The 60,948-nt window shown below is 43.2% G+C and overlaps 1 protein-coding gene, 1 long non-coding RNA gene, 2 other non-coding genes and 1 pseudogene across 5 annotated transcripts; all 5 read left to right on the forward strand.

Annotated features, from left to right (window-relative positions):
* Window positions 1–8,662: 8,662 nt before the first annotated feature.
* On the forward strand, window positions 8,663–16,567 carry LOC135981816 (uncharacterized). Its single transcript, XR_010599002.1, has 3 exons — window positions 8,663–8,840; window positions 11,454–11,605; window positions 14,852–16,567. It is a non-coding gene; the product is annotated as an uncharacterized LOC135981816 (long non-coding RNA).
* Window positions 16,568–22,620: 6,053 nt separating this feature from the next.
* SQLE (squalene epoxidase) lies at window positions 22,621–47,596 on the forward strand. Of its 2 annotated transcripts, XM_065586117.1 has the most exons (12): window positions 22,791–24,003; window positions 26,117–26,363; window positions 26,683–26,863; window positions 29,809–29,868; window positions 31,019–31,115; window positions 34,064–34,177; window positions 35,568–35,739; window positions 39,868–39,963; window positions 40,535–40,677; window positions 44,214–44,310; window positions 44,729–44,816; window positions 45,705–47,596. In XM_065586117.1, the coding sequence occupies exons 1-12, from the start codon at window positions 23,710–23,712 to the stop codon at window positions 45,895–45,897; spliced, it is 1,782 nt and encodes a 593-aa protein (XP_065442189.1). In that variant the 5' UTR covers window positions 22,791–23,709; the 3' UTR covers window positions 45,898–47,596. The 2 variants fall into 2 exon arrangements, with proteins under 2 accessions (XP_005288858.2, XP_065442189.1); XM_005288801.5 differs by lacking the exon at window positions 29,809–29,868 and having other exon boundaries at window positions 22,621–24,003.
* Window positions 47,597–52,487: 4,891 nt separating this feature from the next.
* LOC112059125 (small nucleolar RNA U3) lies at window positions 52,488–52,699 on the forward strand. The gene has a single exon (XR_002888351.2). It is a non-coding gene; the product is annotated as a small nucleolar RNA U3 (small nucleolar RNA).
* Window positions 52,700–56,899: 4,200 nt separating this feature from the next.
* On the forward strand, window positions 56,900–57,113 carry LOC112059123 (small nucleolar RNA U3). The gene has a single exon (XR_002888349.2). It is a non-coding gene; the product is annotated as a small nucleolar RNA U3 (small nucleolar RNA).
* A 3,235-nt stretch (window positions 57,114–60,348) lies between these two features.
* Window positions 60,349–60,541, forward strand: LOC135981971 (small nucleolar RNA U3; annotated as a pseudogene).
* The last annotated feature ends 407 nt before the right edge of the window (window positions 60,542–60,948 follow it).

A 60,948-nucleotide genomic window follows, 5' to 3' on the forward strand; every position in this document is an offset into this window, starting at 1 on the left:
TAAGCCCAGTTCTGTTGCCCTTTACTCCTACAGTAAGGATGACATTTCATTACCCCTGCTTTCAAATATTAAAGTGATTTGTAACCCAAACCAGCCAATATTAATCATTTTGGCAAAGCAGCTCCATTATGCTGCATGTCTATGCAAACACATTCTGCTCTTGAAGTCTTTCCCTCCCTCCCCAGTGCATCACTAGATGTCAGGGGAAAGCTCATTCACACCCTGCTTACATCAGCAAAATGAAGCAGGAAATATAGCCTAAAGGCTATATTTAGTTGCATATTAACATGTTTTTATGTTTACCAACCAACAAGTATCAGCCTTTCTTTAGGAAAATAACTAAAAAGTACAAATGCAAAACAAAATTAAAACTGATGATTTACATCAAGGTTGCCTGCTTGCTATGAAAAAGTTATTTTTAGGACCCAATCCTGCAAACACATAAGTATACGCATAACTTTACTCATGTATATTGCTCCATTGAGCAGTATGCGGTTATTCGTATGACTAAAGTTATGTATGTGCTTAATTATTTCCAGAATCAGGCAGGGCCGCCCGGGGGGGGTGGGGTGGGGTGGGGGGGCAAGTGGGGCAATTTGCCCCAGGCCCCGGGCCCCGCAGAGGCCCCCACGAGAATGGCTGAGGCTCCTCCCGGCACCTCAGCGCACGAGTCCTGGACACCGCTGCAGCCGCGTGCCTCCGGCGGGGCCTGAGCTCCTCCCCGCTCAGAGCCGCGTGATAAGGGGGTGGGGCTGCGAGCTCCAGTCCCGCTGGAGCTCACAGCCCCGCCCCCTTACCACGTGGCTCTGAGCAGGGAGAAGCTCAGGCCCCGCCAGAAGCACGCGGCTGCAGCGCTGTCCAGGGATGCTCCTGGACGTGTGCGCTGAGGCTCCAGGAGAGGGGGTAAGCGACTGGTGCCGGGGGGGAGTGGGGGTTGGATAAGGGGCAGGGAGTCCCGGGGACTGAAGAGTTCTTTTCCCTCTGTACTATAGTTACACTGTTGAGGTTTGCACCAATGTAGCTAATGCCCAGTCAGTGTTTCCATCACAATCAAGGTTTCAATGAGGGTGTTAATAGAATTTCTCTGCCTTGAAATTTGGTATGAAAAGATATAGGGACTAGATAGCCATGGAGGTTGCTGGACTTGCCTTTTTATCTCTTGAGATCCAGGACCAGCTGGTGCGCAGGAGTACATTCTTGGGGGATGTTGCAACAGAACCTAGAAACCTCAGGTAAGATCAGGGCCCCATGATGCTAGGCACTGTACAGACACCCTGCCCCACAACACTTCTTATCTGAATGGACAAGACCAACAAAAAAAGATTTATTTCCATTTTAGAGATGGGCAACTGAGGCCTGGGCTATAAAATGACTTGCCTCAGGTGAGCCAGAAAGTCGGTGACAGCCAGAATTGAGCACACATCGCGCAAACTCCAAACCAGCTCCTTAACCACAAAACCATGCTTTCTTTCTGGGGGCTCTCTGTTAATATTCCCAATCCAAAACAAAGCTGAAGTGCTTTTCCCTGCCACTGCAGACATTTACTCTCTCTCTCTCTCTGCATGTGATAAAGCATTCCTGCCAGAGATGACTCAACCCTGGGGCTCATAAAATACTTCTCAAGATCAAATACTTTGCTTGTGGAATGGAGCAGATTGGACCAAGCATTTGGAGTTTAAACACAACAACCCACTCAGTCCTAGGACCTAGAGCTGGTCAGAAATATTCCGGTGAAGTGTTTCTTTGAAGTTTAGCATTTGTTGAAATACAAGTGTTTTGTGGAGTTGGTTTGGTTTCAGTTAAACCTGCCTGGTTTTGTGCCAGGTCACCTGCTTGGCTCCTAGCAACCCACCTGCCAGACTGGCTCAGAATCCAGGGCTCCATCCTCCCTATTGAAATCCTCTGCAAAATAGAATGTCCTTCTTCACACAGCTCAACAAGGGACCGGGGTGGGGGGGTTGAATAAGGGGCAGGGAGTCCCGGGGACAGTCAGGGGACAGGGAAGGGGCAGAGGTTTGGGGGGGGCGGTCAGGGGACGGGGAAGGGGGGGTTGGATTGTGGGCATTCAGGGGTCTGTCAGGACTCGCCGGGGGCGGATAGGGGTCGGGGCACTCAGGGGATGGAGCGGGGGGGCTGGTAGGGGAGTCTCAAGGGGCGGTCAGGGGACAAGGAGTAGGATGGGTTGGGATTCTGAGGGGGGCCGTCAGGGGGCAGGAAGTGGATGGGGGTCGGATAGGGGTCAGGGCCAGACTGCTTGGGGAGGCACAGCCTTCCCTACCCTAAAGCTCATTCAGCAGTTTGAGGCTTGCAGACAGCTATTTAACACCAAGAGCCAAGCTGTTATCCTTTCCCTTTTCCCTACATTTAATTTCAGTGCCATAGGGAGATTCATGTCAGGGGAGGGTAGTTTAATTTAAAATTAGCCACTTTAGATTAACAGTGATAGAGCCAAGAGAGCCATGTGGGAGGGATCATATGAGAAGAGCAATATCTACACCACCTATCTCCTTCCCAACCCTACCAAGGGAGACCCCCCTCCCCTGCATTCCCCGAGGCTCCAGAGGGGTTAATTCAGTGGTTCTCAAACTTTTGTACTGGTGACCCCTTTCACATAGCAAACCTCTGAGTGCGACCCCCTCCCTTATAAATTAAAAACACTTTTAAATATATTTAACACCATTATAAATGTTGGAGGCAAAGCGGGGTTTGAGGTGGAGGCTGACAGCTTGCGACCCCCAGTAATAACCTCGTGACCCCCTGAGGGGTCCCGACCCCCAGTTTGAGAACTCCTGGGTTAATTTAACTTTAGCACCCTGTGTCCATTCACAGGCATGTGCTATTTTGAGCATTTCAGTTTTCACAACATAGGCTCATCCCAGATTCTGGAACAAGCTCAAATGCTCAGTTCGTGGAGTATGTACATAAGCTATACTAAAGACAAACCCACAGTAACCGTCTCCAGTTTGTGAGGGACCTCATGGAACCAGTCTCTAGGAAACAGATGAATTCATGGATGGTTAAGTCCATTAATGGCTATTAGCCAGGATGGGTAAGGAATGGTGTCCCTAGCCTCTGTTTGTCAGACAGTGGAGATGGATGGCAGGAGAGAGATCACTTGATCATTACCTGTTAGGTTCACTCCCTCTGGGGTACTTGGCATTGGCCACTGTCGGTAGACAGGATACTGGGCTGAATGGACCTTTGGTCTGACCCAGTACAGCCATTCTTATGTTCTAACCTAAATGAACCCAAAGTTATGGAGACAGATATGAGTCAAGGAAGCCAGCAGAGTATCAGAAACCTGGAAAAATCTCTGATTGGATGGGCTCAGGCGTTTGGTCACAAGCTGAGGTGGTTCAAAAGTTTTGGATTTTTTTTAAGCAGAATTTTTTTATTGTTTCTTTAAACAATCAAACACAGCAAGCAGCAAATATTTGGCCACACACTTCTGAAATCCCAAATCATGTTCAGGTTTTGGCAGACTAATTTCAGCTTTTCAATTAAAAAAAACACAACAAATTTTGAAGGAAAGCAGACATTGTCCGTGATTTTTTCTGCTTTTTAAAAACCCCTAGTTTTCGATCCAAAAAAAGTTTTGACGGAAAATATTTGTCCAACCCTTTTAATGAGCTTTAGTGCCTTTTAGCACTAGCTGATGCTGAGAACCAGTGATACCTTGTAAAGGTGACTTGAAAAGAAGTTTTCTCAAAACTGGGTTTGTGCTGAGCTGCGGAAGGTTTTTAAATGTTTATTTTCCCCAGGGCCCCACAGGGGCCCCCATGAGAATACAATAGTCTCTAGTATTGCAACTTTTTTTTATGGAAGGGGCCCCCAAAATTGCTTTGCCCCAGGGCCTCTGAATCCTCTGGGCGGCCCTGGAATCAGGGACCTAGATGCAAACTGGTAGAAAGTATAATGGCATATGCTAATGGCCTGGTTCAAAAAAAGCTTTTTGACTGGTGAATGATTTTGATGAATGACTGCTGAACATGCTCCCTTTTCTTTTTTTATAGTTATTCCATTTTTGTGCAACAAAGCTTTCCTGTTGCCTGTGAAGGGGAGACGCCTTTTTTAGCCCCTCAGAAATACTCAGTCAGGAACTCGAATAGAACACTTCTTAAAAATAGAGCTTAAAATAGATTTTTGTAGTTGATTTGGCACACATGAAATATATGAGAGAGACAAGGTGAGTGAGGTAATATCTTTTATTGGACCAGCATCTGCTGGTGAGAGAGACACGCTTTCCTGCTACACAGACCTGTCCTTCAGGTCTGGGAAAGATTGGCAGAATGTCACAACTAAATACATGATCAAACAGATAGTTTTGCATAAGTAGCTCTCTGTTTTGATCTTGTATGTAGCTGTGACACTGAGTACCTTTCCTAGGTCTGAAAAAGAGCTCTGTGGAACAGGAAAGCTTATCAGAAATTGGTCCAATAAAAGATATTACCTCATCCACTTTCTCTCTAATATTCTGGGACCAACACATCTACAGCAACACTGCATGCATGAAATAAGTTGCCATTCCTGCCAACAAACCAATTGCCATTCAGTGTTAAGTTACACTGTTATTTATAAGCTGCTCTGAGATTTTTCTAGAATTACACTTGTTTTCTAGGTTATGAATCCTTTCTTCAGGGCATAATCCAGAACCGTGGGCAGTGCATGATGCATCCATTCAGGAATGCTAGCCCCGAGCCCCGCCTGTTCCACGCCCCCCCCCCCACCAGAACCCAGAGCTCCCCACCGGAACCACCGGTCCCCCTACCCCAGGCCGCCCCAGTACCCCCAGCCCCTGAGTGCTGGGTGAGTGTGCGGCACAGCCCAAACTCCCCGCCCCAGCCCTGGAGCTCTGGGCAAGCAGCGTGGCCTAGGTTTGCCAACTTTCTAACCTCACAAAACCAAACACCCTAGCCCTGTCCCTTCCTTGAGGCCACACCCCCTACCCCACCCCTTCCCCAAGGACCTGCCTCCAACTCACTACATTTCCCCTCCCTCAGTGGTTCGTTCTCCCTCACCCTCACTCACTTTCAGTGGGCTGGGACAGGTGGTTAGCATGTGGGAGGGGGTGAGGGCTCTAACTGGGGGTGCAGAGTGGGGCCAGAAATGAGGGGTTCAGGGTGTGGGAGGGGGCTCTGGGCTGGGGCAGGGTATGGGGGTGTGGGAGGAGGTGAGGACTCCAGCTGGGGGTGCAGGCTCTGAGATGGGGCCAGGGATGAGGGGCTTGGGGTACAGGAGGGGGCTCTGGGTTGGGGGGGGCTCAGGGCTGAGGCAGGGGGTTGGGGCACAGGTTTACCTCCAGTGGTTCCCGGTCAGTGGTGCAGCGGGGGGGGGGGGCGCTAAAGCAGGTTTCCTGCCTGTCCTGACTCCGCGCTGCACCCCAGAAGTGGCCAGCAGCAGGTCCAGCTCCTAGGCAGAGGTGCGGCAGGTGGCTCTGGGCTCTGCTGTCACCCGCAGGCACCACCCCCGCAGCTCCCATTGGCCACAGTTCCCAGCTGATGGGAGTGCGGAGCTGGTGCTCGGGGCGGGGGCAGCACGTGGAGCCCCGTGCCCCCTGCCTTTCCCCCACCTAAAAGTCGGACCTGCTGCCCGCTTTCGGGGAGCAGCGCGGAGCCAGGATAGGTAGGGACTAGCTTGCTTTAGCTCTGCAGCACCACCAACCGGACTTTTAAAGGTCTGGTTGGCGGTGCTCACTGGAGCCGCCAGGGTCGGTTTTCAACCAGGTGTTCTGGTCAAAAACCGGACACCTGGTCACCCTAGCCAGGGCCGACTCTTGGTTTTTTGCCGCCCCAAGCAAAAAAAAAACCTGGAGTGCCACCGCCAAAGCAAAGGTGCCGCCCCAAAGGGCCAGAATGCCGCCCCTTCAGAAGTGCCACCCCAAGCGCATGCTTGGGACGCTGGTGCCTAGAGCCGGCCCTGACCCTAGCGTGGCCTCAGCCCCAGCCCAAGCCCGGGCCATGGCACAGGGGAACACAAGACGAGAGCCGCAGAGCAGGAAGCAGGAGGGAGCCTGGGGGCAGAGCATGGGCGGGGTCACGCCTGGCTGTTTGGGGAGGCTCATCCTCCCCCGGCCTATCATACCTGCTGCCCATGTCAAGAGCCCATTAAAGTTCATGGGAAGACCCCCACTGACTTCAGTGGGCTTTGGATCAGATCCTTACAGCCATGCAGCCACTTCAACTCACCACAGATCTGGGAGCACTGCCATTGATTTCAATGGATATTGAATTAGGCTATAAAGCCTTTGGGTCAACTTCAGGGTGCCTGCCTACAATGTGACCAGTGGATTCTGCTTACCTATACAAAAAGAAAAGTGACTGTAAAAAGTGTTTAAAAAGCCTATGAGGTAACCCTATGATGTGGGAAAAGCCCATGGGTGGCAGGTATAATAGGCCAGAGGAGGCTCTGCTGGTCTCCCAGTTGCAGGCTTTGGCAGTGAAGTTTTTGCTTTATTATGCCCCCATGCAGGTTCTAGGTTGGCTAAGGAGACGGTATGTGATATTCAGCTTCCTGGGTTCACCCGTAGTTTCCCTGGACTCCAGAGAGATTACTGATGAACCCAGGAAGCTGAGTAGCAAATACCATCTCCTCAGCCGCCCCGGAACCTTCATGGGGTGTATCAAAAGCATCTTTGGGAAGAGATGCTTGTCCCTGGGGTGGCTTGTGGCTGGCCCGGGGCTCCTCCGGGCAGGTGTTGGAGGGAAACTTGGGGCACCTCTGGGCAGGTGGGGGAGGGGCTCAGGCTTCAGCCAGCCTGAGGGGTTTGGGGCCGGTGCTCGGGACTTCTCCGGGCAGGGGGTGAGGGGGGCAGGGAGTCTTGTACTAGAAGAGGTAGCAGTACAACAAAGAGAGGTAGAGTTGCTATCTGGTTTGCATTCCCTTGTAGAGTGAGGCCAGGTGGGTGGGGAGCATATGGGGCACTTTGTTTATGCATGCAGGGATGGCCCTTGTATCCTGCGGAGATATCTCAATGCAACTTTCATGGAGGTACTCTGCCATCCTTTCCCAAGGGATGGCAGCTTATTTCTTTCCCCGCGGGAGAATACTTTCCCACCCCAATCTGTAATAACTTCAGGAGGCACCACTGCAGTAGACAAGATATTGGCATATGGACCCGGGCAGCTTCAGGACACCTGCAGCCTTTGTTACCCTCAGGAGTGAGATATCAGCTAAAATTGCCACCACCTGTGGAAAATGATGCCAATATTCAGTGCCATTGTCCTAGACTGCATTTCATGCAACCAAAGAATTCCCTCCTCATTTCCCTCACCCCTGGTGGACCATGCACACCATGGCTGATGCTGAGAGTGGGGCTGCGCACAAGCATAGAAGTGACAATAAGCATATCTTGTTTAAAATTTCAGGGGACCCAGGGCTAGGCTGGGTCCCCCAGGATGACTATGGGTCTTTCGTCATCGCCAATGGTAATCCACAGATCGGGAAAGAAAGTCCCTATTTGCAGCTTTCAGAACAGTCCTGTGCTTGCATAACTATAGAAAAGTAGCCCTTTCTGCTGACACACGCTGGGTGGGCTGCTGACAAAATAGGGATATGCATGCCCTCTATTGTTTTACTGCAGTTTGGGAACCCCATTGCTGCAAATCCATCCACTATGTTCTCTACATTGCTGAGAGTCACAGTCCTGTGCAGCAGGAGATGATTCATTTAATTACTCCTGGGGGAGTTCTGTGCCACTGTGCAATACTGAATTTGGCAGAAATTAATGTTGGGTGCGCAGAATTTCCTTTTTTCCTCACAGAAATGGGCTGCGGAGATTTTGGCTGCCATTATGGGCTGCAGGACCCAGCAGAGCCCAGCTCACAAATAGAAGATGAGGCCGGGGAGAGGGGGAGGGAACTGGAGGGTTCCCAGCAGCTGCAGTTGCCAGCACTTCCTGAAGAAAGGAGGCGGAGCCAGGACTCAGCACGAGGCTGTTTCTCCTTCTGGATCCTTGGGCTCTAGGAGGATAGGGTCTGTGAGTGTCTGGGCCGGGGGGGCATCGGGAGGCTGCAGCTGGTCTTTGGGGGGGTAGAGGTGTGAGTGTCTGGCCCCCTGGCTGGGCTCTGGGGGAAATGGAGCAGAAAAGCAGGAACTGGGTTGTCGTAGGGGTTTCTTTAACTCTCTACTCCTGAGGGGATTTTTTCATGTGTCTGTATTGTTACAGATGTACTTGCTGACAGGTATTCTGAAATAAATTACCAAAATAATTGAAATAGTCTTATTTTGACAAATAAAATGTGCAAAATTTTGCAGAATTTTAAAATATTGTGTGCAGAATTTTTAGTATTTTGGCACAGAATTCCCCCAAGAGTAATTAATGGCACTTGCATGACAGTGGCCTCCACCATAGGTGCCGACTCTGTGGGTACTCCAGCCCTGGAGCACCCACAGAAAAAAAAAGTGGATGCTCAGCATCTACCAGCCAGAGTGGTTTTGCAGCCCTGGCCACGGATCAGTTGTTCTGGGGTGGCCCAGCCCCCACCCATCAGCTGTTAGGCATCTGAGCTTATCAGCTGTTTGGCAGGCTCCACCGATCAACTGTTTAGCAGCCCCCCCACATCAGCTGTTTTGAAGCCCCTGAGCTGGCAGCAGCTGCTGTGGCATGGACTGACCCAGCCCTGCTTCAGCCCTCAATGGGGGTGGGGCCTGCTCCAGCCAGGTTGAGCTTAGGGGCGAGCGAGGGCGGGGAGCACAGGGCTCGCTCTGCTCTGCAGAACCCAAGAGTGATTAGCAGCATGAGACCCTGCTCATCTGGGGCCACCCCACCCCCCATCTGCATCTCCTAGGCAGGCTCCCTGCGTGGCTGCAGCTCCCAGCCCGGCTCCAACCGCAGGCAGCAGGTGCGTCCCATTCCAGACAGAGAGAGCTGGGTTAGGAGTGGGGCCTGCTGCAGTGTCGGGAGAGGGGAGTCCATGGGTGCAGTTTCGGGGATGGGGAGGGCATTGCCCCCCCCCTCCAAACAGAGGCAAGGCATGGTGTGTGTGGGTAAGGTGCATGCGGGAGTCACTGCCACTGCTCCCCCACTTCTGTGAATGAGGAGCTGCTCTGCTCTGCCTAGGGGCAGGGGTCTGTCCTCTGGGGCACCATTGGGCGGGGGGGCTCCCGGCCTCCCCTTGAGTTTCCTACCAGCGGAGATCTGCTCACAGCACATGCCCTAGCCCCAGACCAAACTCTTAAACGCAGCACAGTTTGAGTGTGTGGAATGTGAGATGAGTTCTGTGCTACTCCCAGCTTCTGCCTTTGGAGCGGGGAGTTTGTTTCTAAACAGAGGCAGGATGATTAAGCTAACAAAGGGCTTGTTATTAAATTAAATTAAGGATCGTTAGAAAACATCGCCAGGCACTCCAATTAAAAGATAGGAAACAAAGGATAGGAATAAATGGTCAGTTTTCAGAATGGAGAGAAGTAAATAGTGGTGCACCGGGATCTGTGCCAACTTCAACATATTCATAAATAGGGTGACCAGATAGCAACTGTGAAAAACCAGGACAGAGGGTGGGGTAGAGGGGGGGTAATAGGTGCCTATATAAGAAAAGGTCCTAAAAAACTGGACTGTCCCTTTAAAAACAGGACATCTGGTCACCCTATTCATAAACGATCTGGAAAAAGAGGTAAATAGTGAGATGGGAAAATTTGCAGATGATCCAAAATTACTTAAGATAGTTAAGTCCAAAGCTGACTGCAAAGAGTTACAAAGGAATCTGACAAAACTGGGTTACTGGGCAACAAAATGGCAGATGAAATTCAATGTTGATAAATGCAAAGTAATGCACATGGCAAAATATAATCCCAGCTATACATACAAAATAATGGGATCTAAATTAGCTGTTACCTGTCAAAAAAGAGATCTTGGAGTCATTGGGGACAGTTCTCTGAAAACATCTGCTCAATGTGCAGTGGCAATCAAAAAAGCTAACAGAATGTTGGGAATCATTAAGACACGGAGAGATGATAAGACAATAATGTAGCTGTCCTTAACGTGCATCAAGACCATACCAGGGACAGTTTCATCCAGAAAGCTACAGTCAGATGTAATGTTGCACCATACTGTGCACTAAGCACTCCTGGTGAACACATGCAGCGCCGACACAAGGAGCCAAGTATGCACGTGCACAAGTGATATACTGTGTCAGCTTTATGCTGACATAACTTGTGTCAGCCAAAGTTTGTAGTGTAGACATGGCCTAAGCCTTGTCTTACTATTCTTGCCTTTGGTCTCTTATAAGAAGTGGGCCTACACGTTTACCCTAATCGTGAGCTCAACTGTAAAAAGTGAGAGGGAGTTCATAAGATGTCACAATATCTCACAACAAGAAATGTTAATGGGAAAAGGTGAAGAAAGAACGAAAGAAAAGGTTCAAAGGAAAAGGCCTGTTGACATAATTCAAGGACCGTGTTAAAAACATGCCTGGTAAACAAGAAAAATGTGGGACCGGAAATTAATGAATTAAAATTGGTGCATCAGATTAGGTCTAACTGATGGACAAAAATAATGAGGGAATGGGCTATTCCACCCATCACTTCATTTTGGGGTCCTTAAAGACTTTGGGAGAAAAATTGGCTATCAAAGTGGGCTTCACCGTCATGGCTGCCACCACCACCATTGCCTGGGACCCTGGACCTTCTTCATCCTATTCCTGAAAGATGTCCTGACCAGACCCAGGCCAGCTAGAGGGAGTCAGATTACATTGCCACCTCCACCAGCTGCAGCTAAATTTCAAATTCCACCTGAGATGTGAGAGTTGGTCATACCCCACCCCCTCCTGTGTGTTCTTTTCCTTCCCTACATTTCCTTTCTTTACTATCCCTCTCCTTTTTCCTCCTGTCTGGTAAGAGTCTTGTTCAGCCAGCCAAGACTGTATATATTGCAACACTGCTGTAAATCTGTGACTAGAAAGAGGTAGCTAAATGCAATGACCTAAACAGCCCGGTGCAAGTTTGTCAGGTTTTGGAGTGGCTGACAAGATCATATGCTGTGCCTGTGTTTTTCCAGCAATGAAAGTCAACACCAGAGACATAATTTGCATTTCTTATCTTTGCTGTTCTTTTTCCTCTCCTTTTTTGTGTGTTTATCTTTTCTTAGGAAATTGGCTTGGACTTTTAACAACAGCAATAACAGCTCCAGCCTGTGTCAACTAACTTCTTCTGTTTTCCCCAAAAGGACAGGTATTACCATCGTTAGTAACATCTAAGAGATTCTCTCCAGCTAAAGGAAAAAGAAGATGTTGTTCAAATGAAAGCCTCACTTTATATTTTACATTTCAAATGCTTTAACCACTTTTTCTGCTTTTACTGAATCTTTAATAACAGGTTAAAAAGATGTTTATTTGTGTGTTTACCCTGGTACTAAGCTGGCAAGGTCTCTGTATACCAAACACGAAACTTTGTTTAATACTATTTAATGTGGGACAGTAACTCGGTTATGTTAACACCCTTGACTCTTTTAAATGCAGCATATGGGCCCAGTTAATACAACAGGCACTACTTCAGCTGAGGAAGGAGCCAGATTTCCTACCTGAACTGATGGTGGCCATATCAACCAGTCCAGCCTCCTAAATATACAGGAATATTCTTGGCTTTCCTTCTCCTCCTTTAAATCTTCTGAGTAAGTTTAGAATTTTGTTTCATCATATAATGAAAATTACTTTTGCTTTCCACCCTTCCTGCTATTTTCCTTGTATGTGTAACGGAAGAGAAAACAACAAATATCAATGATCCTTTAAGGAGTTAAACTCTCAACCATAGACAAGGCCCCTACATTTCCTAAGCCCTAGACTCGGAGTGTTTACCATTAGCCACAATTAAACACAACATGGTTCATGCACAAGAAGAGATGGCCATGAAGGACCAGAAATGTATGCCCTATTTTCTTCAGCACCAAAACCTGCAGTGTTCATACTCCATGGGTTGTGTGCACCTGGAGACAGGGCACACAGGAGGTGTGGTTTATGAACCTGTACCTATGCTCCCCAAATCTCTTTTGCAAGTTCCTTTGTTGCAATTATTTATGCTCCTAGCATAAATCATCTCCACCCATAGGCACTGACTCCGTGGGTGCTCCGGGGCTGGAGCACCCATGGGGAAAAATTGGTGCGTGCTCTGCATGCACCGGCAGCTCCCCGCCCTGCCCCCCCCGCCCCAGCTCACCTACGCCTCCTCCCCTGAAAGCGCCGCATGCCCGCTTTTTCCCTCTAGCTCCCAGTGCTTGTGCCGCGAAACAGCTGTTTCACGCAGCAAGCGCTGGGAGGGAGGGGGAAGGAGGGGGAATGTGGTGCGCTCGGGGAAGAGGCGGGGATGGGGTGGAGATTTGGGGAAGGGGTCCGATAGTGGCAGGGAGGGGGCGGAGTTGGGGCAGGGACTTTGGGGAAGGAGTTGGAATGGGGGGGAAAGGGGCGGGGGGCGTGAGCACCCACCGGCGCCGGGGAAAGTTGGTGCCTATGTCTACAGCAGCAGCCATGCAGGGGATGGGCTTCCCTTTCTTGGCCCGCTTTAATCTTGCTATTGTTTAGGTCTGAATTCATTCATGAAAGTCCTAATCCTCCAAAGGTTTTCCTACTATAAACTATTACAAACTGCTTTATATTACTTTGCGGTTTTACCAGGTAAATCATATAAAATATTTGTCCGGTTTAGAACATTTATTTTGTACTTATAATTCCAAATACATGTTAAACCTACATATTATTTCTATAAGGCTTCAAAGGAAGGTTTTATATTGTTATGCAGAAAAGTGGTAATGGCTGTCCTCATGGAGGCCTGGTATCCAAAAACAATCACGGATCTCATTAAAGTGCCTGCATCTGCCACACCCTCTTTTAGGTAGAGCAGAAGGAACAATCAAGCCAGGGACTTTCCTGGTGCAAACCCAAGGGCCAGGATATTGATTGTAGGCAGAAAGCCAGGAGAAAACATGTGACTGATCCTGAGAAGGAGCAGAAAGACACAGCTTCCGGGGCACAGAACTTTAGAGTGGCAGACCTGCGGATTTTTGTGCTAGGAAACTGCCCGCTGTTTGTTTCTACTGAGTTCCAGGCCGTTGTGTACATTTTTGGTAAATAAGATTACACCAAGAAAATTCATGATTTGCATCACCGATTTCTCATCCCAGTGGAAAAATCTACTAGGCCCAGAATTTTGGCTAAACACTTGAGCTAGAAGGGCTGGCACTTAAATAAGATAAAAGGAGAATCTATTTGAATGCATTCTGAAACATTTTAATGCGTTGATTAATTTTTAAAGTTTTTGTTTCTACAACAGTCACAAACTGAAGTGAAATATTAAATTTCCCTTACATTCTATTATTCCGTAGTCAAAACTAATCATGGATTGATTGTTAATAACATGTTTGTGGCATTCCCCAGGGTACAATCTGGACTGTTGTCCCCTTAATTGTCTAGCCTGGGGTGTCTCTTACATGACTATGCTGTCAGAATATCCACACCTGGCCTGCTCACACAACCTTCATCATACACATTCACTCCCAGCTAAACACACAAGCACTTTAGCCAGTCACTCATGAATTGCACATGGGGGACACCCACAAATTCTTATTTCCAGACTTTCCCCTAGAAATGTGCATCTTGTACTGTCTTGCACACTACTGAACATTGCAAGCTCATAGAAAGTTTGTCATTTCATCAAAGGAAAATGATATATTCACCAGCTTTGCTTGTCCCAAATGGAGATTCCCACACACTAATCCAAACACACTTGTTAATATAAAACAATAAGAGAAGTTTATTAACTACAGAAGGATAGATTTTAAGTGATTACAAGTACTAATGCATAGAAGTCAGAATTGGTTATGGAAGAAAATAAAAGAGTAATATGCAAGCTAATACCTAAGTTAACAAGCCTTAAAAGCAAAGGTTTTATCTTACCATATGCTGCTGTAATTTTCACAGGCTGCATCTCCTTTCAGCCTGGGACCACTCCCCACTTACTTCAGTTCTTTGAGAGTTGTTAATGTCATGAGCAGAGAGACAGGAGGAGGGCAGGTGAAGTCAAGTGTTTTCTTGCCCCTCTATAATTCCATTTCTTGTGCTAGAAACATCTTTGCTGAGTCATGGTAACACATAGTCTGTTGTGGATGTGAGGTTTGAAATGTTGCTGCGATGCAATGTAAATTTCTTATTCACATCTTCCCATTGCTGGAGAATGACTGTGTGTCTTAACTTTGGAGCATGTTATAACAATGATATGTAGTGGAATCTAATAACTTCTCATACAATTTTAAGATACACATTTTACCAGGAGGACAATATTCAGCACTTTATGAGTTTTCAAATGATATCTCACAAGACATACTTTGTACAAAATCACACTTCGGAAAAGTGGTGAGCACAATAGTATAGACCGTCACAATGTGTGATTATAAACATGTTATAGTATATCAGGAAACAAAGGAAAATTGCTCAATCAATGATGTGAAAATCTGGGGATAAATTAATTTTGTGCAAACTTGAGTACCCAAAATAATCAAAGAAATTGAAAAAGTTGTGATCAAGAGACTAATAAAAATCCTTGGGCAGTTTGAAAATGGACTAAAAAAAGAGAAGTATTTACAGTACTGATATGTAAAGGACCTTATGCAGTTTTAACTCTTACAAATTTAAATTCGAAGAGTAAGTTTCAGGAAAACAAATTACTGAATTACCATCACCAATTGTGAACAAATTTCACATGCCCTAAATCCTGATAGAGAAAACAATTTTTCTTAGAGAAAAGCATGGCGCTAACAAATTGGGACATCTCTTAGGTCATTCCACCCAAGAAGTACCGATGTGCAGCTTTTATAGAAGTCAGTGAGCTAGGATTCTTTTGTATTTTGTCTCTTGCATCTGCAAAATAGACTCCAAGAAGGAATCTCCAGCTCTCAAAGAAGAAGAATAGTCAGTCAAGAAATGTCTCTGGACGAGAGCATCTGTGAGGAAAACACCATGTTTAAGACACAAGCAAGACAGCTACACTGAAAAAACAATACAGCACAGTTGCAGCAGCTGATGTGGTTAGACAAGTTTGTGGGTGTAATCAAGTTTCCACAAAGTACTACAAAGGGATTAGTTTGTCTTTATTCATAAATCATTCACCTGTATCTGGAACAGGTATTCTGACTTGGAGGAGGCAAATAATAATATTACTCAGAAGGCGAGGTTCTACTCTGGGATCCAGATCCTTTGTGCTGCTCTGGTTGCATCAAAAGGAGCTAGATCTCCCCAGTCTTGTATTTCCCTGGTGTAGGGGAGACCCCCACTGCCATAGCCAGCTCTTGCATCCCCTGCCTCCCCATTACAGTTCCTGGCATAGGTAGCAAGCATATAGGCATTGTGTTAGGGCAGCAATTCCCAACATAGGGAGTGTGTAAGGCACATTAGAAGTGTGACCAGAATAATAAGCTCTGGCTTTTCTTGAGTGGTGTAATGGTCCTGGGGGGCCATAGTTAGCCAGCATATTGAGCAACAGCAGCTAGCTACATTCCAGTTCCATGAGGAATCTGAGGCCTTAGAAATCAGAGGACTTTGGCCCAAATCCACAAAGGGACTTGCGTATTGTGATGTTGTCACTGGACTATGGGTTGTTCTGCTCATGGTCTTTATCCATCTCTCCAATTAAATGATTGAATAATGAAGTATCAATTGGGCCAGAGAATGAGAAACGCTCTGTAGTCAAGGGCAGTCACCTGAGAGGTGGGGAATCCTTGTTCAAATCCCTTCTCTACATCAGACAGAGGAGAGAATTGAACCATGGTTTCCCAAAGTCTGGGAGACTATCTAGCAACTGGGCTCTAGATTATAAGGGACTCCCCCTTCTCCCCCCACCCGAGCTGTTGTGTGGAGTTAGGTGCCCTCTGAGCAACCATACCAGATCAAGCCAAGCATTCAAGATAGGGACTCCTTTGCCATCTTCCTCCAGTTTGTGGATCGGAGATAGGTGCCTGGGTGCCTAGTGTGAGGCAGCAATGCACATGTCCAAAAGCAGAAGCATAGGTGTCTAGGGAATTTTTACTGCAAAAGTTTAGGTGCCAAGTGAGTTTAGGTACCTACAGAGTTAGATGGCAGCACAGTGGGGATTTTGTGGTGCCTCACAATGAGATTTAGGCGCTTCAGTCCCTTTGTGGATCTGGACCTTTAAGTCTAATGATCCTTTACTTTGCTGGCCATTTGAGCCTATGCTTTGTTTGCACTTACTAATGAAAGGGGGATCCACTGCACCAGTAATTAGAGACTCACATTTAAAAGTAGGGGTTCCGTTTAAATGTCCACTTGTGAACACTGGGTTACAAGATATAGAGTAAGTTATATTCAATATTAAGTAAATAGAATAACTGAAGTGTTGAGTACTGAAGCATTAGCTGAAATATACTGTACTAGCAGTCACATGTATTGGTAGTTATAGAAGAAGCTATTAATGTAATTTCTCTTTGTCTAATAATTAGGTAATTACTTTAAGGGTAAAGAATTCACACAAATTAGTAACTGATGTGGGGAAATGATGTTGGTAAGCTAGTTAAGACTTGTTAATTGTCAATTATTTTTCTGTATATTAAACTATCTCAGGAACTAGTGTATCTAATGTATTCTGATCATTTGCTTCAGCGGTACCTTTTAAATTGCATTTGGACAAAAACCATGGCACTCCAATGGTTTTTGTAGAAATGATCTCCACAGTAAGACACCCCAATTCTCCCTGTTATAACTTTTCTCTACAGGCACAAAATTGATGCTTTCAGTTGTGGATAACTGGTGGTTCAGAAATTTTATTCTCCCTACACTCTGCCATATCGTTTTACATATCAAACCCCATTTTTCCACCAGAGGTGCTATATATGATACAATCATAGCGGAGTATGAATAATAGATAATAATAATCTTCCTTTACATAACACTTGTTTTCAAACCATTTCACAAACATCAGTTAATGCTTGCAAACACCCTTATGAAGTATTATTCTCATAGTAAGGCAAGAAGGTTAAGTGACTTTCTCAAGGTCTCAGCATTAGATCCAGGATTAGAATGCCAAATTCCCATCTCCTAGTCTGGTGCTCAGAACACTAGATCATGCCTTTCTCATTAAGCAATTTTAAAAGAGAAATGATCAGATATAGAGGTGGAACTTGTGTAAAGTGATGTTAGTTTCCCCAGCCTCCTGTACTCTCGGTCTCATTTCTCTCATCTGTAAAAAAAGAAGGTAATGATACATATCTATCTCACACGGGTATTTGTGAGACAAACATTATTTGAATGGGTTGGAAGATAAGGGTCTGATCCAAAGCCCACTGAGGGTATGTCTACAGCGCAGCGGATAGGTGTGATTCCCAGCCCAGGGGGACATAAACACATTAACTCTGCTGGAGCTAACATGCTAAAAATAACAATGTGGCTATGGTGGCAGCTTGGGCTAACCACCCAAGTACAATCCTACCCAACACCTTGAGTACATATTAGGGTGGCTAAACCCTGGCCACGCTGCTATTTTTAGCATGTTAGCTGAAGCAGAGCTAGCATCTGTCTACCCACCCGAACTGGGACTCACAACTTCTATGTGTGTAGGAGGAGGGATAGCTCAGTGGTTTGAGCATTAGGCTGCTAAACCTAGTGTTGTGTGTTCAATCCTTGAGGGGGCCACTTAGTGGTCTGGGGCAAAATCAGTACTTGGTCCTCCTAGTGAAGGCAGGGGGCTGAACTCCATGACCTTTCAAGGTCCCTTCCAGTTCTAGGAGATAGGATTTATTCAATTTATATCCTGAAGTGAATGGCAATTTTTCTATTAACTACACTGTATTTTGGATCAGGCCCTAAATGTAAAGAATTATTTTTATTTATTTTAATTAGAAATAATATGGAGATATAACCCTTGAAGATATTCTGCCATAAAGGAATTTCTGTCAAGAAAGCTGGAAGCATCCTCCTCACCCTGTTATACAGCATCAAAGCCACAGAGACAGTTTAGACATTAAGGGCTAAATCCACAAAAGAACTTAGGCTTTTTGACGCTCAGCATTGCATTGCCTAACATTTATCACCTAGAAGATCCCTGGAATTCAAAAAGCCGAGTGAGGGGCTCAGGCTTCCTACACAATGACTAGAGATAGGCACCTAAGAATGGGATTCACAAAAGCCAGCATGCACTTAAATAAGTGGGGAGGAGGCTTTCCTAAGCCCCAAGTCCCTCAGAGTGTTCCTCACCTAACTCCACCGCCTCAGCTGCGAACCTTCTCCTGGAGTTAAGTGTCTCAGGGACGGTCTACACTACCCAGTTAGGTCAACATAAGGCATCTTAGACACTACAGCCTTCCTCCCACCGATGTAAGTGCCCATCTACACCGACATAATAATTCCACCTCCACGAGAGGCATAAGGCTTATGTCAGTGTAGTTAGGTCAACGCAGTGTCTGTGTAGACCAATGGTCCCCAAATTGTGGGGAGGAAAGCTTGGGGCCAGCTCCCATGGTGGGCGAGGGAGTGCCACCCAGCCCCACTCACCCTCCAGCAGCGGTCCTTGCTCTCGACCCCTGCCCAGGGCTCCCCTCCCAGCCCTAGCCTCAGCCCCTGGCTGCGGCTCTGTTCCCGGCCCCCTTACCAGGGGCGCCATTTCAGATTTTTTGCAGGGGACAACTTTAACCGTGATTCCAAGGGCTACTTAGGCACCTGAAAATTCTAGGGTTTTTTTTTCAGATAACTTAGAAATTAGCTGATAGGAGCACTGTATCTAATTCCTATATATAAAAAAAGGATTTAATAAATATTAGACCCACTCAGCTCTAATACTAACATGTTCTCACATCTTGTGTCAAGTCACTTAAGTAACACTGGTTAGGTTTAAAATTTTAATGTATATTCTTTGTTACTAACTCTTGAATACAACAATTTAAACAATTGTAGAAAAATCTAGATTACTGATCTCTAGCCCTGCCCCTTCTGCCCAAGGCTCCACCCCTTCTGGGGGCTGGAGTCAGCCCCTGTACTGGTAAGAATTTATTATTACTTTCACCCCTGCCCTTTAGGGTGCATTGGGGTCACATTTTGAAGCTTTTTCCACAGGCATGAGGACTAGAAACTTCATTTTTCTTTAAGAATGAAGGCTGAAATCATCCCATCTCCACTTGACTCCAGGAGCTGGGGCTTTAAGGAAAACAATTATCATGAGACTCATGACAAAATCATGAGAGTTGGCAACACTGCTTTTACTTGTGTTTAAAGGCTAGTTACTTCCCAGAAGGCTCTTAAACACAACACTACAGTGACTGAGTTGCAGTTCTCACAGAATATTTAAAACCAAACACCAAGAAACTTCTATATTTTAAAGCTGAGAAAAAAACGTAGACTTCTGAGATATACCAGGGTCACTGCAGGCAGGAAAGGAAAATAAACAGGCACAGGAGCTCTGGACAGCTTTTCCTTTAGAAAGAACATTGGAGGGTCAAACCTTCTAATCCTTAGTCAACTAAAACTTCTATTGCCGTCAGTGCCTCCACTCAGAGATATTAACATCACAGTGACCATGTGATAACCTGTGTGGTCAATAACTATACACTTCATACTTAAATATCTGAGTCATCTTATCCAGAGTTACACATCTTATAGGCATTGGCTCAGAGACTGTATTTTCTGGCATATTCTGAACAGTGCTGAACGGTGCCCAGTGAATAATGCAAATCATGACAATAATTGTCGACTTTATGGACTCTGTGGATGCAGATTCTATTCTTTGTTCTGGAATTGGCCTGAATACACCTGAAACCCTAAGAATTTGAGGCATAAACACATCTGATACTTATATGACATTTTCTCATTCCTTCCTTTTCTCAAACTCAGAACAAAAAATGACTGAACAAAAACGTTTTCAGTTAAAATGTAAGATTGCACAGAAGCCATTGCTGTACAACCCAGCATGGGGCAGAACCTACCATCCCATGGGAGTTAAGTGAGCTTCTCTTGTCTGACGCTCATTCTCCCTAACTTCTGTGCTGCTTTGCATGCTGTTAACTATGACATCCATCCCAGGACCATTTGCTGGCGTCTCAGAGTACTGGCTGCCTTGGTTTTGCTCCAGTCTACCAGGGTCCTCTTTTTTTCGCAGCATACAGCAGAGAGAGAATGGCTGGTCTGCTTGATAAGGAGCTAGCTATGAAAGACCTGGGTTCTACCCCCACCCCTCCCATGGACTTCCTGTCTGACCCCAGGCTAGTGCTTTAAGGACAGAATTTCAAAGGTTTTTAGGCACCCAAAGATGCAGCTAGATATCTAACAGAAGTATTGGGAGCATAAGCTTTCGTGGGTAAGAACCTCACTTCTTCAGATGCAAGACTTGCATCTGAAGAAGTGAGGTTCTTACCCACGAAAGCTTATGCTCCCAATACTTCTGTTAGTCTTAAAGGTGCCACAGGACCCTCTGTTGCTTTTTACAGATTCAGACTAACACGGCTACCCCTCTGAAGCTAGATATCTAGTGGGGCTTACAAAGCACCAAACCTTTTAAGTGCATTTGAAAATCTCACTAAGTGCCTAAATACCTTTGAAAATCTGGCCCTTAGTCTGTGTGTGCCTCAGTGCCCCATTTGTACAATGGGGATAAGAGCATTGCTCCACCTCACCGAGGGGCTAAGAGGAGAACTAGGTTTGACATTGTGAAACGCAGCCTCGAATACCATGGTGGTGGGGCCACATAAGTACCACATGTAGAGTGGAACTTCTGTATACACTGCTAGCCCTTCCCTGGGTTTGACCCCTTCTTTTCACCTATGCCCCCAAATCTCCCCCTTTTCTGAATGTAACCTAGGCTCAGTGCTTTGTGTATTTTTTCTGAGTCCCCCTCTATGCTCTTTCTAAGGCCATCTCTACACTGGCAAGTTTCTGCAGCAAAGCAGCGTTCTGCGGTGTAACTCCCGAGGTGTACACACTGCCAAGCCACTTAGTGCGGAGAAACTGCGCAGATGCAGTGCTGTAAAAAAATCACCCCGATGAGAGGCGTACAGCTTTCCCGGCTCATAGCTGGGAGCTAAAGCCGGGGCGGCTTTGGATCTCCCTCCCAGCTGGGAACCGGAGCGAGAAGCTGGGTCGGCTTTAGACTCTGCTCCCAGCTGGCAGCTGGGGGAAGTTGAAATGAAACTAAATATCATTACAGTGTAGTAGCAGAAAGAAGCCTATTAGGTATTATATGCAAGATATTATTTCGGCAATTCCAGAATACACTAAATTGAAAGTAATTAAAATAATACGTCTGTGCTGCAATTCCCTGAGGACAAGATCTGTCCAGATTACAGGCCAGTTTACAGCCCCTTTGCCACTACAGAGCAGTGCATAAAGGCAATGGCAGACTTGTGAATCAGGACTTCTGTTCACTAAATCGTGAAGTATTGTTGGAGTATTCTTTAACATAATTACTCAAGAGCTACTCACTACCAGCAAATATTGTTTTAAAAAGGTAGCAGCAAAGATTAGCCAAGTCAACTGGTCTGTACAGAGTTTTGCAATGAAAACTATATAGCAAAGCGACTTTTTTGAGAAGCAGTAAGTATGCTGCTTCTATAGCTCACTTAGCTGTACTAGGAGACAGGTGTGTTATTGTTTATACACTAGCTGCAATCTGTTTAATCATTACTATTTTGGTGAAGTAATACTTGAAAATAGCATAATATCACTCACTTCTATTTGAAAGTCACTAAGATCCAGATTCTGAATCAATAGGATAACACAGCTGCTCCTGGCAGTAGAATTTGGCCCCATGTCTGCATTCAAGAGAGAAAAATGAAGCAGTGGTTCGATTTCATACATTATTGAGCCAAATTTTGCAGTCCTGATTTAAACCCTGATATTGCCCAGTGCTGTGTGTTGACAGAGACCCCATTCAACTTTTCAGAGCCCCACGTTTTTTTTCTTATCCTTTGCCCTCAGGTTAAAACTTTCGAAATTGGAGGCCTGACGTTAATCTCATAAATCTATAGTTAGGCACCTTTGGCGTTATTTTCGGATTTGGTGAGCACTCGGCAGCTCCTACTTTGTTATTGTGAACTCATCAATTCTGTAAATCAGGCCACTTATTTAAGTGCCTAAATATGATGTAACCGGGGTCAGGGCTGTCCCCGGGGCTTATCCGATAATAAGTCACGGTGTAAAATACAAAGTGCAATCCAGAGCAATGAAGAATTATGTCCTGCCCCACCTCACTTTCCCGCTTCCTCCCTGCCCCTGTGCCCCATCTCACCTCATTCCTGCCCCATCTCTCTTCCCACCTTGTTCCCGCCCCATGCCCCATCTCTCCCGCCCTCGGTCGGCCTGCCCAGGTGCCCCATTTCTCCCCATTGGGGGAACAGACCCTGAGCCCAGAGGCAGGGAGGTGGCCCGGCTGCTGCCAGAGGGTCTCGGCTATGCAGACGGAGAGCCCGGGAACAGGCTCTCCTGGGGAGCAGGACGCAGCACCGAGAGCCCCGGCTGCGCCAACGCGGTCGGAGGCGGAAAACTGCTCCCTACCGCCCCCGCCAGGGCGCAGCATCTTCCCTCCCCGTGCCCATGGCAACCGCAGGGCGCAACCCCTTCCCCTAGCCCCGCCCGCTCATTTCGTCACATCGCACTAGGGGCCCGGAAGGCGTCAAGCCCCGCCCTCCGCTCCCTGCCATTGGCCAGTCCTCGATAGCGCCATCTCGGCCTAGCACCGCCGATTGGCCCGGAGCTGCTGGGGCACCGGGCGCGCGGCGCTTGCCAGAGGATGGAGGGAGCCGCTCATTAGCATAAACCCCGCCCCTCCTCCTTGTACCAATGCTGCTTGGCTGCGAGCCGTGAAGTCCGTAGCCTAGGCAGCGGCGGCGCCCGGGGGAGAGGGCGAGGGCGAGGGCGAGGGCGAGCGCGAGCGGGAGGCCTGGCTCCATCCTCATCAGCCCGGGCGAGGACCGGCTGAGCCGCGGGGAGAGGGGCTTGACCGGGCTGAGCGGGAGCCGCCACCCAGGGAGGGGCAGGGGAGCCACAGCCCAGCCAGGGTCCATTGCCGGGCGCCCCATGCCAGGGAGCAGCTTATTGGGATCTGCTGGGGGCTTCTGGTGAGGGCGAAGAGAGAACGGCCAGAGGATTTCTAAAGGGCGGCACCAGCATATTTCTTTCGTCTCTGGATTTCGGGGAGGAGCCCGTGTTCAACCTGAGATTTAATAAGATTGGCTAGTTAACGAGAAGGGTCTCCCCCTCTTATAAATCCCCTCTTGTGGCTCCCGCTAGAAGCCTCATGTCAGGCCACCTGTAATAATATGTCGGTCTAATTATTTTTGTGGGGGAGAGCACCTGCTGCTGGAGAAAAGAGACTGTGATCCCCAAAGGAGATATAGTCGCAAAAAAACCCCACCCCAGCAATGACTTTGACCCTCAGGAGCATCAGGCGACAATAGCTGAGGCCAATGTTGTAGTCAGTTTGTCGAATTGAAGTCATTTGAGCTGCTGTAAATCTCTCTCTGGTTATTTTAAGAGGAGATTTGTATTGAATTCATACCACTTTTTGGAGCATCCTTGTCTCTGGGCTGCCATGCCCCAGTAAAGCTGCAGTTGCTACCTTTTGCAGGGCTTTGTGAGAAAGTCTTGCTTCTCTGTTACCACATATATATTTTTAAGAGGATATTTGTATTTTTATGATTTTTATAGCTTGTGCAAAATCCCTTTTTCAGAGAACTTCAATCACAGTACAAGTGTTAAAGGGAACCAACGGCGATAGTTACTTGCTCTCGTCATAATGTGGACTTTTCTGGGCATCGCCTCCTTCATCTATGTGTATAAGAAATGTGGAGACTTGATGACTTATGTCAACAAAGAGGTGCTGCTGACTATGTTGATGTTTTTCTCTCTTGGTTTGCTCCTGTCTTATCGGTATCGTTCTGGGTGGCTAAAACAACAGCAGTGGGGGCAGCAGAAACAGTCCCACTTTGGGATGCTCTGTAGTGCTCTCTCCGCTTTGCCACTCATTGGTTTTTTCTGGGCCAAATCCACCCCTGGATCTCCACAGGCAGAGCAACCCAAATCCAGAAAGGTAAGTTCAGTTCAAACCTGGGAAATAGAATGGAGTCCTTTCACCGTTGTTTTTATATTAGGGCTCCTCTGTCAGTTTGAGGGAAAAGCAGCTAATGAAGGTTGGAGAGGATTTATCTTTGTGGTCCCCACCTAGGGATTTGTTAGATTTTTATTTCCGTTTTGGGTGACAAACTCATAGATGGAGCCTGTTTAATCAAGACACTAGGTTCTTGGGTTTCAAATTAAGTTTAAAGGTAAACCTTGGGCGAAATCTCCGTTATTAAGTTGATTTGCAGTTTCTGTGTTTGTGTAATTTCCAGTAAAGTATTTTTCCCACATAGGAAACATCTTAAATTGTTAGTGCTCTGACATACATCAGCTTTCAGCATCTCTACATTTGAAAGAAAACCATTTATGTGGCAGACTAGAAAATGTTTTTGCAGATACATCTGATGAAATCCAAATAATTCTATAGGTAATAGTAATAGTAATGAAATATCACATATATAGGGCTTTACATCTTCAAAGGCTTTTAGAACATTGGGCAGAATCTCTGAAGCAGACTGCCAGCTTTTCCTTGTCTGCCAGTGGTATGATAGCTGAAAGCTTTAGTTAGTGGAAGGAGCTCAGTAGGAGCTCCACCGTGGTCTCAAGCAGATGTACAGATTCAGTGTATCCTTTGAACTACAATAGTTGGACCCCCTTCCATATGCACTTTGGAGCAGAGCTGACTCTGTCTGATCCCCTGCACTAGAGATCATGACCTCATTGCTGCTGCAGCAGTTCCCCTGGGACTTTCAGCTACTGTATTGTTTCTTATAAAGACTATACCCTGAGCCCCAGTTAATTTATTTTATATTTACTTTCCAGGTTTTATAATCATTTAAAGTAGCTATAAACATGGCACCCTTGTTACCTAACAATCCTGTTTCACTTCTAGGTAGTTGTGCTGATACAATCTAGCTTTTACTACAGTAAGCACTGCAGAGCTAATGGAGCTGTGTCAAAATGAGCTGGATTCCATTCTACTTTGTACGCCATTGACAGTTGTCATTTAAATTCTGACTTTAGAGTGTTTATTGCTGGGAGTGATGTAAAAAGCAGAAAATACTTGCGATTTTGAAAATTGCAGGTACAAACTGCAGCTCTGGTAGTCAAAAAATATTTTGCAGGTTTGCCAAGCGAGTTGTTGACAGAGAATAAATAAGAAACTCTACTATCACATTTGTCATTTTTGTGCAATGTGAGGTATAATTGATTGGTAATTGCCAGGAAGGACTGGAACCTATTAGACCTTTTCATACACCACAGAAATTGATTAACCAGCATATATATAATTTGATGAATGACAGTACTTTGGGTTTCAATTGTAAGCAATATAAATAGTCAAATGATAGCACAGCATACATTTACAGTTACCTAACACTTTTCATGATAAAACTCTGTTTTCAGTTATTTATAACTTTGTCAAATTGTAACTGGGCTGAAATTTTCCATTTTGGGTGCCTGCCTTGGGGTATTTGTTTGGTTTTTTTGAGGGGAGATTTCAGCTAAAATGGTTCTGCCATTCTCAGAACAAGGTTGCGCAGAAATGTATCTTGACCATGTTAAAAGAATTTTTTTCAACTGTTGAAGTTCTAAAGCCTCTGCTTTGCAGCAGGGACTTGAAATGTGGCAGGGAGGTTGCCTTCGTGTCAGGAACGTGCTTTTTGCCATCCCTGTGAAAATTCTCCCAGATCTGACCACGTTTATAATTGGCCTCAGAAAAATCTCTGTCTCCAGACCAGTGCTGTCCTATCATCCATGGCCCTAATATGGCTCAGGACCCACTCCTGCAAACCCTTTATACTGAGCTTAATGCCTACTACCATGAACATGACACTTATTACTGTTGAGTACCCCATTGAATTCCAATGGGACTACTCACATCACTAGGCTCAATAATAATGGTTTGCAGGATTAGGGGAGTTGATATTCAGACCTAGACCTAGAAAAAGTCTAATTTTTAAAGCCAAAAGATAATTCACAATCATTAAATTTTTATATTATATTGTCTATTATTGTTTGTAAAATAAAGAGTATAAATGCTAGATATGTCACTTGCATTTTTGTTGGTTTTAATTTCTACATAGGGTAAAAGAGGGGTAAACTCAAACACTGTGACAGAGACTGCCACAAATACAATATTAGCTCCTCAGTCTGATCCAGAGGTTATCATCGTGGGTTCAGGTGTACTTGGTTCTGCTTTGGCTGCAGTGCTGTCACGAGACGGAAGAAATGTGACAGTAGTAGAGAGGGATCTGAAGGAACCTGACAGGATAGTTGGAGAATTGTTACAACCTGGAGGATATAATGCTCTTAAAGAACTGGGTCTTGAAGGTAAGTAAATCTTTAAAACTCAGATATTTTGTTGCAAAGGTATTTACTTGACAAGGACAAAACCCCCTTGTATCAAAGAAAAGCATGCTTACAAAGAACATTTAAAAATACAACATATTCTGGACATATTTGGATTAAAGCTGCTTGTTCTTATGTTTCCTGTCCACCATTTTGAAAATGTCCCCTTCTGTGTTGTATGCATGTGATCGTTTGCTAAAGAAATAGAATATTCTTGGTGTAGAGGTCAATTTTTACAGACTAATGCGTATTCCTTGTTGTTCTTTATTCTTTCACTAATATATTGGGATTTGTTTTCCAGATTCAGTGGAAGGTCTTGATGCTCACATAGTAAATGGTTACATAATTCATGATCTAGAGAGCAAGTCAGAGGTTGAAATTCCTTATCCAAACTCTGCAGATGGTCTGGTGCAGAGTGGAAGAGCATTTCATCATGGGCGCTTCATCATGGGTCTCCGAAAGGCAGCCATGGCAGAACCCAAGTAAGACAGCTGGCTTAAAATTTTAATCAACATAGTATAACAATTTTAGGTCCTGTTCCTGCATCAGGATCCAATAGCACAGTTCCCTGCGCCTCTGAGATGCTCCAGTCAGTTCAGTGGAACTCTGCCAGGGTGCAAAGGTCTGCACTAGACAATCCTGATGCAGGAACTGAGCGTTAATAATTTTTTTTGCTTCACTATGCACATAACATATTTTTGTAGATGTTTATAAGAGGTATATTAATTACACCATAATCAATTAAAAGAGCATGTAACTAAGCAACTGTGTATTGGTCTTTGGGACATAATTTGGTCTTGGATTTATGGGAACACCAGTGTTCCCCAAATACGTGCCACAGAATTAAAAAATGTGGTCCAACTGGCAGTCTGTGAGGCGGATCTTGCCCCACCGATTGATTCTGATTCAATGGAGAAACAGGCTTGTAATGCATAATGTATACTTCAATAAATTGGGTCAAAATGAGCCCTGCAACAAATGGTAGTAACTTGAATGGAGTTGCACTTGTGTACACCAGTGCTGATCTGGGCTATTTGCCAAAAACAGCCATGCTCTATCAGTGAATAATGCACAGAACTACCTGATTGATCAGAGAAGCAAGTGGTAGAGCTGACTCATTTCATGATCAGGAATTGTAAATACATGGAGTTATTCAGGAATAGCCACTGTGCTTTAAATTCACACCCCGCCTTAATCTTCATTGTCTTTCAAGTATAGACAGACCCTAAGCATGTTGATCTTCCTGCTGATATGATTCATGATGCTGGAAAAGAAACTTGCCTTAGCAAGAATGAGGATAATCATGATCCTCTTTTCTCTACTCCTCCACCTTTTCCAATACTATATATACAAGTAAAATTGTTGGAAAAGAGCGATGAACACCTCCAGTAGTTTTGGTATTCTAGAGTCTTGAAGGCAACCCCTTCTTCCCTAAAAACATTTGTAACAAACTTCTTTATATGATCACTGCCTTTATGTAAAAGGGGTGTCAAGAAACCCAAATGTTAAAGGAAAGTAAGGTCTTATTGCTTTATCATGCAACATACCACAATAAGCTATATATTTTTAAAAATAAGTACACAGGTATGGTATGAATCTTTGTTCTTTACTGAAAACCTGTTTGTTTCCATTAAATCTATTAGATTGGCTGAATTAATTATTTCCAAATCATTTTTAAAATATCAACCCTGCAATACTGCTAAGTTTGGTGCAAGCTGAGGTGATCTGCTGCATTTGTGATAATTACGAAAGTTTAAGCTGCCTGGGCATACCTTTAATTTCAATGGGATTTGGGCACCTAACTCTTCTTAAAATCCTTGAAAATTCTGTTATATCTGCTTTACACATTTTTCTAGCAGAAATTTAGAAAAGCCAGTATTTGTAACGAGTTCATTTCTTCCTTTCTTGGTTCATTTTGAATATGTTCCACCTCTCCATGTACCAGGGAAGAGGAAGTTGAATATTTAATTATAGTTGGGAGATTTCAAACATTTGTAATTTTGAGTGCCATGGAGTCTTACTTTTTCTCTCAGAATTCTTAAAAAATGTGTCCTGGGAAGTCAAAGGTTAGTGTCACTAGCAATAACTATTTATTTGCAGATGAATAAAAGTAAAATTACACACAGGGTAAAGGGGTGGTCCTTTATCAGTATTATTACTGTTTATTTGTTTAGTTCTAACAATATGCTTAGTGCTTCATTAGACTCAAAGATAGACACTCCCTGTCCTGAAGAGTTTAACCTAATAGACAAGTCTGTAATTGAATCTGTCTAGGTGGATCCTTGCACCCATATGAAATCCCTCTGACAATCCAGTTGTTGGCAGTTCATTTGAGGAGCTCCTTTTACTGTCATAAGGACTTACTTTAGTAGGTTTATGAACAACAGAGGAGACCAAGTCATGCAAATATGTATTAATTTTGGTAATGTACACACCTTTTATAAAACTAAAAGAATATTTGCAAGATATATTGTTAAAGAAAATGGTATTGAAAATCTTTTTCTAGGAAATAAAATTTATTTTAGTAATTTTATTAAAAGAGATGAAAGAATTAAAAAAAAGAAAAGCCAGACTTTTTTTTAATCTTCCTAATCTGAAACTCTAGCACCATGAAAATGTGGTGTTTTTTCCCCTTCTTCCCCCATACTTATAAGGAGCATACAGTTGTGTGTGAGATAATGGAGAAGGAAAGCCATGTGGTAACATAGCGACCTGGTCTACACAAGCATTCAAATTGAAATTGAGCGATTATGTAAAATGAACATAATCAAAACCTACTAAAATCTCTCTTTAAAGAGAGAGAATATTGATTAAGTCCAGGCTGCGGTAGTTGCACATTTGGCTGAGTGTTCTTGGTCAGCAGTCTGTCGCTGTCATGGATCCATTGAGGGGTAACTGGCTCACATTTTGCTTTACAAAGATTGTGAAGAGCACAGTAAGTTGGGAGAGAAGAGACAACATAATTAAAAATGGGGGATATTTGGCTTTTGTTGGTGTTCTCAGAATGCACGATAGCTAGTCAGTCATGGACAACCACGACAGCTGTTGCCCTAGACCCTAGCTCACCTCTGCAGTCAGGACATCATCTGGATGGTCTGGTTAGGTCCCTCTCCTTCACTGGTCTTTCTCAGGCTGAGGAGAGCTGGATGGGCCATCTCATCTCTTGCGGGTGCCATGCAGTGTAGGTGGTTTCAGGATATGGCGAAAAACCAAGAGAAGGAAAATTAGTGGGGATCAGAAAGAGACACGAGGGAGGGGAAGACAGAGCAAGATCTCAAAGGTATCAGGCTGGGGTCCTACCTGGTGCAGCAGTGATGGTCAGGTGTTTCTACTGGTGTGTCAAGGTCTGCGTTTCACTATAAAAATCCTTCTGCTGCAGCCACGGTAGTGGCAATAGTCATCCTTCCTCCCCCATCTCTTTTTGTAGGGCCCCAAAAACAGATGATGGATGGAATAGCTCAACCCCCATCATTATTTTGTCCACCAGGTAGGCCTAATTTCTGGTCCTACATTCCTCTTTTTTGCCACACATGATCTTAACACAGCCCTTGGGTGGTATCAGGATCTCTTTGTTTAAATTAATTCAGTCTTTCTGTCTCCGCCTTACATCTTTTCTTAAACAATTTTATATAATGGGTCACTGTGGCAATTCATGAACCTTTACTCATTTTTCACTAGTTAGGCCTACTTTAGTGGTTAGCCTATTAGGCCCCAATTATTCCAACAGTGAAACAATCACAACCCCTAGCTGACTTAGCTATGCCTGAAAACACTCTAATGTAGATGCAACTATACCAACAGAGCAGTGCACCTGTTGGCTTAGCTAATGTCATAGTGTGGCTATGCTGTCAATAGAACTCCTTATGGCAGCTTACACCGCGTACACTAGGGGGTTCTGCCTGCATGGCTATAGAGGCCAAGGCTCTGTAGTGTAGACCAGGGGTTCTCAACCTTTTTCTTTTCAAGTCTCTCCCTCCCACCCCCCCACCCCCCATGCTATAAAAACTCCACAGCCCACCTGTGTCACAATAACTGGTTTTCTGGATATAAAAACCAGGACCGGCATTAGGGGGTACCAGCAGGACAGTTGGCTGGGGCCTCATGCCGTAGGGGCCCCTGCAAAGCTACATTGCTCAGGCTTTGGCTTCAGCCTCAGGTGGTGGGACACAGGGCCTGGGCTTCAACTCCACGCGGCAGCCCTGCTTGGCGACCCTCCTGAAACCTGCTCTCGGCTCCCCAGGGGGCTTGGACCCCTGATTGAGAACCACTGGTGTAGGCAAGCCCACAGACCCCAGTCTTGTAAAGGCTTCCATGTGTATTTTAAGTGATAGACTATGAAGTCAATGGGACTAATCACAGTGTATAAAGTTAAACCTATGTGGATGTCTTCGCAGGATCAGGACCATAGCGTTCAGTGACACTTGGTCTTGGCCATTGATTTCGAGAAAATAGGAACCATTTAATACTGTGTCTGAAACTAGGCAGAACAATTTTATATGTGTAAATGAATGATTTTTATATGCAGTAATGGGATCATGAACAACTTGCATTCTCTATGTCATAAGTCAGTTTGAAACTATGGCCCTAAATATCCTTTTATTTTTTCCTGTACTTTTAAAAGTTCTGGTTTATTTCAGCACAAAATTCATTGAAGGGACTGTGTTACAACTGCTCGAGGAAGATGACTGTGTGGTGGGTGTTCAGTACAAGGATAAAGAAACTGGAGATATTAAGGTGAGACAACAGATTTCATTGTTCTTTGTGTTTAATTATTCTATTGTATGGTCACAGATACAGCATTTAAGAAGATTTGGATATCTCAGAACATTAAAAAAAATGTGCATCAAGCATTGGAAAAATAAAGGGAGGTTTTGTGGCCATGTGGATAGAGGGCTGGACTGGGTCATGGTTTCAATTTCTGGTTCTGCCACCGGCCTGCTGGGTGATCTTGGCCAAGTCACTTCACTCCCTGTGCATCTATGTCCCGATCTGTAAAGTGGGAATATATGGTGATTTGTAAAGCATTTTGATCTATCATTGAAAAGTGCTATATACAGGCTAGCTATTTTTATTCTTTTAAACAAGGAAGTAGTGACTTCCATATACGGCAGGTTTCAGAGTAGCAGCCGTGTTAGTCTGTATCCGCAAAAAGAACAAAGAACAGGAGTACTTGTGGCACCTTAGAGACTAACAAATTTATTAGAGCATAAGCTTTCGTGGACTACAGCCCATTTCTTCGGATGCATATAGAATGGAACATATATTGAGGAGATATATATACACACATACAGAGAGCATGATTGAATAAGGACTGGGAATGGCTGAGCCATTACAAACATTGAATCTATCTCCCCTTGTAAGTATTCTCACACTTTTTATCAAACTGTCTGTACTGGGCTATCTTGATTATCACTTCAAAAGTTTTTTTTCTCTTACTTAATTGGCCTCTCAGAGTTGGTAAGACAACTCCCACCTGTTTATGCTCTCTGTATATGTGTGTATATATATCTCCTCAATATATGTTCCATTCTATATGCATCCGAAGAAGTGGGCTGTAGTCCACGAAAGCTTATGCTCTAATAAATTTGTTAGTCTCTAAGGTGCCACAAGTACTCCTGTTCTTTGTTCTTTTTGCATATACAGCAGTACAAGATAGTACAGTACATTACATTAAGAAATTTGTACAGTCTCTTTATTGGGGGGGGGCGGGAGGGAACAGTTTCGGTCACTTTCTAGTGCTGAAGATTTTCTTTTTCTTCAAATACAATCCATTTAACATTCCTGAAGTTTCAATTTCAGAAAATCATTGATGTATTTTCAGACTGTGTATTGTACATTTTATTATGGGATTTTTGTGCTTTACAACTTTTTAAGTTTTGCTGTAGAGGGTTTTAAATGTGTTCCACTGGACTGGGAGTCACTCCTTATCCCCCTCTATGCTTAGAGAGGTGAATATTTAACTTTTAAGTGTTTTAGTATCTGTGGGTGGAAAGTGTTATATACCTATGTTGTTTATTTATTAGTAGTCCAAACGCCCCCCATCTACCCTCCCTCACACACATTCTGTTAGGAGGCAGGATGTTCCCCATAGAGAAAAGGCTACAGGAGTCACCACTAAATCTGGTGGATATCAGGAGACTATGGCTGTCTGCATGGAAGTCCTGTCAGTCTCTGCATAGTTTCTGGCTTCCCATGTAAAACCTTTCTGCTCCTTGGGAGCAGGCTTTACTGTACCTGCCCGAGCTTTTGTCTGCGACGGCCCACAGTAATTTTCAGAGGTCACAAAAAAGGTAAAGCTCCAATCCATGTCTCTTCTTTGGACTAATATCCAGGGGTCCAGATAGTGGGTGATGTGCATCTTTCTGGCCCACCCATTTCTCCCTCTGGCCTGCCCACTCTTCTCTCTCCAGCGTGAACCATCTCCGGGTGGGGAGATGATGCTACAAAGGTAGCTGAGTCCCACTTCTCTGTGGGAGGGGGGAGACTGGAACCTAGAGGGGATCCTCCATGCACAGATCTAGGGGGTATGTGCTGGTTCATTATTCATAGTAAAAGAAGACATTCCTATGCAATAATAAAATATCGAATAGTATTAGCCTGGTTATTGGTCTACTTTTATAGACCACTAAACCTTTGAAATGGATTCGTCTGAGGGTTCGCTCTCAAAGTAAAGCGTATTCAAGCTGTGAGGTAGGCAACCTGAAGTCTGGTGGTGAAGGAAGCTCCGTGCTCTTTCTTCCACCACTTGTTAGTTTAATAGCTTTTTAATATGTAAAAATGGACCTTCATTGTCTTTGCCTGAATATCAGGTGGTCAGAAATTCAAAACCACATTCCTTTATACTTCGTTTACCAACTCTCCCTGACATGCCTAGCTTGAACACATTTTAATTATCATTCCAGCAGATGTCCATAACTCTTAATACACATTGTGTACATACAACACCCAAGAATATTAATGATCAGTGAGTTTTCAAATGTACCTCACAGGACATATTTTTACAGTAATGTATAGGGTCTGAATACAGGGATGCTTAGTATCACAGTCACTCTTCCATGATTATTTTAACCTCAAAACCAGTAAGTGATTGAAAAATATAGGGCTTGGGGTGGTTTGTTGATATTAAATAATGTGGTATCCTAAAGCAAGTAGGAGATTCTACGTAACTCATTTTGATAGATTGCCAGTGATTTGGTCAGTAATTCCAGAATTAAATAAAAGTGGTGGTGGTGTGTTATCTGGAAATTACGTTCTCATCTTATTTTTTGTTCCTTTAAAAGAAAAAGGAACTGAGGGATCTCAGCAGAAATCTTTTATTTATTTATCGGTGTGTTACTGTTGTAAAAGATGTTCCATTTTTGTTTTGCTTATTTATTTATATATAGACTTTCAGATTCTTCAATAAAAAATAAATTAAAAGTCGAGAAGCATTTTCTTCTATAAGCTCCTCTTCTTCTTAAATTGCTCATAATGTCTCAAAGTTCTTAAGGGGTGGAGCTCTTCCATACTTTCTCCAATTCCAAGAGTGATTTATTGTGTTTTTTCCCTTTAAAATTGAGATAAATTAATTCAGCTATTTATATCTTAATATCAGATCTAAAATTATATAGGATCGACATATGATTAACAAGATAAAGATAAAAAGGATAAAGTGAGATAAATATCACATTTTTATGTTGCAGGAATTACATGCACCTCTGACTGTTGTTGCTGATGGACTTTTCTCCAAGTTTAGGAAAAAATTGGTTTCCAACAAAGTTTCTGTTTCATCCCATTTTGTTGGCTGCATTTTGAAAGTAAGGACCTTGTATGTATAGTACAGAAAGACTGATGCCTAGTAGCTGATGTATATTTTTCTCTCCAAATTCAACCATATCTCCCAGTAGCTGTAATGAGAGTTATGTGTATGACATGAGAATTTATCCTTATGCTTTATTATTTTTTGTTATTCAGTAAGTACTGACAGCAGTCTCTTAAATTATATTATTAAATGGCCTCCAAAGCATCTATTGGAAGAACAACATGCTTTTAAATATTTTAACAGGAGTTTATTAACTTTTTTCATTTTGGCTTTGGGAATTATTGGACCATAGTAAGAATAGTGACATTAAAAATTGGATTGTGTGTTTTTACTCTTAAATTACTGGATTTGTCTACATGAAAAATTTAGTTCACGGCAACCTAAGTGTGAATCTCTAGCTCTAGCTTGCTGCACATTAACTGGCCATGTGGACCGCGCTACTGTGCACTAAGAGTTCTGCAGTGCGCTTTGATGCACTCTCATTTTAAATGTACTGCAGAACTTTTAGTGCACAGTTGCAGGGTCCACATGGCCAGTTAGTGTGTGGCAAGCTAGTGTGCTGTCGATTCACACCTTGGGTTACCATGCATTAACTTTCTGTATAGACAATCACACTGATGTGTACCTAGACTTAACACCATTTCTTATCTGGGGATATTATAGGTGTAATGTCAAATATAATACGATGTACAAATTCATACCAGCCTAAATTTTCAAAGTTCTCAAAACATTAACCCTATTGAAATCAATGATAAATATTTAATTGAGTTCAGTGAAAGAAAGATTGGGCCCATAGTCCATACTGAGGACTAGTGCCCTTACTTGGTTTGGGGGGGAAAAAAAACACCACTGGTTTTTATTTAACAATACTAAAATCACTTAAAATGTACTACTGATTATAACCCTGATTCAGCAAGGTACATAAGAACATACTTAACTTTAAAATATAATTAGTCCCATTGACTACTCACATGCTTTAACGTTAAATACATATTTAAGTGCTTTGCTGAATTGGTGCCCATATGGAGTAGAAAGCGAAATTACACCTATGAGCATTTCATCTCCTCATCTCTTTTGTTCATTTAAACAAAATCCTAAATTGGCCTCTTTACACATAAGAATTAATGAAGGATTTAATGAAGTGTGTAGCTTAATATACAAATTAAAATGTATTGTAATAAAATATTCAGAATGTGCAAAGAAGTCAAATTATCATTGTTTTTGGAACCTTAGCACTTTCATTGCCCAACATGCAATCTTAATGTTAAATTAATGTGACTTATTTTGCATTTAATACACTTTAAAGGATGTCAGGAAATGATTCAGCAAAAGAGCAACTTTTGACCTTTTTACTAATCAGTTTTTTCCTTCCTTTTTTTAAAAAGGACTCGCCACAGTTTAAAGCCAATCATGCTGAACTTGTTTTAGCTAATCCTAGTCCAGTCCTTATCTACCAGATTTCTTCAAATGAGACTCGAGTACTTGTTGATATTCGAGGGGAAATGCCAAAAAACATCAAAGAATACATGACTGAGAAAATTTATCCACAACTACCTGGTAAGACTATGAAGATTTGTGTATGTACTCTTTAGAATTATAATGTATTATCCCACAGGGTCTGGGGCACGGGTGTGGGGGGAGGGTTTGGGTTGGTTTTGGCTTTGTTTTCAATTTGTTACTGAATTGTCCATTTGGAAAGTCAGACATCTGATGGTAGACATCTGATGGTATCAAGTTTTCAAATTAATTCCAGTTCTGCAGCTTCTGAAGAATTAATGTGCAAACTTGATACCATCAGATTAGGCCTGAATAAAGACTGGTAGTGGTTGGGTCATTACAAAACCTAATCTTAATTTCCCCAATTCTAATTTCTCTCTACAGTTACTCACACCTTCTTGTCAACTGTCTGTAATGTGCCACTCTCCTACCACTTCAAAAGTTATTTTTCCTCCCTTGGTTAATTGGTTTCCCATTAGACTGACCTCACACTTGTTAAAGCAACCCCCATCCTTTCATGTATTTATACCTGCTCCTGTATTTTTCACTTCATGCATCCGATGAAGTGGGTTCTAGCCCATGAAAGCTTATGCCCAAATAAATTTGTTAGTCTCTAAGGTGCCACAAGGACTCCTCGTTGTTTTTGCTGATACAGACTAATATGGCTACAACTCTTAAATAGGATTGGTCCTAGGACTGACCCTTGTGGAACACCACTAGTAACCCCTCTCCATTCTGAAAATTTACCATTTATTCCTACCCTTTGTTCCCTGTCTTTTTTTTTTAAAGAGTTCTCAATCCATGAAAGGATCTTCCCTCTTATCCCATGACAACTTAATTTACGTAAGAGCCTTTGGTGAGGGACCTTGTCAAGGCTTTCTGGAAATCTAAGTACACTATGTCCACTGGATCCCCCTTGTCCACATATTTTGACCCCTTCAAAGAACTCTAATAGATTAGTAAGACATGATTTCCGTTTACAGAAACCAGGTTGACTTTTGCCCAACAATTTATGTTCTTCTAGGTGTCTGACAATTTTATTCTTTACTATTGTTTCAACTAATTTGCCCAGTACTGATGTTAGACTTACTGGTCTGTAATTGCCAGGATCATCTCTAGAGCCCTTTTTAAATATTGGCGTTACATTAGCTATCTTCCAGTCATTGGGTACAGAAGCTGATTTTAAAGGACAGGTTACAAACCATAGTTAATAGTTCCGCAATTTCACATTTGAGTTCTTTCAGAACTCTTGGGTGAATGCCATCTGGTCCCCGTGACTTGTTAAGCTTATCAAATAATTCCAAAACCTCCTCTAATGACACTTCAGTCTGTGACAATTCCTCAGATTTGTCACCTACAAAGGACGGCTCAGGTTTGGGAATCTCCCTAACATCCTCAGCTGTGAAGACTGAAGCAAAGAATTCATTTAGTTTCTCCACAATGTCGTCATCGTCTTTAAGTGCTCCTTTTGTATCTTGATCATCCAGAGGCCCCACTGGTTGTTTAGTCAGCTTCCTGCTTCTGATGTACTTAAAAAACATTTTATTTCCTTTTACGTTTTTGGTGAAATTGCAGGACTACTAACTGTAGTCTGTAACCTATCATTTAAATCAGCTTCTGTACCAAATGACTGGAGGATAGCTAATGTGACACCAATTTTTAAAAAGGACTTCAGAGGTGACCCCGGCAATTACAGGCAGGTAAGCCTGACTTCAGTACCGGGCAAACTGGTTGAAAGTACAGTAAAGAACAAAATTGTCAGACACAGAGATGAACATAATTTCTTGGGTAAGAGTCAACATGTTTTTTTGTAAAGGGAAATCATGCCTCAACAATCTACTAGAATTCTTTGAGGGGGTTAACAAGCATGTGGACAAGAGGGATCCAGTGGATATAGTGTATTTAGATTTTTAGAGAGCCTTTGAAAAGGTCTCTCACCAAAAGCTCTTAAGCAAAGTAAGCAGTTCTGGAATAAGAGGGAAGGTTCTCTCATGGATTGGTAACTGGTTAAAAGATAGGAAACAAAGGGTAGGAATAAATGGTCAGTTTTCAAAATGGAGAGAGGTAAATAGTGGTGTCCCCCAAGGGTCTGTACTGGGACCAGTCCTATTCAACATATTCATAAATGATCTGGAAAAAGGGGTAAACAGTGCGGTGGCAAAATGTGCAGATGATACAAAACTACTCAAGATAGTGAAGTCCCAGGCAGACTGTGAAAAGCTACAAAAGGATCTCTCAAAACTGAGTGACTGGGCAACAAAATGGCAGATAAAATTCAATGTTGATCAATGCAAAGTAGTGCACATTGGAAAACATAATCCCAACTATACATCTAAAAGGATGGGGGCTAAATTAGCTGTTACCACTCAAGAAAGAGATCTTGGAGTCATTGTGGATAATTCTCTGAAAACATCCACTCAATGTGCAGTGGCAGTCAAAAAAGCAAACAGAATGTTGGGAATCATTAAGAAAGGGATAGATAATAAGACAGAAAATATCATATTGCTTCTATATAAATCCATGGTATGCCCACATCTTAAATACTGTATGCAGATGTGGTTGCCCCATCTCAAAAAAGATATATTGTAGTTGGAAAAGGTTCAGAAAAGGACAACAAAAATGATTAGGGATATGGAGCAGCTGCTGTATGAGGAGAGATTAATAAGACTGGGACTTTTCAGCTTGGAAAAGAGATGACTAATGGGGGGATATGATAGAGGTCTATAAAATCATGACAGGTGTGGAGAAAGTAAATAAGGAAGTGTTATTTACTCCTTCTCATAACACAAGATCTAGGGGTCACCAAATGAAATTAATAGGCAGCAGATTTAAAACAAACAAAAGGAAGTATTTTTTCCACACAACGCACAGTCAACTTTTGGAACTCTTTGCCAGAGGATGTTGTGAAGGCCAAGACTATAACAGGGTCCAAAAAGAACTAGATAAATTCATGGAGGATAGGTCCATCAGTGGCTATTAACCAGGATGGGAGGGATGGTGTCCCTAGCCTCTGTTTGCCAGAAGCTGGGAATGGGCGACAGGGGATGGATCACTTGATGATTACCTGTTCTGTACATTTTCTCTGGGGCACCTGGCATTGCCCACTGTCAGAAGACAGGATACTGGGCTAGATGGACCTTTGGTCTGACCCAGTATGGCCGTTCTTATGTTCTTACGTTCAATGTGGAATTGAAATGTATTAAGGGTGCAGATTTAAGTGGTTTTCTCATTTAAATAGTTGGGGAAATCCTAAAATATGCAGAAATGGACCACATATATCTAGTATCAGAGGGGTAACCGTGTTAGACTGGATCTGTAAAAAGCAACAGAGTCCTGTTGCACCTTTAAGACTAACAGATGTATTGGAGCATAAGCTTTCGTGGGTGAATGCATGCATCCAACGAAGTGGGCATTCACCCACGAAAACGTATGCTCCAATACATCTGTTAGTCTTAAAGGTGCTACAGGACTCTCTGTCACATATATCTAGAGACAGATTAGGCTGCTGCTGGGGAAGGTAGAGCAGGAATAATTTTATCAGTCTCCCTTTTTTTATCTGATTTGAAAACTATTTTGAGTGACCACATTGAAGGAGGCAACTCACCGTGCCCTTTCTTTGCCTGTCCTAGAGTTGCACTGATGTTTTGCCATGGTACCTGTTCTAGGTCCTGATCCTGCATTACCAAAGTTATTGTGAGTTTTGCCACTGATTTTTAATGGGAACGTGGTAAGGTCATTTGAAAACAACAGCTAAATGTGCAAGTTTAGTGTGCTCATTCTGATTAAAATGCCAGAATTATTGTTTGTTCTTTTCAATTTTCCTCCCCTCTGCAAACTAAGTGTCTGATGCTGCAAGCATTATATGTGAGGAGCTCCAATTTACGTTCACACTTGGGTACGGATCCTCCGACGTGCCGAGCATCCTGTACTCCCAATAAAAGTCAGCTGCAATTGAGGGCACTCAGCATATCGCAGGATTGAGCCATTGTAGAGTTTGCAGCATTGAACCCTCATTTTATGTTACTGATAGATACCATAACATCAAACAGTAGTTTGTTCCGTTTACATATGTAACAGGCAATTCCGAAGGGTTACATCTCTGAGAACTGGTTATGAGTAGTTCTGTGCAAATTATTTGACTTGATTTTCATATATGTAATATAACTAAATAGAGTTTCCTTACTGCAGAGCACCTAAAGGAACCATTCCTAATAGCAGTTCAAAATGATCGTTTGAGGACCATGCCAGCAAGCTTCCTACCTCCATCACCTGTTAACAAACAAGGTAGAGTAAGAACAAAAATATTTAAAAGTATAGGATTAATGACCATTAAACAAATTTAGAAATATTTTTGTGTGTTGTCAGTGCTACTGTCCCTGTCAAGTTTGTTTTATCTTTTGTGAAAATGGTACTTTAAAAAAACATTCCTGTGGTGTGTGTTTGGCGCCTATAAACAGCATATTGTTAGTGACCCTAGAATTAAGGTTGTTGGTTGGTCCATTTTAAACCCTTATTTTAAAACATGCATTTTTTTTTTTAAAGTCTGTTTCCGGCTGATAGTTTTTCATGCTTGTTATCTGTCAAAAGTGGCTTATTTTTTAAAGGAAAGTATAAAGAAATTTTTATAACCTCTTCTTGAGCTGTGTTTAAAAACAAAACATTTCCAAGCTTTAAGTTGTTCAGATGCATTTTACACTGTGATTTTAAGCTGCTGTGTGGAATTTATGTAGTTTTCAAGCTGCAATGCTTTCTTTGCTAAGGCTTAGCAAATTTGATAGAGAAAGAAAAGTTTTGATTTCTAAAATGGAATACTTGGCACGTGTTCTATGCCATTATTTTTTTTTCTCCCATCTAGGCGTTCTTCTTTTGGGAGATGCATATAATATGAGGCACCCTCTGACAGGTGGAGGAATGAGTGTTGTTTTGAATGATATTAAAATATGGAGAAGCTTGCTCCAGGATATTCCAGATCTTTATGAGGATTTTGCTATTCTTCAGGTGAGACATTATTTTGACGTTAGAATTATAATTGTGCTTTTTGGGTAGGGTTGGCAACGTATTTCAAAAATAAGGGACTGTTTTCTTAGCATATCTGCCCCACCTCTTCTCCTAATGTTGCAAATTGCTCTGCCCCACCTCTTCTCCTAATGTTGCTGTCGTTAATAATAATAATAATTAATAAATAAGCAGTACTCACCCACATTCTCCTGAGGTATTTCTTGCTGCTTTTGTTGTACAGACATGAAGAAATAAAGGATGGCCCTTCTAATAAGGGACTGTTGGCAACCCTATTTCCGGGACATGCCTAGGCTTGTGTTTATGCAATTTCTGTCAGTTACTTAATATTTCTTCCAACTTGGAGGTAGGGCAGTTAGTAGTTCTTGGCCCACCTAGTCAAAGCTGTTTTTACATGCTATTGTGAATCATTAAACTGCTGTGGATGGCGGGAGGGGTAAAATGGGGCCCAACTGGGGCCATCCCTCCCTCCCTGTCTAGATTCAGAACCATGCAGGGCAGACACTCCCTCCCCCATCCACTCTGAGGAAATTGAGACCCAGGTGGTGCCTCTGTTCCCCGCTCTTGCTTCTTGCTATGTGGGATTTGGGTGGGAGTGGGGAAGAAACTGCAGAGAGGAACCAGCCAGAGACTCTAGCTGGTAGGAGTAGTTGCAGAAGAAGCCAAATCAAGGACCTTTTGAACACTTAGAGAAGTTTCTAAAATTTTGACTGGACTTTTTCTGCCCTGTGGTAATTGGCTGTTTGCTCCATCCCTTCCCTTTCCCCTTCCTCAGTCTCTTCACCTCAGCAATGCTCTGTACCTGCTCCTCTTATGGTTTTCCTTTGCCCTTCACCCTTCTTCCTTCAGCATCTCCTCTCCCTTCATTTTTTCCATTTTTAGCTTCTCCCCTCCTAACCAAACCCACCGCAAAACAATTGGGGCACTAACTTGAAGTTTGCCGCCATCACATTGTTCACTCTGCTTATGTGAAAAGCAACAAAGATTCCTGTGGCACCTTAAAGACTAACAGATGTATTGGAGCATAAGCTTTCGTGGGTGAATGCCCACTTAATCAGACGCATGTGTTGTATCCCATTTCTCCATCCTGTTTTTGTCTTGTCTATTTAGATTGCAAGCTCCTTGGGGGCAGGGATTGTCTGTGTTTGTACAGTGCCTTGCACAATTGAGCCTCATTTGGGATTGGTCTTTAGGCACTGCTGTAATAAACATGATTAATAATTCGTTTTGCCAGCATCCTTTATTTGCCACTTTATGCTGTGATCCAGTCAGATCTCACAAGCTAAGGGCTTGTGTATATGGTGGGGTAATGAGCTCCACAGGAGTAAAGCACACTAAGGTGTTGCACATTAATTGGTCTCTGTAGACCCTATTGGTGCACACTAAAGGTCCCCAAGTGTGCTTTAACATAGTACTGTTTCAGGCAGCAGTATGGTTAACCACACCAGCAGAATCTACACAGACCTATTTGTGTGCTTTAACAATCACACCCCTGTAGAAGGTCTTACCCCACATGTAAGGGGTATATTTTTCAAAGTGTTCATGGGTGTATTTTTTCAAAAGTGACAGGTACTTCAGAGCTTAAATCCCATTGATTTTCAAAGTCGCCAGTTACCAAGGTGCTTTTGAAACTTTTACCCTACATCTCTAAATACGCTCTTCAGTATCAGTTGAATGTGATATTCTTCTTCACTTGTTCCTAAACTACTGTTATGCACAATATTGTTTTCAGTTCAGAAAAATGTACACAAATTGGGTCCAGAAAGAGTAAAAGAGTACCTTTAGAGGAAAGAATCAAAAAATGATGGTGGGCATAGTTCTACTATTTTGAAAGAGTCTACCATTTTAAGCTATACATTCCCTATCTATATAAAGACTAATCCAAAGCCTATTGAAGTCAATTGAAAGACTCCATTGATTTCAGTGGGCTCTGAAATAGGTTTATAAGAGGGAAATTATATTAAAAATAGTAGACTCATTCAAAACAGTACAAAATTTTTAGAGTGGCCAATTAAACAATGTTTAGTTTGGCAAATCAATGTGTAAAAGAGGGAAGAATAAGAGTTTACAAATATTTGGAGGGTGTAAATACCCAAGATGGAGAGCAATTATTTAGATGGAAAAAGGGGGTATCACTGGGAGGAATGGATGAATATCTTAAAAAAACGTGTGTATACTATACGATATAGTCTTCCAAGGAAATAATGACAGCCCCATTAGTTAGAACAGGGGTAGGCAACCTTTCAGAAGTGGTGTGCCGAGTCTTCATTTATTCACTTTAATTTAAGGTTTCGCATGCCGGTAATACATGTAACGTTTTTTAGAAGGTCTCTATAAGTCTGGGGGTGTGTGGAGGTGCAGGGCAGAAGGCTGGGTGTTGGGGGGAGGTCAGGGCAGAGGGCTGGGGGTGTTTGGGGGTGCAGGGCAGAAAGCTGGGTGTTGGGGGGAGGTCAGGGCAGAGGGCTGGGGGTGTGTGGAGGTGCAGGGCAGAAGGCTGGGTGTTGGGGGGAGGTCAGGGCAGAGGGCTGGGGGTGTGTGGAGGTGCAGGGGAGAAGGCTGGGGTGCTCGGCTTGTGGGGGTGCTCCCAGCCCCCTGCCCTGAGCGGCTCATGGCAGGGGGCTGGAAGGGATATGCCCTGTTCCACCCCCTTCCCCCAGGCTCTGTCCCTACCTCTCTCTGCCTGCTCTACGGAGCAGTGAGCACGCTGCCGCTCGGCTCGGCTCTGCTCCGCTCCTTCTGCCCCTCCCCCTCGTAAGGGCCATCGTGGGCAGAGAGAGGGAGGAGGAGGGGGCAGAGGGGCCGGAGTGCACCAACCTGTGGGAAGAAGCAGGGAAGGAGGGAAACTTGGCTGCCGCAGGACCAAGCTTCTGCCTCCTGCCCCCGCAGGGGAGAGCAATGGGAGTGGGGGCTGAGAGGGGCGGGGGGTCGGGACACCCCCCCCACCGCTCTCCCCTGCCGGGGCAGGAGGCAGAAGCTTGGTCCTGTGGCAGCCAAGCTTCCCTCCTCCCCTGCTTCTTCCCCCAGCGTGGCGCTTTCCGGCCCCTCTGCTGCTCCTCCTTCTCCTCCTCCTCCTCCTCTCACTGGGCAGGCAGCGTGCCACTCAAAATCGGCACGCGTGCCGTGTTTGGCATGGGTGCCGTAGGTTGCCGACCCCTGAGTTAGAACATTCTTCCTGTTTCTTCTCTATTTTTAAGAGATACCATAAGGGCTGGCAGGGGGATGGTCTTTATGATGTAACAGGTCTCTTCCATATCAAAGTTCCATGATTTTATTATCCTAATGGCTACAGAAGAATGGGGGAAGAGGAGATCTAATTGGCTTTTAAACAGGCTGATGTCAATATTATAGTTGAGACAGATTTTGATCTTTAAATAGAAAAAGTGTACAAAATCTGTAGGAAGATAATACAGCAGCACCAGTATAACTTTGAAAAGGAAGTCATTCCTATACCTTTTTAGAAGGAAAAGAGTATTTTCTTGTGCCCTGATATAAAGATTTTTTTTTTTTTACCTTTACAGGCAAAAAAGACATTTTACTGGTCAAGAAAAAAGTCTCATTCTTTTGTAGTGAATGTTCTTGCTCAGGCCCTTTATGAACTGTTTGCTGCCAAAGATGGTAAGTACATTTAAGAGACCTTTTGTAATTAATTGCAACTTATTAAATAAGTACACTCTCTGTGTGTTTTCATGCATGAGCATGTATTGCATACTTGTCAGTGTTAGACTATGCCTCCAAAACTGTGAGTAGTGCTGGTATCACATGTGAGCTGACATTTTGCTGATAATATCTCAGCAAACAGCCCAGGGACAATTGGTATAAGGAATTCCATTTAAAAAAACATATTTGTGGTGCCTGAATGTAGTACTCACAGACTAGTAAGTGTTTTGTAAGATTATTCTTATGAGGCCCCATCCAAAGCCCATTGAAATCAATGGAATGACTCCCATTAACTTCAGTGGACTTTGGATCAAAGCTTTATTTGGTTTTAGGTGATTTTAGTAGTTACTGAAGATATTTTAAATTCCTTTTCTAGATTCCTTGCATCAGCTAAGGCAAGCATGTTTCCATTACTTCAAACTTGGGGGAGAGTGTGTCTCGGGTCCAGTTGGATTGCTATCTGTGTAAGTTATATAAAATATCAAAACACCTACTGTACTGTATCAGGAACTAGCATATACCATAGTTAATGGATTGCGGTCCACTAATGCAGACCCTTGACCCTTGAGTCGGCAACTGCATGGGCAGAAGGGTCCACACTAGCGAACCTCCTTAGGATTGGTCCTTATTTTGTTTTATGCCTTTCATATAAAGTGTGTCCCAAAATGCTGAACAGTTAGAAGATTCCACTGAAACAGTTTGGAGAGGAAGTAAGATATGTGGGCACGAGAGTTTCAGTGAGACAAAGAGGTTCAGGATGGCTGAAGACTTGATGATAGCTGACACAATTCATTCACCAAGAGCTGAGTTTATGTAAAGCTACAGAAGATGCCAGTTCTAGATGAGTGGAGGGAACAGGGATGGGAGCAGAGAGAGGCAAGTTCTTTGAAGAAGGTTGGTGTGAGTCTGGATGGTTTTTAAAAATGGGACAGTTTTGAACTGTACCCTGAAATGGATAAAACAATAGACCGTGCTTCTTTGAGCATGTGAGAAAGAGGGCTGCTGCATTCCTCACTCAGTGGAGTCAAGAGAACTGGACCTATGGAGGCTATCGAGAAGGGAGTTGAAATAATCCAGATGGGAAGTGATAAAGGCAGGGATGAGGACTGCAGCAGAAATGGAGCTGAGGCAATGGTGTATCAGGGTAATGATGTAGGAGGAATTACTTAGCACACAGCAGCTCCAAGTTATGCCAAATTCTTCCACTGTAGACAGCGGGGCTGGGATTGTTTAGATCAAACAGATGTTAGTAGTGTGCTCACAAAAATCTATTAAATTAATATGTAAGACTGAAAATTCTATAGCGCTTCAAATTTCTCTTTATTAATGTGTTTTCTCTTCTGTCTGTACAGCTTATCTCCTAAACCAATGGTACTGATTGGCCACTTCTTTGCTGTTGCGCTATATGCTGTTTATTTTTGCTTTAAATCAGAGTCCTGGGTCATGAAGCCACGCGCATTTTTCAGTAGCGGTGCTGTACTTTACCGGGCTTGCTCTGTAATATTTCCACTCATTTGCTCTGAAATGAAGTATATAGTCTATTAAATATTAGAGGGAAATGAATGGAGGAAGAATATGTGAAACTCACCAAGCCTTTACAGTCTTTTGGACAGGTACTGTTCAACACTGTATGATGTTCACCTCTGTTTAAAGTGCAACCCCCTGTTCAGGATTTGGCTTAATTTTATTCTTGTGGGTATATGTACATATGTAAATATATGTTCCTTTACCATGTAAATTTAAAAATGACTTAACTGTTTACAAGGACCATAATTAACTGTTAACATATGGTAGAAAAGTGCCATTTCTGGCAGAGGACAATTTCCTTACTTTATCCATTGCATAGAATGCACCAATAATGTTGATGATGTTAATAAAATGAAGAGTGAACAGTTTAAGTCATTTGCTGCTGCATCCTTCAATGTTTCCATGAATTGTTTGTTTTCTTTATTACTGTGAAATATTGTAAGAAAATTTTCATTTATTTCATTAAAAGTCTTTGCCTCTATTTTATTTCAGTTGCAATTCAAATAGCAATCTGCTGACACTTAAAAGGACACTGTCAAGGGGTTTTGGGTTAAAAAATGACCATATATTTAAACTTCATTACTGTTGCAAATGTCATCCTCTATTAAGTAGCTAATTTAAAAAATCATTCTCCTCACCAGAATTACTTTATACAAGAGGTTCCAGATCAGAATTTGTTTAACAACTCTGTATTTCATTCAAGCTACCTTCTTCCAGTTCCACAGTCTCACTTTATTTAAAAGACTTACCTTTCATTTTGCTTGTGCAACAGAAGTTAACAGATACCAACCATTTAACAGAAGTATAGCCACAAGTTGTACACACCAAAAAAAATTCAGTCGGGAGCTATTCCAAGTGGATATTAAAAATAGTAGTAAAGATTATTTAAAAACTCATGAAAAAGACTTCAAAAGTGTCCTTTTTAATGCTTGGTTTTTGTTTTTCCTCTACAAGATATTGCATGTGACCAAAAAAATTTAATGCCTTTTACTGACAATATTCCTCTCAATGTTACCTTTAATAATGTCCTTTCCTCTTCTGTGTATTTTTGTTTTGTCCCTACCTTTCCTTTGATTGTATTATGTAATACTGGATGGCTCTTTCCTTTTGGCTCACCCAAAACCCCTTATATCCCCACAGCCAACAGGATGGAAAGTAATGACAGATCACTTTTTTTTTTCCTCTACAGTTTACAAAACTTTGAGTATGTATCTTTAAAAAAATGATAGCTTACATAGCTGTATATAAACATAATCAACTTTTCTGTTGGACTGTGAAAAATATTTATGTAGAGACTTTTAATACTTTACTTGATAAATATTTCAAATGACCTTTTTTCCAGTGAAAACAGAAATATGTATATTTTTCTAACCAATATCACTCTTCATACCCTATTGAAATTAAACATTGCTACTTTAATTACTGATAACTTTACTCAAAGGGAAAACAGTAATATTTTCAAATACCATTATATATAAACATTAAACAATGCCACTTTAAGGGTATTCAAAGTTTGCAGCATTTATATTTAAAGTGTTTTCATAATTTGTGGAGTCTAATTTTTGAAATGTTATGGATTAGTTTAATGTATTAATGTATGTTTGATTGCAAATAATATTTAAATATAAGTCTCCTGTAAACCAGGGGTTAAAGAGCCTGAGCCAAATATCCACCCCCAGCTAACTAACTTAAATAAAGTTATGATACTTATTGTTCAGTTGTAGATTTGTCACTTTCTCTGGGTAATGAATGTTGTAAGGCCCTGATTTAGCAGGCACCACTAACATGCTTAAAGTTACACATGTGTTTAAGTACCTTTCTGAGTCTGGGTCTAAGGACGGATACTGAAGGACAAATACTACTTATTAGAGTTTGTAATAGGGGAACAGTAAATCCTGTGTGTGCTTGTGTTGAAGAGCAACTTGCAAATGTAACTTGATTAAATGGACATATAATTTGTCTACAGAACAAGATACAAAACATTTCTCAACAAACATGATGAGGTGTTGAACTGGGATCTTTTTAAAATACATAACAGTGACATAGACTCCAGTGTGCTACTAAAACTACAAGCACCACATAGCATCCCGCTGCCACCTGAAAGTAAAAGCTGAACTTATTTGCATGGTTATATTAAATAATAATATATAGAGCTATACCTATCTCATCGAGCTGGAAGGGACCCTGAAAGGTCATTGAGTCCAGCCCCCTGCCTTCACTAGCAGGACCAATTTTGCCCCAGATCCCTAAGTGGCCCCCTTAAGGATTGAACTCATAACCCTGTATTTAGCAGGCCAATGCGCAAACCACTGAGCTATTCCTCTCCCTAAAATAAAGAGTTCAGCAAATTCAGGCTAAACAATGTAGTTGCTACAGTAAAGATTCGAATAAATAAAAGGTTTTGAGTTAGATCATCAAATACTAGAACTATCCTATGAGAAAAGTGGAAGAGGTCTTATCTAGATTTCAAAATGCAAGAGTGATTTCAGTTTTGCATGCAATTTTGACTTGATACAGAAAGGGCATAACTCTGCACTTTCAGCTCCCCTTTTTGAAGCTACGTGTTGGATTTAAGCAGTCACTCATGGCTTAACTTTTCTCCCATTGAAGTAAATGGAAGTTTTACTACAAGGATGAGCTCCACCCACACTCAAACCCGTGCACAGGAAACTCCCCTTTAAGCATGGTATCCCCCATCAAGGGGCACCAGGGACCCATACTGCCCTACCCCTCCTTCTCCTGAGCACTTTGGAAAATCCAACTTGTTGGGTGAAATCCTGGCCCCATTGAAGGCAATATGAGTTTTGCCATTGTCTCCAACAGGATCAGGATTTTTCAACCTGTAGGTTTAACCAAAATCCTTTCAGAATTGCCAAAGCACCTGAGGGGTATCAGGCTGAAACTCATACCAGCATCTTTCTCTCGGGCCTGAGGATTTTAAATCACATCAGGATCTTCTGAGGCAAATGGCTTCAATCTTGGGCATTCAGGCTGAGTTTGTGCAGGAAAATACACACAAGTTGAACATTCTGCAGTCCTTGGCCCCAGGAAAGGTAGCTCTCCCTATAAATAAAGTACTATTGGAACCCGCTGTGATGGGTTGGATCACAGAACCCCCCTTGGGAGCTGCCACCTGATGTGCCAAGACCACTTCTGCCCCTGCTTTCCTGCCCTGTCAGCTTGGGACTTCAGTGCCCTGCCTGGTTTGAGCCAGACTCACCAGCCTGCTGCAAACTCAGACCCAGGTCTGAATCACGTCCCCTAACAGCTGTAGGCTTACCTAAAAGCAGCTAACGGAAGTGTTCTTGTCTTTAACACTCAGATGCCCAACTCCCAATGGGGTCCAAACCCCAAATAAATCTGTTTTACCCTGTATAAATTGTTTGCCCTCTATAACACTGATAGAGAGATAGGCACAGCTGTTTGCCCACCCAGGTATTAACACATACTCTGAGTTAATAAGTAAAAAGTGATTTTATTAAATACAGAAAGTAAGATTTAAGTGGTTCCAAGTATTAACAGACAGAACAAAGTGAATTACTAAGTAAAATAAAATAAAAAATGCAAATCTATGTCGAATACAGTAAGAAACTGAATACAGATAAGATCCTCACCAGTTCCAGAATGCTTCCTTTTACAGACTAATCTCCTTTTAGTCTGGGTCCAGCAATCACTCACACCCCTTGCAGTCACTGTCCTTTGTTCCAGTTTCTTTCAGGTATCTTTGGGGGTGGAGAGGTTCTCTCTTTAGCCAGCTGAAGACAAAATGGAGGGGTCTCTCATGGGCTTAAATAGACTTTCTCTTGTGGGTGGAGACCCCTTCCTCCCTCCTATGCAAAATCCAGCTACAAAATGGAGTTTTGGAGTCCCCTGGGCAAGTCACATATCCACGCATGACTGAGTTCCTTACCAGCCAAGCCACATTCCTGGGAAAGCCTAGATGTGGATTGGTGTCTTCAAGTTCATTGTTGGCTTAAGTGTTTCTTGATTGGGAAAGAATAGTCTTTTCTCAGGAAGCTGACCAACTGCTTCACTACAGCCTACTTAGAATCAAACAAGTATGCAGCCAATATTTATAACTTCGAATGCAAAAATGATACATGCATACAAATAGGATTAATAGATTCAGTAGATCATAACCTTTACAGAGATGTTACATGGCATATGTAGCATAAAACACATTCTAGTTATGTTATATATATATACATCCAAAAGCATATTTCTATAAAGCCTTATGGGTGGCACCGTCACACCTGCAAAGATCGTGGGATACCCCAACTTCCTTACCGCCAACAGGGAAGTGTACTGACAAATGAAACCATGTTCCTGTGCAAAGTTCTGAGTGCTTCTATTCTCATCCAGCCTCCAACTCCCTTGCTGTAATGGCAACTAAAGAGAGATTGTTTCATGGGAGGTATAAGTCCATACCTAAGGCCAAGAGTCAAAGAGGTTGGATTGGATGGGGAGAAAAATGTATTTGATCTCATCCTTACAAATGAGCATTGCAAATCAGCAGGTGCTGATCTCCCCATTCACAAAATCATACTTTGAGACTATAATCAAAGTCACAGACAAGTTGCCAAGAAGTCTTTGCTATCGGAACTGGACATGGGGACGCAGCTTCCAGAATTAATGTCTTTCCTCCTCTCTTAAAGTCCCCGGGTGAACCTGGAATATGCTTCCTCTTCTTGTTGACAGTGCCATTCTGACAAGCCTCCATAGTCAAAACTGCCAAAGATATGTGCCAGGATCTGTCCACGTGGCAGCTACGGTGTGCTGCTGAGATTCTGCCCCTAAACCTCCCTTTCTTACTTCTCTGAGCCCATATGGCTGGGGTATGGGAAGGGCAGCATGGTGCCCTGGGTAGGGGATTTTCATCCACACTTCTGAGCCTGTGTAGAGCTATTCCTTATACTTTCCACACCAACGAAGAGCCACATACCCAGTGCCCATATGTCAACAGTAAATATATGTAAAGGCTGCTGAGATTGGCATTAAGGCTTTGGGTTACAGAAAACTTTAATGTCAAACTCAGCAGTGACAAAATATATTTGCTGTTGATATCTGTGCCCTGGATATGTGCAGGATGAGCTCTTTGTGTGGGCAGTAGGAGTTGCTTGAATTTGGGGGATGGGGTGTGTTGCTGTGTCTATTGGAGCCAGAGGTGGAAAGGAGGTCCCTGCAGAGGAGGGAGTCTGTGGTGTGGTTCTCTTATTGTCATTATTTCCCTTTATGGGTTTGTGAGGGTGTGCTTTACCCTTGAGTGATTTTTTTAAGAAACCTTTTGTTTATGGCAATGGTATCATTTGATTATAGGTTCAAATGCATTTTATTACTATTAATGCAAAGGGATAATAAATTATTATTCTTTGGGTGCTTGCTTATTCCATTCCAATGTAGGGGTGGGCTTGCCCCAAGCACTGCCGGCAGAAAGTTTTCCCTCAGTGGTATCCGTGGGTCAGTCCTGCTGCCCCCTGGAGTTGCGCACTCAGAGCGTTGGTATAAAGGGGCAAACACTTTTTACAAAGCAACATTCCATATGTCATCTTTCAATACTTTTCTTCAAAGAAAATCTGCACAACACCTTCAAAAGGCAAGCCTGGGAACTAAAATTAATAGCACTGTTAGACACCAAAAACCATGGACATAACAGGAACACTCTTTTAATGGCTGTTTGCAAAAATGTGTAACACACCACACTGACTGATACCCTGAAATGCTCACTTCAAGCCCTTTATGCTTAAACAATTAACCCTCAATCAACCAATTCATTACAAGTGACTGCCTCCAAGAAGCCTTACCACTTTTGGTTAAAAATATGTCTAAATGTGTATTTAGCTCAAACCTCTCCTGCCCACTCCAGAACTTAAGAAGAGCTCTGTGCAGCTAAAAAAATCATTCCTTTCATCCAGAAGAGGCTGGTACAATAAACACTATTACCTCACCCTCCTTGCTCCCTCATATCCTAGAAACAGTAGGATTAAAAAAAACCTTAAAAATTTGTTATTGTTCTCCTCTTTCTTATGAAAAATATTGACAGGGTTTATCTGGACTCTGGTCTGGTTCAAAAGAAAGCCTATGGCTATGTATGCTTGCTTTTAAGTCAAAGCTCTGGCATGGTTGCCAGAAAAAGTGGGAGCTCCTGCTCCCTGGAGAACGGTAATAATGGCTCACTGCTTCACGAAAGACCACTCATTGGAGAACCTGGCTCCCCACTGCTGACTTTCTCCAGTATGGTCCCTGGAGCCAAAGAAACGTGCTCTGGGTGTCCAAAACTGCATCGGCTGTCGTTTCTAGAGAGCTCTTGGCTTGTCCATTTAGAGGATTGTTGTCTTAGGCATCACAGGGAAGGGAGCAGGGAGAAGATTGGTGGAGTGGCCTGTCTGTGTCTTCAATTATGCAAATGAAAGGGGATGGCTACTTTGAGCATCTTTGCTTTGTTAAGCAACCTAGGGAAAGGGGCCACAGAGAACAGAATTGAGAGCCAGGATCTGTTCAGATGGGGCGTCTCATAGTGCTCTTTCTCTCATGAAGGCCAAATTGTAGCAACCACCAGTTAGAGGACAATGCCCCGGAATGGGCTGTGACTGGCAGGGTGGGTGTTAGTTAAGGCTATGCTTTTAGGGATCATTTCTCTAGTTAGTGACTGGAGAAGGATGGTTGTAAAAGCCTGGCCTTGCTAACCACAATGAGGAACTGTAGTGTTTCTTTCTGAGCATGATAATGGCAGAGTGCTATTCTGTGATAGCTGTTTTCTGCTGTGGAAGAGTGTCTTGTTCTTCCTGGTAAGAGCAAGGGAAAGAAACACAGTCTGAGTGGTTAGCTTTGAACTTGTTCTGTTGGATGTGAAAAAAAGTTTGGGTGTGGTTACTGAGAGCTGTACTCCTTGGTGGTTTGGTGTGCTGAGTTCTCAGCAGTAAAATGTTCCATCTGCTTTCAGGTGTTGCATGCCTGGGCTGTATCTATCAGCAGGCTTTAGAGAAGGGCTTCCTTTGTCTGTGTTACTGTGTCTCTATTAAGTCCTTGCTCCTGGTCTCTGCAATCAGCAAGTTTAACATAAAGAGAGTGCCTTTGATCTTTTACTTGTTCTACTTCATCTGAATAGCTCTTTCTCCTTCCTTCACTGAGTCTGACAATGCTTCTCCCCACGGCACCTGCCAGTTGTCCTCCACGCTGGAAGAAATGGATGATGCTTCACCACTGCTAACACCACTGGAGCCACTGGGGCTTGGGAAGATTTTGTCTGTTCCCGCATGCCAAAGCTGAGATTGCCAGGATTGTAACCAGTATTCCCACCATTTTTGCTCTCAGAGAATCCTAGAACATGTCCCCAACTCTAGGTTACACACTGCTGAGCGACTTTCATCCAAGTGAATAGCCATTAGAAATTGTAACAGGGATTATCTGGACTCTGGTCCAGTTCAAAGAAAAGCCTATGGCTCTATAATCTTTGTTAGAGTTCCCTCCCCATTCTGAACTCTAGGGTACAGATCTGGGGACCCGCATGAAAGACCCCCTAAGCTTAGGTTTAGAACTTCCCCAAGGCACACATTCCCCAGCTGCTGAAGGGTTCTGTCTTTTCAACTCCATAACAGCGAGGTCATGCTTCCTCTCTCTTTCCCTCTCCTCCTGAGCATGCTTCTGTTCCTCCATAGCTCTCTTGTGGGCAGCCTCTTCTCTGGCCACTTGTGCATCAATCTCCATCTGTCTGAGTTCCAGCTGTCTTTCATGTTCCTTCTGTCTTTCCTCAGCTTCAAATCTGGCTAATTCCAGTTTTTTCTGGTCGTCACTTTCTGTCATCCTAGCCTTTCTGCACTTAACCTAGCTTAACCCGAGATCTGGAAAGAAAAAAAAATACACCCAGCTTGTGAATTCCGTTGCAGGACTTAACTACTCTGCCCTAAGGCAAGGTGGGGGGGGGAACTCTAGCTGCTCTCAGCTAAAAGAAAAAAAATGTCCCTTTAAAAAAGAACTTCCCTGCTTTCCAAGCAGCCAAAAGAAAAAAGAGAGTCCTTTTAAATCTTCTGTGCTTCTGGTGCAAAATGATCCCACAGTACTGCCACCATGTCAGGGTTCCCTCCACACTCTGAACGCTAGGGTACAAATGTGGGGACCCGCATGAAAGACCCCCTAAGCTTATTTCTACCAACTTAGGTTAAAAACTTCTCCAAAGCACACATTCTTCCTTGTCCTTGGACAGTATGCTGCCACCACCAAGTGAGTTAGACAAAGATTCAGGAAAAGGACCACTTGGAGTTTCTGTTTCCCCCAAATATCCCCCCAAACTCCTTCACCCCCTTTCCTGGCTTGAGAGTAACCAAGGTGAGCACCGACCAGACCCTTGGGTTTTTGGGACACTAAAAACCCAATCAGATTCTTAAAAACAGAACTTTTATTATAAGGAAACAAAGTAAAAGAAACAGCTCTGTAAAATCAGGATGGAAGGTAAGTTTACAGGGTAATAAGAGTTAAAAGACAGAGGATTTCCCTCTAGGCAAAACTTTAAAGTTACAAAAAACCAGGAATAAACCTCCCTCTTAGCATAGGGAAAATTCACAAGCTAAAACAAAAAGATACTCTAACGCATTTCCTTGCTATTACTTACTATTTCTGTAATATTAGATGTAACATTTTAGTAGGAGCTGGATTATTTGCTTGGTCTCTCCCTTTGTCTCCTGAGAGAACACCCACAGAGCACAAAACAAAGCTTCCCCCGTGCCCCGCCCCAGATTTGAAAGTATCTTCTTTCCCCATTGGTCCTTCCGGTCAGGTGCCAACCAGGTTGTCGGAGTTTCTCAATCCTTTACAGGTAAAGGAGGGATTTTATGCTATCCATAGCTGTATGTTTATGACAACCTTGTTTTTAAGCAGTGGTCTGTGTTTTTATTTGTAAAAAGAAAATCTGGGGATTTTTCAATGTTTATTTTCCAAACCTTCAAACCATCATGGAATCAGGATAAATATGAAAAAATTAAAACATTGTGAAAAATTGTGGGGGGCGGGGAAGGAAAACCTTTTGCAATACAAACATTTTATTACAGTATAATGGAAACTTTCTTTTAATGTACAAAGGTGTATTTTGTCTCTCTCAGTAGAAAGAGAAAACACCAGTGTTTTCTGTGTGTCACACAGCGATTCCAAGTTTTCAACAATGAACATTACCTTGGTGCGCAGAATCTGGCAGTCATTCTGATTACTTTCCAGTCTCTTCAGAGTTTCTGCTTGAGAACCAACAAACTCAGGATGATCTCGGAGATGCATTAGCACAGTCGAGGTGTTATTTACTTGACGGGCAGGAAAATACAAGCTCCTCTACCCATGTGGCACAATAGGGGGGCCTCTGCACTCATCTCGCACTGTGTAAAACAAGGCCTTCAAATTGTTCGCATGCTTGAAAATGGCCCTGAATCCAATGATGCAAGATGTAATTTCTTTCATTTCCTTTATAGCAGTAGTTGCTGACAGTGCAACATTAATCAGATGAGCAGGACAGATAACAGGCAGCAGCTCCAGCTTCTGATTGAGTTTAGCATCCCAGACAAACTTATCCATGTAGGATGCAGAATTTGTGTTAGTTGTGGCCAATATAGCTGGTACCTTTCAAACATGTTAGTTATGGCTGCGGCGAGAAAACAGTTGTGAGCAAAGGGGACAAATGTCACCTCAGCACAAAAGAATGAGAGTTTATTCACTTTGAAATCAATAAACAAAAACCAACGGCCAAGAATTGGAAGGTCCAAAGATCAGGAGACCCCTAAAAATCAGACTAGATACCACATCTCCATCCATTCGTTGCATCAGTTTTGCTACTAAAGCATCATCATTATCTTTCAGATACTTACGAATCAGGTTGTCCGCATTAGGGAGGGTTTTTGCTGCTGGACACAATTGCTGCACAAAGTCACCAGTAGGCCCCCCCAGCAATTAACAGTGATTGTCCAACGAAACAAAGAGCATGCACAAATTCATCGACACGCTCGTGCTATGTCCTCTCTTTCATTAAAGCCCCACTGAAAGCTCCTGATATTGACTGTTTATCCCAAAGCTCACTTTCTTCTTTAAGCTTCTGGTGTTGCTTGCTTTTGACATGCTCCTTTATTTTGTCATCGCGAGCGCTGATCTCAATGCTGCCGTACTTGCAGTGCAATGCATCCTCTTCACTCCTGTCTTTACTTGTCTTGAAAAGTTCTAAGCACGGGTTTTCTTGTTGGTACTCAGGTATAGATTTGCGTTTTTGATCCCAAATTTACCTTCTTAGCTTGTCTTTATCAGTGGGTGATTGATTGATTGATTAAATTCAGCGCCGTGCTAAAGGGACGCAAAGAAATAGGCGGGCAGCGTCTCCTTGTGGGCCAATCATACCATGATATTAACATTCTTTGATTTTTCCAATCTCCACCCTATGTGGGTCTTTTGTGTTTTACACTGCGAGACTCCTTCAGTCTCAGAACTTCAAGATGCAATTGCATAAGTGTTAGTGTTTACCAAAAATAAGTACCTGAAAAAAATATTGAGAGGTTTGATAAAATATTGAGTGGTTTTATATCAATGCTCCTGCTCCCTGAAGAATAGTAAGACTGGCCCTCGGGTTCAGGAAACACCCCTCATTGGAGAGCCCGGCTTCCCCCTGCTGACTTTCTCCAGTTTGGTCTCTGGTACCAAAGAAACATGCTCTGGGTGTCCAAAACTGCATAGGCTGTTGTTTCTAGAGAGCTCTTGGCTTGTCCAGCTAGAGGATTGTTGTCTTAGGCATTGCAGAGAAGGGAGTGGGGAGAAGATTGGTTGAGTGGCCTGTCTTGTCTTCAGTTTATGCAAATGAAAGGGGATGGCTACTTTGAGCATCTTTGCTTTGATAGGCAGCCTAAGGAAGGGAGCCATGGAGAGCAGAGTTGAGAGCCAGGATCTGTTCACGTGGGGCTTCTCGTAGTGCTCGCTCTCTTGTGAAGGCCAAATTGTAGCAACCACCAGTTAGAGGACAATGCCCCAGAATGGTCTGTGACTTGCAGGGTTGGTGTTAGTTAAGGCTATGCTTTTAGAGATCATTTCTCTAGTTGGTGACTGGAGAAGGGTGGTTGTAAAAGCCTGGCCTTGCTAACCACAATGAGGAACTGTAGTGTTTTTTTCTGAGCATGACAATGGTAGAGAGTGCTGTTCTATGACAGCTGCTTTCTGCTGTAGAAGAGTGTCTTGTTCTTTCTCACAAGAGCAAGTGAAAGAAACACAGTCTGAGTGGTTAGCTTTGATCATGTTCTGTTGGGTGTGGGGGGAAAAAAAGCTTGGGGTATTGGGCTACTGGGAGCTGTACTCAGTGTGGGTTTGATGTGCTAAATTCTCAGCAGTGAAATGTTCTATCTGCTTTCAGGTGTTGTGTGAGTGGGTAGTATCTATCAGCAGGCTTTAGAAAAGGGCTTTCTTTGTGTACATTACTGTGTCTTTGTTAGGTCCTTGCTCCTCATCTCTGCAATCAGCAGGTTTACCATAAAAAGATTGTCTTTTATCTTTTGTGTGTTCTACTTCATCTGAATAGCTATTTCTCCTTCCTTCACTTTGAAATCAACAAACAATAACCAACGGCCAAGAATTGGAAGGTCTAAAGCATCAGGGGACTCCTCAAAAATCAGATTCGATACCACATCTCCACCCATTCGTTGCATCAGTTTTGCTATTAAAGCATCATCATTATCTTTCAGATATTTACGAATCAGGTTGTCCGCATTAGGGAGGGTTTTTGCTGCTGGACACTATTGCTGCACAAAGTCACCAAAAGGCCCCCCCAGCAATTAACAGTGATTTTCCGACATAACAAAGAGCATGCACAAATTTATTGACACACTCCTGCTATGTCCTCTCTTTCATTAAAGCCCCACTGAAAGCTCCTGATATTGACTGTTTATCCCAAAGCTCACTTTCTTCTTTAAGTTTTTTGTGTTGCTTGCTTTTGACATGCTTCTTTATTCTGTCATCGCGAGCGCTGACCTCAATGCTGCCGTACTTGCAGCGCCATGCATCCTCTTCACTCCTGTCTTTACTTGTCTTGAAAAGTTCTAAGCATGGATTTTCTTGTTGGTACTCAGGCATAGATTTGTGTTTTCGCCCCATGTTTACTTTCTTATCTTTACCAGTGGGTGGGTGGATGGGTGACTGGTTGATTGATTGATTCAATTCAGCACCGTGCTAAAGGGACGCAAAGAAATAGGCGGGCAGCGTCTCCTTGTGGGCTAATTATACCGTGAATATTAACATTATTTGATTTTCCAATCTCCACCGTGTGTGCGTGTTTTGTGTTTTACACTGCGAGACTCCTTCAATCTCAGAACTTCAGGACACAATTGCATAAAGTGTGAGTGGTTAACAAAAATAAGTACCTGAAAAAAAATATTGAGTGGTTTGATAAACGGGTGTAAATCAATAAAACCTGAACTCCTTTAATTAAGAAGCCTGGTAATTTATCAGTGAAAATTGGTTAAAAAACCCAAAACACCCTTAAAAATGCAGAATACTGGTTATGTCAACCCTTCCCGCGTGGTTCCCAAACATATTTTATGTCAACGCTCCTGCTCACTGAAGAATGGTACGACTGGCCCCCAAGTTTATGAAACACCCCTCGTTGGAGAGCCTGACTCCCCACTGCTGACTTTCTCCAATTTGGTCTCTGGTGCCAAAGAAACATGCTCTGGGTGTCCAAAACTGCATCGGCTGTCGTTTCTAGAGAGCTCTTGGCTTGTCCAGCTAGAGGATTGTTGTCTTAGGCATCACAGGGAAGGGAGCAGGGAGAAGATTGGTGGAGTGGCCTGTCTGTGTCTTCAGTTTATGCAAATGAAAGGGGATGGCTACTTTGAGCATCTTTGCTTTGATAGGCAGCCTAGGGAAAGGGGCCATGGAGGACAGAATTGAGAACCAGGATCTGTTCACGTGGGGCTTCTCATAGTGCTCTTTCTCTCATGAAGGCCAAATTGTAGCAACCACCAGTTAGAGGACAATGCCCCGGAATGGGCTGTGACTGGCAGGGTAAGGGTTGGTTAAGGCTGTGCTTTCAGGGAATCATTTCTTTAGTTGGTGATTGGAGAAGGGTGGTTGTAAAAGCTTGTTGGAACTGGACATGGGGATGCAGCTTCCAGAGTTAATGTCTTTCTTCCTCCTCTCTTAAAGTCCCTGGGTGAACCTGGAATATGCTTCCTCTTCTTGTTGACAGTGCCATTCTGACAAGCCTCCATAGTCAAAACTGCCAAAGATATGTGCCAGGATCTGTCCACGTGGCAGCTACGGTGTGCTGCTGAGATTCTGCCCCTAAACCTCTCCTTCTTACTTCTCTGAGCCCATATGGCTGGGGTATGGGAAGGGCAGCATGGTGCCCTGGGTAGGGGATTTTCATCCACACTTCTGAGCCTGTGTAGAGCTATTCCTTATACTTTCCACACCAACGAAGAGCCACATACCCAGTGCCCATATGTCAACAGTAAATATATGTAAAGGCTGCTGAGATTGGCATTAAGGCTTTGGGTTACAGAAAACTTTAATGCCAAACTCAGCAGTGACAAAATATATTTGCTGTTGATATCTGTGCCCTGGATATGTGCAGGATGAGCTCTTTGTGTGGGCAGTAGGAGTTGGTTGAATTTGGGGGATGGGGTGTGTTGCTGTGTCTATTGGAGCCAGAGGTGGAAAGGAGGTCCCTGCAGAGGAGGGAGTCTGTGGTGTGGTTCTCTTATTGTCATTATTTCCCTTTATGGGTTTGTGAGGGTGTGCTTTACCCTTGAGTGATTTTTTAAGAAACCTTTTGTTTATGGCAATGGTATCATTTGATTATAGGTTCAAATGCATTTTATTACTATTAATGCAAAGGGATAATAAATTATTATTCTTTGGGTGCTTGCTTATTCCATTCCAATGTAGGGGTGGGCTTGCCCCAAGCACTGCCGGCAGAAAGTTTTCCCTCAGTGGTATCCGTGGGTCAGTCCTGCTGCCCCCTGGAGTTGCGCACTCAGAGCGTTGGTATAAAGGGGCAAACACTTTTTACAAAGCAACATTCCATATGTCATCTTTCAATACTTTTCTTCAAAGAAAATCTGCACAACACCTTCAAAAGGCAAGCCTGGGAACTAAAATTAATAGCACTGTTAGACACCAAAAACCATGGACATAACAGGAACACTCTTTTAATGGCTGTTTGCAAAAATGTGTAACACACCACACTGACTGATACCCTGAAATGCTCAGTTCAAGCCCTTTAGGCTTAAACAATTAACCCTCAATCAACCAATTCATTACAAGTGACTGCCTCCAAGAAGCCTTACCACTTTTGGTTAAAAATATGTCTAAATTTGTATTTAGCTCAAACCTCTCCTGCCCACTCCAGAACTTAAGAAGAGCTCTGTGCAGCTAAAAAAATCATTCCTTTCATCCAGAAGAGGCTGGTACAATAAACACTATTGCCTCACCCTCCTTGCTCCCTCATATCCTAGAAACAGTAGGATTAAAAAAACCTTAAAAATTTGTTATTGTGGTTGTAAAAGCTTGGCCTTGCTGACCACGATGAGGAACTGTAGTGTTTCTTTCTGAGCATGATAATGGCAGAGTGCTATTCTGTGATAACTGTTTTCTGCTGTAGAAGTGTCTTGCTCTTCCTGGTAAGAACAAGGAAAAGAAACACAGTCTGAGTGGTTAGCTTTGAACTTGTTCTGTTGGATGTGAAAAAAAGTTTCGGTGTGGTTACTGGGAGCTGTACTCCTTGGTGGTTTGGTGTGCTGAGTTTTCAGCAGTAAAATGTTCCATCTGCTTTCAGGTGTTTCATGACTGGGCTGTATCTATCAGCAGGCTTTAAAGAAGGGCTTCCTTTGTCTGTGTTACTGTGTCTCTATTAAGTCCTTGCTCCTAGTCTCTGCAATCAGCAAGTTTAACATAAAAGAGTGCCTTTGATCTCTTACTTGTTCTACTTCATCTGAATAGCTCTTTCTCCTTCCTTCACTGAGTCTGACAATGCTTCTCCCCATGGCACCTGCCAGTTGTCCTACACGCTGGAAGAAATGGATGATGCTTCACCACTGCTAACGCCACTGGGGCTTGGGAAGA

Source organism: Chrysemys picta, chromosome 2 (genome assembly GCF_011386835.1).
Source record: "Chrysemys picta bellii isolate R12L10 chromosome 2, ASM1138683v2, whole genome shotgun sequence".
NCBI classification, from domain to species: Eukaryota; Metazoa; Chordata; order Testudines; family Emydidae; genus Chrysemys; species Chrysemys picta.

Excerpts from the sequence above, each read along its gene's own strand:
- SQLE (XM_065586117.1), top strand. The coding sequence starts at position 23,710 with ATGTGGACTTTTCTGGGCATCGCCTCCTTCATCTATGTGTATAAGAAA. Across the intron at positions 26,364-26,682 it reads TAAAGAACTGGGTCTTGAAG|ATTCAGTGGAAGGTCTTGAT; the intron begins GTAAGTAAATCT and ends TTTGTTTTCCAG. Across the intron at positions 26,864-29,808 it reads GCAGCCATGGCAGAACCCAA|GGCCCCAAAAACAGATGATG; the intron begins GTAAGACAGCTG and ends CTCTTTTTGTAG.